The following is a 72,089-nucleotide window of genomic DNA, read 5'->3' as shown; positions in this document are numbered from 1 at the left end:
TTTTAAAAAAGATTTTAATATATAATTGTTTATTTCAATAAATGATATGAAAAAAAAGAATTATTTCCATATTTTTTTCAATTTTTTTTGCACAATTTGATAAATATAATTACTAATAAATATATACGAAATATAAACGAAATATAATAGTTTTTGTTGAAATTCGTTTCTTTAAAAAATCTAAATTAAAATTTATTAAAACTCGATCGTTTTGGACTATATATAGTTATACTATATATTTAATTAGATTCGAGATTTTTGGTTTAATTTTGTTTAGTATGTTGCTAATAACATACTGAATATATCTTAAGCATTGAGACAATTAAGAGACAAACCGTTAAAATATTAATTTCTGTTGATACTATTAGATCTTAAATGACATAGTTTTTAATTTTTCGAAACAACTAAAGAAAGAAGTTTTTAATAAAATTTCTCTATTCAAGATATTCATTGTGCTCTTTTCTATGTTAATGATGTTTTGTGAGAATAGCTTTTTGTAATTGGAATTTATGCAATTTATCAAATTTTAGATTATTATTCAAAATAAAAATTGTTTTAAGAATTAAAGATAATTATATAGAAGAATATCACCGATTTTGATAATTTTAATAATTTCTAAATATATATTTTTCGTATTTTTTTAAATAATAGATATAAATTATAATATTGATATTGTTATAATTGCAACTTTAATTATTGTAATTTTATTCACATTCTATTTTTGTATTCGAAAAATTCGTATTATACCTAAACTCTCTAAAGATAAATTTAATATAAGCATAGTAAGATATAATAATGTAATCATATAGCAAAAAAAGATTGTCATTCTGAATAAAAAGACAAAGGTAATAAACAACATCTAAAAAAATATAATAGAAATCACCTATATTAAATAATGATATCTGATTTTAAATATAAGTTAATATTATGATATATATAATATTATGATATATCATTAATATCATTAATTGAAAAAGATGTTTAATATTTATTTTGATAATAATATATATTCTAATAATATTCTACAATATTCTAATAATATATATATTATTAGAACCATATTTAATATCTATAATATATGTATATATATATATATATGTATATGTATATTATATATATGTATATGTATATTATATATATGTATATATTATAACAATATATATATATATATGTATATGTATAACAATCATTACTTAATATAATAAATAAAGAAATAGAAATAAATATAAGAATAAAATTCAAAATTTTATTTTTATATAGAAGATCATTTATCTTTTTATTTTCTAAGAGCTAATTCCTCAATTAACTCCTTTCGTTATTTAAATGACTTTTTTAACATGAGAAAACTATATATGCATCGATGAAATAAAATATATGAGATATGATTGATGATGTAAGCATAGAGTCGATTGAAAAAGTTTTATGTAATCTATCAATGATAGAACTTGTATGGAATATGTAAAATGCACATACTCTTATGATTTCTTTAAACAATGTCGAAAAAGAATACAAGTCACAAATAATTAAATCTGCTATATAATAACATTTCTATAAATTGTGCAAGTTGTATAGTTTTGGAGAACATTTATAATATTGTGTTTAATATGTGTTATAAATATATTACATGATTGGCAAATGTATTTGCGATAATAATATTAAATAATTTGTGCATTTTGAGTTATAATACAATTACAATTTTTCGTGTTATCATCGATAGCATTGGAAACATGATCCATCTCTTTTGATTTGCATTTCAATAGACGATGAATCATAAAATCATGATTTTGCTTCTGAGTCATGATCCTTTTAATACTTTATATGTATTATTGCTCATAACAATATATTCATTTATAACAATATCATAGACAAAAATCAGCTGAGACTTATTTATTGTATATTTAATAAATTTTAATTTTTCTTATAAAGTAAACCGGAGACAATGAGCTAGAGATAGAGATAAAGATAAAGAAGAAAATCTATGTGGATAAACCCAAGACTTGTAAAATGATTAGACAGCCTGACCCTTTTATTTTCAATAATTCGGGTATCTTCAATATAACAATAATTTGTGAATGGATAGTCCCCCAGCGCTTCCCAGATTTTCAATTTAAATAACAATTTAAATAGCAATTATGATCACTTCACAAATCACATTTGCACGCTATTAGAGAATAGATTGTAAAATGACTTGACCAAACGTACCAACAAGAAAAAATATATTTGATAAACAAAATAGGAATGACTCGTTATATAAATGTAAGTCTTGTCAATGCCTTTGTTTTATTGTGCTAAGCTCACTATGTTGCGTTGCACAGCTATTCAAAAAAAGAAAATAGACAAAACAGAATCGAAATAGCGTTCGGGTCCAGTGTTATCCAATTCACATATAAATATACAAAATATAATTGCACTTTTACATATATAAACTCACATACATTTTCCGGACCATTGTGGAAGTGAGCGCAAAGATTCTGACTTCTATGCACTGTAACGCAATTTCACGATGCCCCATTCTTCGAAACCTTTCCTTAACGCGACGATTAATCTCTCTAATCCTTCTCTTAGTTTTTATTTCCATGAAAAGAATTCGTAGAAAAACTTCAAAAATTCCGCGACAATTTTTTACATTAAGAAATAAAATTTAGCAACGATATAGTTCGCAACAAAATAAAGTTAAAATCATTACAATTATCAATTAGCTGTAAATAGTTAAAGTAAATCATCATTCACTCAAAGCTCATAATATAAACGATTATACAGTTCTACAACAGTAGATTGTCCTTCAAGTAATAGTAATTCACCACATTTGTGTAATATTCATTCAATTTAATCTATATTGTTAAATTATTTAATAAATAAATATTAAATTATTTAATAAATAAATATTAAATTATTTAATAAATAAATATTAATAAACATTTTTGTACATCAACTTTTGTGTTTGGTTTGGTTTTTAGAATTTTAGAAATCTTCTTTGAGAGAATCGTATAATAAATTTATAAAAGTAAATATTAAGTAAATTTGGTTTTTTCAATAATTTTTTTTATTTTTTATTTATAAATTCATAATGATATTATGAAATGTAATAAACAATCATAAATGATTTTAGTAATACTAAATTATTAATCTTCAAAGATTTTTTTTGTATGTGATATGTAATATGTGAGAGAAAAAAATTTATATAATATTCTTTAATATTTTAAATAACTAAAAAAAAAAAACATTTAAAATAAAATAAAAAAAAATAAAATAGACATTTTAAATAAGATTAAAAATAATATTTTATTTGAATATACAATTGTAGCATATAAATATATAAAATGCGAAACCTGATTTATAAAAATATTTGAATGAATTTTATCTTTACACAGAAAGAATAAAAAATCAAAAGAAAAAATTTAGATATACATGGATATATAAAATATCATTATACTATAATTAGTTGTATTGTTTATTGTACTTTGATCATTGTAATTTGAATTTAAAATTGTTTTATATTTTATAAATTCTAATAGATTTAAAAATTATTGGATTTGAGACATTGTAAAACTATAATCCACGAGAAAATAAATTTTTAATTAATTCATTCATTATACATTTTAGTTGCCTGTCATTTGTATTTACATTAACAGAAGATAAGTAGCGATTTTACGAAGCCATGGACATGTATGTATAAAAAAAATTTTATGTAATAATAATCTTTTTTTGTAAATATTTTAAAACTTAAAGTAGTGATTTGTGAAATTAGAAAAAACATTATTTAAAATGTTCATTTCTACAAAAATAATTCTAAAAGAAAATAATCAAAATTAGCAGGGAAATTTCTTTTTTAAATAGATTTTTTATTACCAAAGAATAATTTTTTAAAAATCATTGTAAACAGGAGATTTTTCTTAATAAAATCAGTTTAAAATAAATTCTGAAAAAAATTGTATAAATTGCACAGAGTTTAATATTTTGTTTAAAACATTATCGGAAAAATTAAATTTAAGGAAAGTGGAAGCTTCTCTTTTTAAAAGTCCATTTAGATTGGATTAATATGATTCTGAGATTAATTATCTTTTACAAAATTATAAATATAATTTTTTTTTACAGTTTAATTATCAGCATTCGATAAAAATTTAGTATTTCTTTAAATTTTAAATTATAAACAAAATAATTTTATAATAAAATTATATAATATTAACATTTGAGTTGAGATACGATATTTGTAATTTTTCGTAAAATATAATTTATTCGATAATATGTTTTAACGATATAGTAAATAATTATATTGCATTTTAAAATTTTTTTCTTAATGTTATATATTATATTACTAAAATAATGGTATAATAATCATATTATAATAATACAGCTTATGTATATAATTATATATATATATGTATAATATTGTATTATATATATATAAATATATATATATATATTGTATTATATGTATTATATATGTATAATAATTATAATCTATGATTAAAATTAATTAAAATAATGTCTATAATATGTACAATTTGAATAAATAAATAATAATTTTTTTTTGCAAATTAATTTTAAATGAAAGAAATCAAATAAAAAATCAATTCAAGAATTAAATTTAGTTTATTTTATTCAACATTCTTTGATATTTTATTTAGAAGAATTAGTAGCAATGAAGATAAATATTAACAAAAAATCAATATGCTTCATTATTGGGAATTTATTATTGGGAACGTAAAATGGACATTACTATATATATCGATTAAAAATAAAAATTTTCTTCGAGTATGTTTATTTTGTTTAATTAGTTATTAGTTTATTATTATTAGTTTATTATTATATATAATTAGAAATATAATAGATAATAGGATAATTATAATAGATAATAGGAATAATTATAGTTTAAAAATATTTACGTTTATTCAATATTCCAAGAATTATAAAAATTATGGCACATATAATGTATATATATGAAATTATTTTAAAATTGAGCTCTTCATGCACGCCAATTTTTGTAAATTGCGTTTTTTAGAAATAATGAATATGAAGTAATGCATATACCAGCGTATATTATATTCTAATCATATTCTAATTGTCTTTTTGATTTAAATATTCGTAAAGTAAATATCTCATTATAATATTAATTAATTATAATAATATGTATTAATGAAGCATATGATTTTTTAGTATTCATATTAAGATTTTTATTTTAAATGCATTAATTAATACTTAAATTAATACATTAATTAATTTGTTAAAATATTAATTAATATTTTTAAAATAAAATGTAGCATATATTAAAATTTTGATAAATTTATGATAAATAATAATTTCCAGAAAATTTTATAATTATATAAAATTATATAATTATATTATTATAAACTTAATATTGTATTAATAATGAAATAGTTATATAAAATATTTAAAACAAATTTTTGTAAAGTATATAACTACAATTTTACAAGTATTTAATATTATCCAATACTTTGTCTATGTCCCAATACTTTTTTCTTTAACAATTTTTTTATTACAATAATGTAATATGCTATGAAATGTAATCGCAAATCATGATTTTAGCATTAATAAATTATTAATCTTCAGAGATTTTGCCTAAGAGTATCAAAATTGATGATGAACTTATTTGTACAATCAAATAAGTTATTATATTATCAAAAAACTGAAACAAAGTTCAAAGTTTTATGTAAATAATCAAATTGTATATTATTCAATTCGTCATTGTTAACAACCTGTTATTAAGAATATAACAACCAACAGCAAATTTTAAATTTTAAATTCTAAAATTATTATTGTTATTAACTCTCATTCTTTAAATGTCTTTATGTCTTTGATTTCAAATGAACATCATTTATATTCGAAAAATCTAAAAATATTTATGTAGCATCTAATATTTCAAATAAAAAAAAAAGAAAAACATTAAAATAAAATCAAAAAATAAAATGAATATTTTAAATAAGATCAGAATATATAATTTATTTTGAATATACAATTATTATAGCACAAATATATAAACTATAAAACCTAATATTTTCAAAAATATTTGAATATGAATGATATCCCTTTACATAATCAACTAAGATTTGTTGACAATCTTTATAATCAATTAAGATTTATAAAGATATTATATAAAGATATATAAAGTGTTTAAAAATATGGAATTGAAAAGTTGTGAATAAATTATAATAAATTATAATAAATCACTAAATTATAGTAAATTAAAATGACAATGAAAAAATTCCTATATATAATATATGTCCGATTGGGCTCAATTTATTTTTAAGGTTTAAATTTAAGTTTTTTTTAAATTAGATAAAATATAACAACAATAGAATAAAAATATATAAAAGTTGCACAAAAATTACAAAATGAAATAGTTTTTAATTTTTCCAAAGAGATATTTTCGAAGTGAACAAATTTTATAAAGATATAAGGATAGTAATAGTTATATTAATAAAAATTAATATTATTGATATTATATTATTATATAATTATACAATTATATGTTATTAATTATTACATTATTATATAATAATTATATTATTGCCATATATTATATAATAATTATTGCCATATATATATATAATAATTATATTATATTTAATATATAATAATTTCTCTTAGAAATAATAACGAAATTGTAAGATAATATATATGTATAATATATAGTATAATATATAGTATATATATATATATATATATATAATATATAGTATATATTCTAAAAATACATTCATTAATAATATACTATATTATGTTCATCTCATTTACTATTGATTTATAGTTTATTTATAAACATATTATAATGTTACTGTATATTTTGTAAACAATTATTATATTGAAAGAAATATGTGATAGTTTGATTGAAACTTATATCTCAAGAATTGTAATTTATGATTATGATTTGGATTGCAGCTAATTTATAATTTTTAACATATTTACAAAAAATTATTACTATTATTATTATTGAATTTTAATTTTTATGTATCTACCTATAATAAAGTATTCGTAATATCAGTATGTAATCGCTGTTAATTTATTGTTTCTATCATTGTGATTGTTGATATCAAAAATACATAAAAAATGAAATAATATTGACAGTTATATGAATAAATATCACTAAATATATTGTAGTATCTATTCTTAATAAGTTTTTGCATTTTATGATTATTTATATTTTATTCAAATTTACGAAATACAAAACTAAAATATAAAATTATATTGAATGATCAAAATTACATTGACCAAATTACAATAATAACGAGATTAACCTCATTATTCATCTATTACGTATTTTGAATACCAACTATTACAATATGTTTATAAAAATAGTAAATAAAGAACGATGACATATTGATGAATTTATTGTTACAAATTCATATACATGGACAATATTTAGTATATGTACATATATAAGATATATGTAACATATGCAATATTTTTTAAAATATTAGACTACTTTTAAATGTTACACATGCTGCTATTAATATTAGAAAAAATTTTCATTTATAAAATATACCGCAATACATTAAAATTTAAGATGTTAAAATACTAAATTGATATTTATTTTTAATATTTTAATTTTTAATTATTTTAAAATTAAACAAGTAGTTTCAAGATTACAGAGAGTAGATCAGTTTCATAATTAAAAAATAAGAAAGAATAACTGTTCATAAACTGTGTTTATTCCTTAAAAAATTTAAGCAGCATTAATCATTAAATTAAATGCATTAAATTTCATGAAGAAAAGAAATCCATGATCATACAAAATTCAACAAACGATTATTTATAAATTCAATATATTACTATACTATATTCTTTGACAGAAATTAAGATTAAACTTAAATTAAACAAATTGTGAAGAAATCCAATTCCAGAATTAACAATATTTCAAATATATTTCGAAACTATTTATTCAATCATTGAAAATCGCATAGACTTGATATTAATTTTACTCATGGTAGTCTTTTGTCATACGATATATTTTTCATGAATTCAAAAAGTTTTCTTCTGTATTATCAATAGGATATAACATTTTAAAATTTTTAAATTCTAAATAAAAAAGTCATTTCGTAAATATTTAAAAAAAAAAATTAAATATAAAAAAATTATTTTATAAACATATTATTTGTAAAAAAAATATTCTAGTAATATTTCGTAAAAAGAAGCATTTTATAAACAAATATTTTACAAATAAATGAATTTAAATGAGTATAAAAATTTATCAAGAAGATTTGCAATTGAGATTTTTGTTTTTTGACGAATGTTATACGATATAATAAAAAGAAAAAAATTTCAAAATCATGTTTAAAGTTCATTTTGTAATCACTTTTTTTAATGAATTTCTATTAATTCGAAGATGTATAATTACTTTTTAATTAATAGCCAATGACAAATAATTTTTTAACATCATGTATAAACAGAATTCAATAATATAATACTAAAAATATTTTGTAAATTCGAAAATTAAAATCATCAATTGATATATGAAGGAAATATTCAAAATGATGATTTTTGTAATACATATCAATTATGAAAATTAGAAAAGAATTTTTATCAAAAATAAATTTAAATTTAACTTCTGCATAAATATATCCTTACTTCGTTTCTAATTATCTAAGTGACAAATTTCCAATTTTCGAAACAAATGCTTTCTCTCTATAATATATTAATATATTATTATATTAATTTTTATTATAATTCTTATTATATTAATTTTTATATTAATTCTTCTTTTATTAAAAAAATAATAACAATCTTATCTCATGATAAAAGATAGTACAATGATTATTAAAAAAAAAATTTTGTAGAATGTAGAAAAACGCATATTAAAAATCCTACAATTCCTTCGTTTGATAAAGCTTCTGACAAGTTGATTTTAAATAAAAATATGTTTTATAAAGAGCACAAAGCACTAATGAAAATTGCATTATTAAACCTAATAGAATTTGATATAATATGTATAATATATACTTACGTTCACGTAAAAGTTTAAGAGTCTCAAAATGAATATAATTTTAATAAATAAAAGAAAAGAAATAAATTAAAATAAAATTATATTAATATTATCATTTGTATTAGTCTAGTAATTTTTTTTTATTATTAATAGAAGAAAAAGGAATACTTCCAAATATATAAATAAAATACAAAAAACATAAATAATCTATTAACTTTAATGAAATTTTTCTTTGGAAATGGAATAAGGAAATATAAGAACTTCCTAATTCATTATAAGTCAAATTTTTTTAAATAATTTAAAAAAAAAGAAATCTATAAATTAAAATTTTCAATCATTTTCTGTATGTTAGCTCTTTAGCTAAAATATCACAATATTAATATAAATTTATATATTAATATGTTTTGATTAGATAATCATTATAATTAAATAATGATTTTTAATATTTTTTGTTTTTTCATATTTTCTAGTGACAACTTCTTTTATAAAAAATTCATTCCTCAATTAGAGATGTTAAAGTTTCACTTTTTTGCGTTTCTTAAATCTGAAATACCAAACATTTTTTTTTAAATTTTACAAAAAAATGATAATTTAATTAAAATATAATTTTGTGTTTTGATAAGAGATAGTATTATGGTCAAGAAAAATAAAAAATTAAAATCATATTGCAGAAATTAAAAGAATATATAGAATTCACTTGAACAGAGATAATAAAAGAAACTCTAAATAATTTAATTACTATGTTAGTGACTGCTTCATTACAAATAAAAAATAATCAAAAAAATAAATAAATTAAATGTAAATGTAAGAAAAAACTATATAAAACTAAATATATGGATATTAAAATCACACATTAACTTTATTACAAATAATTTAAAATGAAATTTAAAAAAATTTTTTTTTCTTCAGATTTAGGAGGATTTCTTTATATTTTTTTTTCTTATTACGTTATTTTTCTTATATATCATATTCTGAAATAAATAAGAATTTTTCAATTTCTATTTTATTTTTAAAAAATTGTAAAAATATGAATGAATTTACAATTATTTATATTGTTATATATAAATAAAATGGAAAATTAATAAAGTTAAATTTATTTATGAAATCGATATTTTTTAAATTTATTAATAATATAATCATTCATTATTGGTAATATTATAATAAATTATAAGAAATCAAGGAATATATCATTACATATTTTATATATAATATATAATAATATATTAATATCAATTTAACAAGATAAGACTTATCATTATTGTGTTAGATATAATTAATTTTTGTGCAACTTGGAAAAAAGTTTTTTTATAATTTTTTTTAATTTCAAATGATTCCAAGATATTATCTATTTGTTCACATCTTCCAATGATTTTGTTCGATGACTATAATATAAAAAGAAGAAAAGTATAAAAAATGTAAAACTATTAGAAAAGTAAAAAAGTTTTGTAATATAGGATATTATTTTATTTATAGGTTATTTTCGATTTTAAAAATCAAAATAAACATAAAAATTAATATACAAAAATAAATTGAGATTTATTTATTAAGTAATAAGCAAAGTTAAATGAAAAGAATGAGACTATATTATGATAGAGACAAAACGGTTTCCATCTTATTTTATTTAAATTAATTTAAATTATTAAAGTTTTTTTATTTCATTTTATTATTTAATTTAAATTATTAATAAATAAGTTTCAGAATTCTTATATATTAGAATGTTTTGCTTTGTGTTTATTTTAAGCTTTGAAATCTTTTATAAATAGCTCATGAATATATTAATTCTATATATAGAATTCTATATAAAAGAAAAACGTATTAAAATATTATTTATTTATTTTCTTATTAAGTTTATATATCATATAATATATATTCGTGTATTAAACATTATGATATTGTAAAATAAATAATTAAAATAAATATTGTTTAAATTAAAATTTAATCTATCAATTTAATTTTTTTCTTTATGTTCACAAATTAAAAAGAATAACTGAAATTTGAATATTAGATAAGATCTTAATTATATTTCATTATCAAAAAAATTATAATATTTGTTATTATTTAAGACTTTGTGTTCATTAGGTATTTTCATCTTCAAAATACAATATTATTAATATATTATTTTATATATTCATTATATTGAAATTCTATTAAACCGTATTAATTATTTCTTATTATATTTCATTTAACAATATAGTATATATAAGTTGATCTTCTCACTAAAAAAATGATTGCTACAAAAATGAGTGCTATAATATACACAAAGATATTAGAAAGTATGATCTTAAAATTTTAAGAAACACTGTCTTAACAATATCATTCTATTCTTCGTTTTATATTTATAATAATATATTTAAAATAAGATTCGATATATAAATAATGAAGAATTTTCTATGCATGAAAATATTTTTCATCATATTATCAATGATAAGAAATTTAATAATTATTTATTAGCGAACAATTTTCTTTTTATAGTTTTTCATATCATGCATAGCAGATTTTCAACTAAATTTATTGTTAAAAATATCATTTATAATTATTCGTATGTAATTGTATTATGAACGCAGTTAAGATTTGTAAATTTGAATTTTTTCTATCAAAATAATCTATATTTTGAAAGTTTTCCTTTTGAAAACTATTTTTCAATATTTTAAATATTTTTTCGTCCAGAAAATTCAGATATTGTCCACTAAGAGTATCAAAAAATCCAAACATTGACGATTTATCAAATATTTATAAGCAAAAATATTATATTTGGCATGTATCATTGTAACTTCAGTTATTATTATATTATAATTTTATAATATATTATAATTATTATATTATAATAAGTTATTATAATTTCACTTAAGATTTTATTTTATTGCTTTTGCTACGCATTTATATTACATAACGGAAAATAAATATATACTTCCACATAATCATGAACATATAAAAGAAATTCTATGCAATAGTAATAATCTTTTTACAAATATTTTTTACAAATATTTTAAAAATTATATAAGATAAATAATTATATAATTGTAAAAATTGTTCAAAATATTGATTTTCATAATATATCAAAAAAAATCACCAAAATTGTCAAGGAATCCTCTTTTTTATGAGAAAATATTACAAAAAATAAATAATATAATATTAATATTACAAAAAATAATTTTTCTTGTTTGAAAAAAAGATCTTTCTCTTTATTAAATACTTAAAAATAAATCCTAAAAAATTTAAAAAATTTTTTAGAGTCATTTGAATTTTAAAAATTTAAAAAGAATAATTAAATTATTAAGAATTTTTAATAAAAATTTAGCATTCTTTTAATTTTATGTACTCATATAAGTAAAATATAGAAAAAGTATTCTGTATTAATCATTGAATTATTTATTTTTAATATTAATGGTGAAATATAATATATTTGATAATATATTATGTAATAATGTAATAAATACTAATTATAAAATATATTTTAAAAATTTCTCATTAATATTATATTTCTGAAATTGAGATGTACTATTCTAATTAATTAAAACTAATTATAATAGTGTATTACATTTGCAGTTCAGACTGAATGGATGCTTATCTGGATAGACAATTTAAACGAAAATAGAAAAAATACGTATAAATCATATATAATAATATCATATATAATATAATCATATAATCATATATAATAATATAAACGATTATTATCAAATGTAGTTTACATTTTATTTTACTTGAAGCTTATTTTAAAATTTTATTTTTAAGTATTAAGAATAACAATGGATATTAAAATCGACAAAAATCGGAATATTAAAGCAGACACTATTAATAAAAATAAAGCTTTCTTTTAGTATTTCTATTTTGTTTATTTATTTATTTTTTATTACTGTATTATATAGTATTTTACATATATTATTATAGTATTTTATAGATACTTATTTTTGTATTTAGGATTCTAAGAATTATAAAAATCATGACGCATATAATGAATATATATGATGCCAGCTTATAAATGATTTCTTGCTATTCAGGCCAATTTTTGTAACTTATTTATAAGCATATAAAAATATTCATATACAAGCGTATATTTTCCTATTATATAAGCGTATTATTCCTATTATATTGTAATTGTCCTTTCGATTCAGACATGTAAACTAAATATCTCATTAACGATAATCGTATGTATTAGCGAAGCATATTGGATTTCTGATATCCATATTAAGATTTTTGTTTTAAATACCTCAATTATTATTTAAAAACACAGTACATATTAGAATTCTGATAAAAAAATCAAACACAAATAATAATTTTTACAAATTTTTATAAAATTATATTATATAAATTATAATTGTATAAAAATAATTGTATAAAAATAATTATATAACATATAACAATATATAATATAATATAATAATATATAATAATATAATATGACATATAATAATATAACATATAACATATAATATAATATATAATATATAATATAACATAGAAATTATATAAATTTTTGGGTTAAAGTTTTATAAATGTTTCAAATATAAAATGTAAAAATTTTAAAGGTATTCAATATTATATTTCCAAATTCATACAATAAAATTTTTTTCATACAATAAAAATTTAAATTGTATAAATTATAGCAATATCAATATAAGTTAATATGGAAATAAAGAAAAATGAAACATATCTGAAACTACCAGTGTTGAATCTTTTTAAGAAAAATAACAATAAATAATTATATAAATAATAAATGAAATGTTTCTTTATTATCGAAAAAATTGTTTTCTTAGATAAAAAAAATTCCACATGTACATATTGATATTCATTTACTTTTTATATTCTTTTTAGCTCTGTTCATAATTAGTTATATTTATTTATTCTAATAAAAATTATTTATTATAATAAAAAATTATATTTATTTATTATAATAATTCTCCTTTTTTTATATAATTATATTTTTTTATATTTGATTATAAATGTTGTTCGCGAGTCCAATTCGCGAGATTTAAACATTATATTCGGAGAAATTTTTCATGTAAAAAATTCTTTTTGTTCTTATCACGCACAGACGCTCTATTAAGCCAAGAACGATGATATCTGAGAAGACTGTCTTTGAGAATTTAACCGAAACTTATAATTATATATTTCTGACGTATTTCAGATCAGCTGAACCGATTCTAATGATGATATTCCAAAAGCGGTTGATTCAAAGACAAATAACATTGTTCTAATTCGAGGAATCTATAAGATAGATACACCGATCGATTCCTGTTTATCATTGTACAGATCTTTATATATAGATCACTCAAACAAGGAATTTCTTAGAATTTGGTGGATGTTGCGAACCGAACACTGGCAGCAATATTATTAATTATTGGCGTATCGAATCACCGAGAAACTGTGATTCTCCCAATTGAATCAAAAAGGAATTTTTTTGAGAGCACGGATATCACTTGCTAAGATCTCATTGTGAACAGATAGTAACTATTGGATTGTATCCAGTAGTCCGATCACTGGATATGACAATTACATTAGTTTTGTTCTAACACTTCATCGTGCTCTGACTGTGGGACACAATTATCTATTGCGACTTTGCGAGAAACTCTGCTCTCTAATAGAAATGCTCTTCACACGTGTAACTTCTTATAGAGTCCATTCATTTTTAAGAAGTATGCCATTTGTTACGGAATCTCAAAGAGCATTCGACAAGTACCCAGTTATTAGCTTATATTCACCAAAACTAATACAATATTACTATTATGGGCGCGAACAAATGTTTTTTTTTTATATTCCTTCTAAATTGTTACATTGCAAATTATGAAATGAATAATTTTATCTATTTATATTATATTGTTATAATCTTTTTTGCAACCTCATTTACAATAATTAAAGATAATTGTCATATTATTTTTTAAGACAAGGTCACACATCGTTTTATTTATTTATTAATGGAAATATCAATTAAAATGAAAAACAAAATTCTTTTTTAAAGAAAATGTTAATTTTAATTTAATTTTTTTTTTAAGATCATTAGTTATGTACATTATCTTATTAACAAATAATTGGAAAACATTAACTCTTTTTTTTAAATTTTTTTTCAGTTCGTGAAGACTCATGTTTTTTATATGTTTCAATATTTGTATTTTAGATATAAATTATGATTTGTGTTATGTTCATAAACTTTGTTTTTAATTTTCTTTATTTCGAGATTTTATTTTACTTTGTATCTTTATAGTATTGTAACTCTTATTTATAATTTCTAATAATTTTTTCTTACATTGCAATTTTTTTATAGAATTTTTTTATTCATAAAAACTTTTTATAATAACTTTTATAAGGAATTTATAAGGATTTTATAAGGAAACTTGGTTATTAATATATATTATATATATAATATATATATCTATTCACGTCTCTTTCTTTCTTTCATATATTTTACATTTAAGTTTAGAGTTGAAATTCATTCTTAAATTTGATTTTCATAATTTGATTTTCATATGAAATATTATTACATTATTGTTTCATAGTGTAATGATTTTAAAGTATAGATATTTTTTTTTCTTGATGCATAATTTACATGATCTGCTCTGTGTTATATATAATTTGAATATGTTATATTTTTCATTATGCTTTATTAAATTTTTTATTTATTATATTTATATTTTAGAATTTGTTTGTTGTTCTAGAAGTTATCATTTTCTTATAATATAATTAGATTTGTCTTGTAGTATCAATATTTATTTTATATTTTATTTTATAAGATATCTGTTCTGATTTCATTAATTTTAATTTATTTACTTCTTATCTTCAGTATAAAACTATAATTCATAAAATTCAAAAAATAATTATTGTTTTTATAGTTATTATTTTTATAGTCTTTTGTTTATATGATATAGAAATTATGAATATTACGTAAATACAATGAAATATTAAACTATGAATTATGAAATTAATTATAAAATTAAATTAAATATAATTCAATAATTCATAAAAAAATTATATTATATATAACAAACCAATGACATTTTATCATTATTTATTTATTAATGTTTTGATATTGAAATACGTTTTCTATAAACATTTTATGTAAACCGAAACAGGAAATATAGAAAAAAACAATATATCTTTACAATTAATGTTTATTATAGAACAAAGAATATATATTGAATATATATATTATTGAATATATATAAAAAAATATATAATAAAATACTAATTCAAAATATTTTATATAGCATATCATACATCACTGATTATTATCAAGAATTTAAATTTTTATAATAATAATAATCATTTTGATTTATTTATTTCCTATTTTCCATATAAAACTATAATTCATTAAAAATATTGAATATTCCCAATTTTTTTTTTCATAATCTTATATAATATAAATATTGTGAATATTACATAAGTATATAATAATAATAATAATAAAGTATATAATAATAAAATAACAGAAATTATATGAATTTTTAAACATATGTCATAAGTATAATTTATTAAATTTTTAAACATACAAAAAAGTTTTACTATTGATCAGATCGATACCAAGAAATTTTTTTGTCTTGAATTTTCGTAAAGAATTTTTTTTACTTTTTTAGCTGGATTTATTTAATTTTATTAAATTTTATTGAATTTATCTAATTTATCTAATAATAATTATATTTTAAATATAATATTTTAAATTGAATTAGCTTTAGTTTATTTATTTGTAGATGAAGTTATACATAAAATAACTAAAGTAATGTTAATTTGAATATATTTGATTTGAATATATTTTGTAAGTATTCGACAAAAAAATAATGATTTTTTAAAGAATTTTTTGTTTATCAAGTTGTCAAAAAATCTGCTCTTTTTGTGATAGATAGAAAAATAATTAGCCTTTTCAATCTTCTAGTCATTTTTTAGTGAATAATTTGTAATTTTATTAGTTGAAAAATTAAACTATATAAATATAAAATCTTTCATTAGAATGATTTTTAATTAATTTATTTTTTTAATAATTGCATTTAGCGTCTTCTTTTGTTGAGCTGTGTTTTCTTATTATTTTTTAATTTAATTTGTTTAATTTTTTTTAGAAATTTTTTATAGAATATATTTTGGATAAGAGGAAAATATTCTTTACTCGGCATATTTGGTGGCTGTCCGGCCTTCTTCTTTTTACTAATTATATTTTTGAAATTTAATATCGCTCTTTCTATTTTGTCGAACTTTTAAAAATATTTTGAAAACGTTTTAAAAATATTTTATAATTTTTATTTTCTTGTAAATACTTTTTTAATTGGTTAGTTTGTTATGTAATGTAAATATAAATATAATATATTTAAGATTAGTTCATGAATATGTTAAATATTCTGTATTTTTAGCCAATGTTATTAATAAATTTTTTATTTCTATAGAGTTATCTTTAGATCGTGATTTCTATTAAGGGAATATTTCTTTCTGAATTATTTGTATTCGATCGAATTTTTTGTTTCGTGTAATGCTTCGTACATACATTTTTATTTAGAATGAGATACATTTTTGTTTAGAATGGCATTTTTTAAGAACAAACCCAAGATTTGTGAAGCATCAAACAATCTGGATTTTATTTTCAACAACTCAAATATTTTCAATGGTCTAAAAGTAATTTACGAATACAATTTTTATATATATAATACAGATACAATTTTCTAACGTTTTCGAGATCAATTTAAAAATAGAGATATAGCTACTTCACATTTACGCTCCTAGTTTTTTGTGGTGGACCATTGTGAATGTGCAAATCTTGTCTCCCATCTTGCGACTGCTAGAGCTTTCAAAACCGCCCTCTAACGTAACTATTAGTTCCTCTAATCTCATTTTTTCATGAAAAGTAATAATTGGAAGAAAAACGAAAATCTGTGACTATCTTTTAGATCAGATCAGTTAGAATAAAATAGATCAGATAGAATTCAGCAATATTAGATATATTAGAATACAGTTAGCGTTCGCGAGCACTTATTATACTGTTCATAAAATTTATAAATCTTATTTCTTTATCTTATTCGAAGAAATTCCTTATAGAAATCCTTTTCTATTATTGCTCGCATATCATATATATTGAATCTCTAACAAGGCATGGTATTATCTGAGAAAACTGTTGTTTTTGAGAGTTCAGTTGATATTTATAATTATATATTTTTGATATATTTGAATTGAATTTGAGCGGAACCCGATTCAAGTTGACCTCAAAAAAAATTCCTCGCTTGAGTAATGATTGTATACAAAGATTTCAAGATAAGCAGGAATCAGTATATCTCTTTTATAGATTTCCTCGAACTAGAATAATATTATTTCTCGTTGAGTCAATCATGTCTGGAATATGTCACCGTTAGGATCGGATCAACTAGACTGAAATATGTCAAATATATATAATTATAAGTGTCGATTAAACTCTATAACATCACTCTTTGTTTAGATTTAATAAAAGTCTACAATAATAATAAAAAAGGATTTCTATGAGAAATTTCTCCGAATAAACTATTTATAAATCTGACAATATTTGAATATCTGTAAGCTTAAAAGCATTTTGGTATTTCTTTTTAGAAATATAAAATACTTATTAATGGATTTACTATGAGAGAACTAATAGAAATCACGATGGCGGAAAGTAGCTAAAGCCAGTTGCTTTAGAAATGTGGAAGACACATTATTTATATTATTATTATTTATAACTAAACAAGTGAAGATAAAGAAGTCAGAAATCACAGTTCGTGATTCGTCAATTAGCCAGATTTATTATATAGCAATGACTCTATAAATAATAAATTGTGTAGCTATATAAGATATTTATATTATTGCCATATTTATTTATACTTATAGATATTTATAATTTATAATATTGTCTCTTATATTATAATGTCACTTTTAAATATATTTGTGATTATATTTTATATAATTTTCAATTTTTCATGTTAAGGACGAATTCTTCAATGTGATTTTCTTTTTTTATTTCATAATTTTGAGGTCATGAATCATAAATTTAATTGCTGATTTTTTTTTAATGTTATCGCTAATAATAAAATATTCATTTACAATAATCTCAATGTTAATACACAATTATTTAAATTTTCATTATATGAAATAATATGAATAATGTAGATAGAAACAAAAAAAGAAATCCAACAGAAACTTAAATTCATAATAAATAAGTCTTAATAAACATTTTTATACATCAACTTTTGTGCTTGTTTTGAGTTTTTGAATTTTAAAAATCTTCTTTGAGATAGTATACAAAGAACGAATATTGAATCGATTTTTATTCTCTAACAATTTTTTTATTATCTTCTTATTTGCAAATTACAATGATATGCTATGAAATTTAATAGATAAGAAATCATAATTTTAATAGTAACAAAGCATTAATCTTCAAAGGTCTTTTTTAAGGGCTTCATCAAACTTGGCGACGAACTTATTTGTACTGATGCAACCAAATAAGTTATTATACTACTAAAAAACTAAAAAAGAAGAATAAATTCGTTAAATAAGTGAAATATGTTAAATAACTAAATAATCAAATTATTCGTTTATTTAACTCACCAATGTTGATAATCTATTATTAAGAATATAACCGCCAGCAGTAAATTTTAAAGGATGAAGAAGAAGTTGTAATGAAAATTGTTGCATCTGAAATTATTGTTATTATTAATTTTTATTTTTTTTTATTTTCTAAATTTTAAAGGGAGATGTTGTGTTATATTATTATATGTATTATATATGTATTATATTTTATATTTATGTTTTTTATGAAAAAAATCTGTTAAAGTCGAAAATGATGAACAACTTTGAATATTGCACAAATGGGATGCCTAAATTGATGTTATTGCTCGAAGGACCACTACTTAGAACTGTATATTCATTTATATTATAAACGAGCTCTGAGTGAACGAATGGTGGTATTTTGATTCTTTGCAGCTAACTGTGATGATTCTAACTGTATTTTATGATGTGCATTGTATCGTCATTGAATTTTATCTGCTCTAGTTTCTATTTTTATATTAATTCTATTGCAAGGCTATCGCAAGCTTTGATTTTTCCTTCATTCCTTGCTTTTCGAGAAAAATGCACATATTCTATTGAAGGGACCAATAGTCACGTTGGAGGGCAACCTCGAAGGATGGGCCTTCGCGTCGCAATGCGTGGAGATTTTCGCTCTCGTTCCCACAGTAGTCCATCGCATAGCGTGCAAATGTGGCTTATGAAATGGTCGTTATTGTGATATCTTTGTTTAAATTAGAGATTTGGAAAATGTTAGGAAAACCATGTCCGCTTATAAATTATTGTCAGGCTATTGATTCGTATTCGAATTGTTGAAAATATATGCCAGGTTACCCGACCGCTTCATAAGCCCTGTCCTTTGAAAAAAATCTGAAAATATTCATATAGTATCTTCTAAACAAAATAAAAAGAAAAACATTCGAATAAAATAAAAAATAAAATATTCTAAATAAAATCAAAATAGAAATAATAATTTATTTTAATTTTGTATATTTAAATATACAATTATTCTTAACATAATACATTGTACATTAGAATATATAATCATTATAATCATATAAATACAAAAAGTATGGAATATTTTATGAGTATTATATAAGTATGTAATATTTTAAAAGTAATCAAATATAAATGATATCTTTTTATTGAATAAGGAAAATCTAAATATAGAATATTTATACAAACTTAGAACTTTCATTGGTGAATTATAAGTATTAAAATAACATATATATTTGATAAGATTTATTATTAATTAACTTATTATTAATTATATTATATTATATTAATAAACTTATAATTAATTATAAGTTTTTTAATATATAATTTATAAGTTATATATATATTAGGTAGAATGAAATAGCACGGTAATAGAATTAAAAATTTCATTAGCGGTATCTATCATATCACAGTATAGCATTATATACACTTTTTTCAGCAATGATTTTATATTCTTTTAGATACATTACTTTATCAATATTCTAATGGAATTTTAATCTAATGTAAAATGCAATATATTATATGTAACCTGTTATTTAAGAAAAACTGTGAAGAAGTTATAAAAAATTTTAGGATATTTGGTATTGTACAAGATTTTATTTAAATTTAATTGAATCGATGTGTAACATTTTCTTCAAATCCGGTTGAATAACTCTCAATCTATTTATTTGCCAAAATCCACAAGAAATTGATATTTCGAATTAGAAAAGTTGAATATATTTCTATACATTTATATTCTATTCTATTTCTATACATTTGTTTGTTATATACAAGAAAGTTGGTAATTATATTTGAATCATATATATTTGAATCATATATTTTCTATACACTTGTTTGTTATATACAAGAAAGTTGGTAATTATATTTGAATCAATTTAATTAAAACTCCATATTAATTCACTAAATATATTAATAATTAATTGAAAATTAAAGAAGCATAAGAAAATTAAAACATATAATTATAATGTACTGATTTAACTTTATTTCATAAATCAAAAAATTATTTTATGTTAGATAAAAAAGAAAGAAATCATAATATATACATTCTTATGGCATAAAATAGTAATCTATATTTTTCTGGATTCCGGAATGATGATAAATCGAATTTATTCTTGCTTCAAATGTTCACATTTTTTTTATTATACTGGATATTTGTATTGTTCTTTGAGTTTCTGTAAATCATTTTAAATATTTGAGTTGAAATAAGATTGTTTAAGAATAAAATTACAAATTATAATGAAATAATTTTTCTTCATTCAAAAATACTTTCGAAATGAACAAACCAAATTTTAAGATGTATAACAATTAATGTTTTATATATAATTAATATATTCTTCTAATATTTTTATATTTTTATTATTAATTATTATGTTATTATACTATTATTATATTAATAAATGCAAAAAGAAATGTATTTGGTTGTTATTTAGTTCTATTTATTAAATTTCATTGAAAATGATGGATAGTTGCAAGATAATATATATATTCTAAAAAAACATGTCAAATATAATCATATTGATATAAATCATATAATTAAATTATAGAAATAAAAAACTAAATGTATTGGCAATAATGTTATTTAGCGTTATGAAGAACAATGGACATTAACATGACATATTTAGAATCATTATTCTAACTATCTTTTATCTATTTTGTTTTTTGATAAAAGCTGTTGATATACGTATACATAATAATATACGTATACATAATAAGAATAAAGATAAAAAAGAATTAAAAAGAATTTATTGAAAATTTATTCATTTTTTAACAAGTTACATAGAACTCGATAAAATATTTAATTAAGAAGTGAAATTACATTTAATTTTACTTTCTTGTATGTTATTAAGAATATAGTTCAGGATAAATATGTGTTTCTGAAAAAAATGTGTTATGATTTCTAAATAATAAAAGAAGAAAATAGAAGTATTATTAATTAAGAAAAGTTTGATTAAGAAAAAGATTGATTAAAAAAATTGAAAATTTGAATTGATTAGTGATAATTAATTAAAAATATCAAATATGAAATGGATCAATCAACAGCAAGATTAAAGCCACGGTTTATTAATAAAAGATAATCAATTCGTGCATATCCGCACGATGCGAATAAAAAATAGTAAAATAATAATAGCCGTCGACAACAGTTTAGATAACTCATATAAAATAAATGAATGAACTATAAAGTATTATTAATTCTAAAAATAAAAAATAATTGTATATGTTCCTACAGGAAATTAGGGCATAAAGATCTGAATGCCATACACAAAATATTAAGAATAAATTAGATAGAAAGAATTAAATATATGGATTAATGATTATAATATATGAGATATATTTAAGGAAAAATATCTTGAAAAAATTAAATAAATTTAAAGAATTGTAGTGTACACTAAAACATATATAATACGTGCCAACCAATGTAAACAATTTTTATAAGCAGCAAAAAAATACTTAATGATATTGATATATGTAAGATTTAATTATTAATAAATAAATTAAAACTTTCATTTTTATTAAAGAATATATTGCATGCACAAAAAATAAATAAAATATCAGATTAAATAAAGGGAAAGAATATGTTAATGTAATATGAATTAATAAATTATTTAAAGAATGAAAAAATAAGAGCTGTATTTGCAATAGAATGAGACAGTAGAGAGATAAAATAGATATCTAATTGAAATGATATTTATTGTATTAATAAAGAAACATTAGAATGAGGTAATAATAATGGCAAATTTTCTTCAAAATATTATAAACAGACTATAATAAGATATGAGTATTTGATGAAACCAGAGTATTACATGCATTTGGAACATATATACAGATGCTAGAACGTAACACAATAACAAAATTAAGAAATTATATTTTGTGAAATATAATAAGACATTCATATTGCTTAATTAATTTAAAAACAAATAAAATTATAGAATAATACATAATTTATAATGTAATAATGTATGTAAAAAAAAAAAAAAAAAATTAAAAAAATCTCAAAATAAAAAAAATATGATTATGAAAATAGAAATAAAAATAAAGTTTGAAATGAAAAAAGATAAATATGAAGTAAGAAAATAGAATGCACAAAATGAAAAAAGTGAAGATCGAAAAATAAAAATAATAAAAGTGTTTTTAAAATTAAATAGATATGCAGGATATCACACAGGAAAATGCAATCGAATCTAGGTTAATGAACGAAGCATTATTAAAAGCAAGTAAAACAACAGTATTGTATAAAAAATATTCCTTTTTACTGGTTAATAGTTTATTGGTTAATATAATAATACAATACATAAAAATAAAATCAAAAGGAGTTTCATATGAAACAATTCGTATTGAAATAAATATATTTTAAAAATAATTAAAAATAATAAAATATATATATGTTATAATATAACATAGATTTATAATAAAGATAAAATTTATTACATATATCTATTAATTTATTACATATATCTATAATTATAGAGAAAATATATAAGATTTTGCAAATATAAGATCTAGAAGAAGCAAAATGCTTATATATATTGATGGATACTGGTTATAAAGAAATTCAGGATAAATCATTATAAAATAATATTTTTTAATGTATATTGCAATCTTTCTTTAACTAGACATAATTACAAGTGTGAGGGTATTAAATAGAAAGATCTAACAGAAAATAAAAAAAAGTCATATTATACTTAAAATGTATGTTAGATTATAAATTGAAATTAGAATGCAATAAAAGAAATGATTAATTGAGTATGTAGATATGGATTTGATAAAATGCAGAATAAAAAATCAAATAGCGAATATAGTGAAAATAATGTAAAGCATAACAGATCAAATATACACTGTTTTATTTTCAATTTATTTTCAATAAAAGTAGACAATTTTTTCAAAGCAAAATATATATGTTTTAAGTGAAGCATATCAAAAAAGATTATAGTTTATAAAACTGCTGTAAAATTTGAATTTTATAAAAATAAAACTTTTAATAAAATTATTGATTATCAATTAATTTAAAGACAAAACTATGTACGATATTCCAGCAATTATAGCAGAAAAAAAATGTGCATACTAAATATCAAAATATCATTTTGTAAAAGATCTCAAAGAAAATAATATAATGTAATTAAAATATAATTCTGTGAAAATTGTGAATTATGAACAATAAAAGACAATGTTATGGAATATAAAATATAGAAATATAATAGAAATATAAAAATAAATAATTAAATGTATGGACAACAATGCCATTCTATATTATGAAAAAATAATATTGATGTGACACAACCTTTCTTCCTATTTTCTCTACTTTCGCTTTATGTTTTTTTGGAAATATCATTTGTCTATATATGCATGCATGTATAGTAAGACATAAAGATATTTAAAAACAATCAAATTAAGTTTTATTTTTCAACATAAATATTTTAAATAAAAATTCATATGATGAAAATAAATTGAATTTACTTTCATTATATTCAACAAATATGAATACAAATATTCTCTAACAATATAAAGTGAGTGTATTAAATATATAAAGAAATATAAATATAAATGATAAAAATATACAAAAAAAATGTATAAAAATATACAAATATACTCACACAATAATATAAAATAAATATAAAAAGTATATAAATATAAGTATAAAAATTTTTTAATAGAAATGATATTACAAGATATGCACTTAGAAAAGAATTTATAAATTCATTAAATAATCAAAAAATCAAATTTCAAATTGAAAAATATTATTAAATAAATATTTATCAAAATATTATATAATTAAATATAAAAGAAAAAAAGTTAATATATTCATCTCATTTATTATAGATTTATAGAAGAATATCCATAGTAAATATATTTTAGTGGTATTTTTTAGTACATTTTTATAACATTTAATAATAAATACATTTAAAAATAACAAATAAAAACATTTAAGAATAAAGTATTAGAATGTAGGATTAAAATGTAGTATTAGAATTGTAAGATAGCTTAATCAAAAAATTATATCAAGAATTACAATGATTGTAATTTGAATTGTTATAAATTTATTGTTTTCAAAATATTAATACAAAAATAATTTAATAAAAATTTGATAAAAAAATAAATTATTGCTATTATTATATTAAATTTTGATTGTACGTCTATGATAGGATATATATCAATATATAATCGCTTATCTACTGTTTCTAAAAATACACTGTGATAATCGATATTCAAAATATGTATAATAAATGTGCTAATATCATTATAATTATTTGTTAGTATCCTCTACTTTGATATCAGTAAGCTTGCATATAACTTTTGAACGATTAAAAATTATAATAACTAAACTTACGATACATTAGCTATATTATAATTCATTATTCCATTATTATAATATTATTCCATTATACATTTTAGATACTAGCTAATGTGTTTATAGAAATAATAAATAAGAGGCAATTGAGTAATGCACTGTTACGAAACACACACACATACACATACACACGCGCGGGTGCACACATGTACATACACACAGATTTTTATTTTTATTTCGAAAATTAATGAATAATCGCATTTAAAATTTTGTATTTGAAATCCTAACCATTCACTCTTTCAAATTTCAATTTGATATAATAGTTGGGTTATACCATATTACAGTTAAACAATTTAGACGAGTGAAATTACAATGACTGAAATTATAATGACAATAATAATGATATTAATATCATGTTTATCATTTATTTTATAATATTAGTAATATTATTAATTGCAATTTTTATCATTTAACTAATAGTTATTCTATATTTATTTTTTATTATTATATCTGATAAAGATTCACGAAATGTTCTATATGAATAAATATCAAAACTGATAATATTAGTTCACCTATTATACATTTTGTTTGTTTTTTACTTTTATGTGTTTATATAAACAATTGAAAAAATATCAATCGTATACATGACACATATTTTATATCGTATAGACGAATAAATAAGTTTTATATAATAATATTTTTCATAAGTATTTCGAAAATGAAGGCCAATTATTAAAAAAAAAAAGTTATTTAAATTTTTATTCTTTATAAAATAGTTAAAAATTATTGAAATCAAAGAGAAGATCTGATTACTTTGCGATCATCTATTTTGAATAATCTTTGTAGTAAAAGTGAATAAACTGACAAATTTTATTTTTCGAATTATTCGCAAAAAACTTGGATAGTATAAAATAGAATTTTATCCATATGTATTTACAATAGTATATCTCAATCGATATGGTACTTTTTTTCATATTATATTATATATATATTAAAATATATATTAAAATATAAAAATAATAATAAATAATATAAAAAAATAATATAAATATAAATAAATATAATATAAATATAATATAAATATAATATAAATATAATATAAATATAAAAAAAGATATTGCTTTATTATTTCTTAAAAAATTTATATAATATTTTTTATTGGATTGAAATCTTCTATAATATTCAATATATTCAAGAATTTTGATCCAATTATTATTTATCGAAAATTTTATTATTAGATATTAAACAAATTGCAAAAGATCTACAATTTCAGAATTCATAATATTTCAAATATTATCTTGAAATTATTTGACTAATTATTGAAAATCGATCTTGGTACCAATCTTGTACGTAGCAATCTTTTAGTATATCGCGATATATTTCTTGAAATTTTTTTTTCTATATCGTAGCATTTACTACAAATTTTAAAATTCTGAAAGTCACTTGTAAATATTTATTTTAAAAATAAGAATTTTATAAAAAAAATTATTTTGTAAAAATTTACAAAAAAAGAGATATTATGTAAAAAAATATCTCATAAAAAAAAGGACTTTATAGCATTCTGAAAACAAAATGAACTTAAATAAACATAAAACTTTAAAAATGATATTTTTATGATATATTTTTGAATTTTTATTCTTCGTGATGAATATTATATAAAAAATAATTAAATTTTGAAATCATGTTCAAAATCAATTTCAATCTTTTTAACAAATCAATAAAGTGGAATGATTAAACAAAGCAACAATATAAAAACATATAAAAGAAATAATTTTTGGCAAACATAAATCAAAATAAATTTTAATATAAAAAATGCTACATTAATGTGAATCTTACCTCGTCTCTAATGGAATTATCCAAGTAGCAAATATTTAGTTCTCGAAGTAAATGTGCTGTTACTTCTACCTACAAAATTCTAGCATTACATATATATCTATATGTATATATTAATTCTTTTATAATATAAAAAATATAATCTTACCTCATAATAGAAATTAGTATAGTGAATATTTAAAAGAATAATTTTTGTAGAATGTAGAAGAACCCATATTAAAGATCGTATAATTTTTTTATCATATAACATTTCTGATAAATTTAATGATATTAAATAAAAATATATGTTATAAAGTATACATAATAATAATGAAAATTGTACTATTAAGTCTAATAGAATTTGATAAGCATATGCTTGGTTAAGTTTACGTGAAAGTATAAGAATTTCAAAATGAATATACCTTAAAACAATAAAAGAGAAATAGATTAATAGAAAATAAAATAATATTATCATTTTTATCAAATTAGAAAGATATTGGCATTAATAGAGAAAAGAAAATAGTCTTAGGAATAGTCTTAAATACAATAATTAGATTTAGAAATAGTCTTAAGTCATAAAAAAGATAAGTAATTTATAAATTGAAATAATGACATTTTTTTTCGGAAAAAAAATATATAAACTTTTTGATTTATTACAAATAGAATAAAAAAAAAACATTAAATAAGTCTGAAAAAAAGAATCAGAATTAATGCATTACGAGAGTATATATAATTATTCTGTCACGATTTAAAAAAATTATATAAAAAATTATATTATATTTAAATGTCACGATTTAAAAAAATAAATTCTAGTATATCGAAGTTTTGTCCATTAAATCTAATTGATTTAATTAAATTTTAATTTAAAAATATAAAATAAAATTTCAAAATATGTATAATTTTATGCCTTGTATATTTTAAATTTTAAAAATATCTGGAAAATTATTTATTAACTTTACCGATTAACTTCATCTAATATTTTTGTCATCAATTTATATATGACATAACATGAATGAAATATTTACAATTAATATTAATATTAATAAAATCAATAAAATATTAATAATGAACATTAGGTATTTATAATGTGAAATTTATAAATATCAATGTTGAATAATATTACTTTCAATAAAAAATTGATTTTAATATAGTAAAACTAGTATAGTAAGACTCCCGCATCCAAACTAATAGGGAGACAAAAATGGCTGGATAATGAAATTTTCGAATAATAGAACTTTCTTTTACATTAAACTAAAATTAACAGTTTTTTTTCAACATCTAAGGATTCCATATTTTTTTAGCTTCCATATTTTTTTATTATAAGAAGCTGCGTAGAATTACATCCCCTTAAAACGCGTTGCGCCTATACGTTAAAACTATAAGTTGTCGTTTACTTGCGATTGTGATACCGTTCTTTCCTTCAGACTGAATTGATATGATTGATATTATTTAACCGGCCGATCACAGGAAAGTATTTATTACATCTAAATATATTGTATTTACGTTGTCTAACGTATATTAGGATAATCAGATAATGAATATGGATACGGAAGTCTCACGGTAGAGACTCACAGTAGACAGAATCTCATGTATTGCCTTGATATAAATATCATTGTTAATTTACAATTTTTTCAACATAAATAATTAATACATTAAAAATGTCCTAAGTTATTCACTGTCTGCTACTCGATTTTTCTCTGTACTAAATTATATAATATTACAAAACTATAGAATTCTATGCATTGAAATTATCAAATATACCTTGTAACTTGAAGAACATGTTGAATAAAATGATTTCTATTATAAAAATTCATTACAATTACGAATTTACGTGGGATATGTGATTGCATCTTATACTTTGTATTAATTTCATTTATACTTGATAACTGATATACTTCTTTCATAATCTTGTTCATTTTATGTAATTTATCTTCTAAAATTCTTAAAAAATTCAAATAATTGAAATAAATACAATATTGTGAATAATTATAAACTTATACATTGTTCGCGAATACTTATTATTTGCGAAATTTATAAATAGCTTATTCATTTTGAAAAAATATCATATAAAAAACTCTTTTTGTTCTTAATGCACACGAGCTTTTATTAAGCCTAAGCAAAGAAGTGTTATCTGAGAAGATTGTCTTGAGAATTTAATTGACACTTATAATTGTATATTTCTAACATATTTCAGATCAATTGAATCGATCCTAACGGTGATATATTCCAGACACGATTCGCGACGATTGATTCAAAGACAAATAATATTGTTCTATTTCGAGAAATTTATAAGAGAGATGCGCCGATCTGTTCCTGTTTATCGTGAAAACTTTGTATAAATCACCATCCAAGGCAGAAATTTCCTCGAATTTACTGGGTATCGCGAATCGGCCGCGATATTATTAGTTATTGATATATCCCACCGGGAAACTATGATCCTCCCAATTAAACCAAACAGGTGTTTTTTTTAAGGGCACGAGCGTCACTTGCCTAGAATCTTGTGATCACGTCGTCTGATCGCCGGATACGATAATTAGATACTTTGTGAACACATCGTGTTTTTATCGTTGGACACAATTATCTGCTGTGACATTGTGAGAGATTCTGCTCTCTAATAATTGTGCTCTGCATGAGTAAACATTTTTTTTTAGAAGTATTTTTTTTTAAGAACTATACCATTTGTTACGAAATCTGTCGAAAGATATTCGACAAACACCAGTTTACATCCATCAAAACCAATACAATACTACTATACTACTATACTATTGCAGGTGCGAACAACCATATTTTTATAATTTTCACAAGAATAAAGAACAAAAATTGAAAAAATTCTACGTATTTTCATAATGTAATATGCAAGAGAAATGAGAAAAAAAAATGAAGAAACAAAAAATTGTTTTCTTAAATATAAAAAAAAAAGAATATTCTTTCTAGAAATTTCTTTTCTAGAATTGTATTTATAAAAAAATATAACTCAATGTGTAATTGTACTTTTAATCCTTACATTCAATAAATTATTCTTTATTTTTGATTGAGCAAGTGACTATAAATACTAGTAATTTAATCCAAATTATTCTCGCTCTCGTTCCATTCATGTCTATTTGCTCATATTTCTTTTAATCTATTAATAAATCTATTAATAAATCTATATCATGATAATAAAATTGAATACATATAATACATACAATATAATAAAATTGAATGCATTAAAATTTTATTTCAATTAAGCTTAATTCAAAGATTTTCTTATTTCAAAGTTTTTTTTATAATTATTAGCAACTGTAAATTATATAAGTCATTTTTGGTTTTCGCTAATTGAATGAACATTTCAACTAATAATAAAATAAAATAAAAATTTATCATCTTAAGATTTTATCTAATTTTTGAATATGTATAAAATTAAAAAAAATATTAATAATTTATCATTACAGAAATATGTACATACTTCTTTTTAGCTAAAATATTTTTACCAATATCTTTTTCTAATTAAAATATTTACTGTTATTTCTCTGATTAAAATATTTATTGTTACTGTTACTCAGAAAGTGGCACATTGATTAACTGAGACGTGATTTCATAATCATTTAATTTCAAACAACTTCAAATGTTAAAACTTTTTAAATTATTTATTTTTTAAATTATATCATTAAATATTGCCAAGATATGTTGATATATGATATATAACATTGCTATTTTTGCAAAAATCCATTTTTATTCATCCAGAATTTTTATTTATCAGAATCCCAAATAGATAATTTTAGTTAGCTGATCGAGCATGTAATTTTTACAAATTAGTTTTTATAAATCATTTTCAGAGAAAACTATGCCATATATTTTGGACTCGCCAAAATATCTTATTGATAATTCTAGATCTGATATAAGATTAGATCTGATATTGACTCTGATTTATATTAAAAATGATGCATGATGAATGAAAATTCTGCTAAGAAAAAATATTTTCATTTTTTTCATTAATGTTATAAGTGATAATAATTATTTAAATAATTTAATATGAAATGCGATTCCAGTCATATAACAAAATAGATTGGTTTAGAAAAGTTAAATATCAAAGTTAAATATTTTAAATGCTAATATTACAAAAACATATTAGCAAAATTAAAAAAAAATCTACTAAAAAATATTGAAAAAAATATTTTATAATAAGAAAAAATTTAATTTGAAATTTAGACTTAATAATTAAATGATTTCATAAAATAATACTTCAATAATTATTATTTATCATAATTTAAAAAAATAAGAAAATTATAATAATTTTTTATTTGATGAATTTAAAAAAATAAGAAAATTATAATATAATCTTTGATATTTAATTTTTTAAATTAATTCTTTTTCTCACAAAATTGCAAATACATTTCAAAATAAATCAATAATTATTATAAAATTATTTGATGTCATTTATAATATTAATAGAAGATTGGTAAGAAAATTATTTTTTTCAGAAATGCCTTTATTGATGCAACAAGAAATAAATAACTTAAATAATTTATAAATTCATTCATTATCATAGCCATTATATTTTTATCGATACTATTGAAAATCTAATCTTGTTTTTGGCAAAAAAATTTATGATCAGAAGAAGCTAGAAATTAACCATGTTACAGAAAATAAAAAAATATGTAATTTTCTTAAACTGAGATGATATAATTTTAAATTATTTAATTACTAGTATCTATCTCTTTTTGGTTAATTAGTTTTGATTCTTTCATCAAACGATAAAAAGTAAAAGAAAATGACTAAATATTAAATATTAAATGTAAAAATTAAAAAATGTATTGCAATCTAAAATGAAAATTTAGGAGATGTGATATATTCTTCTTTTTATTTAAAAATCTTTGTTTTCTTATATTTATATCATATTATTAAATATATAAAAATTTTTCAATTGTTTCATTTTTGAAAAAATTATAAAAATAAATAAGTTTACAATTAAACAAGCAAGTTTACAAGTAAGCAAGTTTAGAAAACTAATGAAATTAAAATTGTTGAAAATTAATACTTTTTAAATTTAATTGTTATATATGTATAATTAATTAAATTATTTAATGCATATAAATAATCTAATATTAATTGTTATTAATATTATCTTATATTTAATATATTATTTTATTATCTTATATTAAGTTATAAGAAATTCAAAAATACATTATTATATATTTTTATTAAAAAATAAAAAAACTGGACTTTAATTCCAGAAATATCTTTATCATCGTATTATATATCTTTCTATTCAACAATTTTAAGTTTATAAACATTTTTTTTAAATAATTTACCTTACAAATATAGTGAAGATAAAAATTCCCAAACATATTATTGTTGTTGGTATATATATAAAAATATTTAAAAATTGAAATTCTCGTTCATAGTTATTAATACACCAATAGTAATTTAATAAGATAATATTTATCATTATTATACTGAACATAAATAATTTTTGTGCAATTAAGAGGAAGATTTTTCTATAATTTTTCTCGATTCCAAATGATTTTAAGGTATTGTCTATTTGTTCACATCTTCTAATAATTTTCTCAAACACTACAATGTAAAAAGAAGAAAAGTATGAGAAATATAAAAATATTAAAAAAGTGAAAAAATTAGTAATATAATGTATTAATGTATATAGATCATTTTTCGACTTTGATAATAAAAATAAATACAGAAATTAACGTTCAAAAATATTGATTGATTTATTCACTAAAAAATAATCAATTTAAATTTATGAAATTAGATGAAACGAAAAAAGAATGAATCTACGCTGGCAGAAGCAAAACGATTTCATTCCATTTGTATATTTTGTTTCATCTAAAGCAAATCACTAAAACTTAATAAATAAATTTCATTCGATATTCTTATATTTATTTTAAATAGAGTCTTCAAACTTATAACTCATGAATATATTAATTCTGTATGTGAAGACAAAAAATATCAAAATTTTATATTTTATTAAATTTGTAATTCATATCATTGAATATTGTATGTTATCGAATAAATAATTATATATTCTCTAAAATAAAATTTTATCTATCTGAGTTTTTTTTTTATTTTTATAAATCAAAAAAAAACGAGCAAAATTTTAGATAAGAAATATTTCAGACGAGATCTACATTAAACTATATTTTATTAATATTTATTATTGTAAAAATATTTATATATTTGCTATGATTTTGGATTTACAGAACGTATGCAGTAAATATTTTATTTTTAATATAAATAATATAATATAATGCTAATACAATATAATATATTATTACTTAATAGCAACACATAATATAATAATTTCATTAGTATGGCAACTAGTTTCTTCTAGCAAAATAATTGGTTTGTATTATATTTCATGTTCTGATAGGTAATCGATATTTTTATATGTTTGCTATATAACAAAGTCGTTGATCATTCAGGATGAAAATCATTAATAAAGATCGTTTTTTAAATTTATAATTTGATCCGAATATAAAATCTTTTGAACATAATAATATCAATATATTATTCCATATTTCATTATATTTGAAATGAAGTAAAATATTTGTTTAAAATTAATATTGTTTACATTGTTTCATTCAACAATATAGAACAATATAGAACAATATACATAGAAAGTGAATTTCTTACTAAAAAACTTAACTTAATATGGTACCAATATACAATTACTTACGAAGCTATTATTATTATTATTAAAATGCACTATCTTAAAATTTTAAGAGACATTGCTATCTTTATCTTATACATCCTTTAGTAACATCATCCAATATATTATATTAATAGAAAAGGAACAATATAGAAGACAATAATGAGAAATTTTCTTAGTGCAAGAAAATTTTCTCCGAATCATATTAGAAGTCATAAAATAGGACAAATCTCACATCTACTTACTCCTTATAAATACTTTCTTTCTATAATTCTATAATTTAATTCTATAATTCTATATTCTATAATTCTATAATTCTATATCATTCATAATTAACTTTTAATTAGATTCGATTATTATCAAAATTACAACTATTTGTATGTAATTATATTATAACAAACCCCAATTACAATATTCGTGAATTTGAATATTTATGATCAATAAAACTTATACAATTTGAAAAATTTTCTTTTTAAAAATTATTTTATATTTTTAAATGCTTATATTTTTTTAAAAATATCAATTAAGAAATTTTATTTCAATTTGACAAAAACAATTACTATTATTTTATAAATCCAAACATTCACCTCATCAAACATTTATGAGAAAAATGAGCAATTATATCTATTAATATCTATTATTACAATTTATCATTGCAATATCGATTGTTTTATATTTTATTTTATCATTCCTTAGTAATTTGATATATTTTTGTACATATACGCGCGCGCGTAACAATTTTTTTTGCAAATATTCGAAAACTAAAATTAGATAGTTATGAAATTAGAAAAAAAATTGTTTAAAATTTTGATTTCTTCTTTAATAAAAATTAAATTAAAAAACGAGAAAATCTTTTTATGAAATATATTTGATAATATTCCATTTTTTGATAATTAAGAATGTTAATTAAAAAAATACTTCAAAAATTTCTCATTAATGTTATTATAATAATGTCATTATAAATACGTTATATTTCTGATGTAATAATGATTTTGATGTGATAATTTATAATTAAAATTAAAAATAACAGTGCTTATTATAATACCTGCAATTCAAGCAAATTTGGATAAATTTTACTTTGCAAATTCAATTTAAACGAAAGAGAAGAAATGCATATAAATCTGATAAAGAATCAATCCAAAGATCAAAATTCAGTAGTTTATTTTATTTGACAAACTTGATTTTGAGATTCCATTTCTAAACATTAATAGGAATAGCAATAAACATTAAAATTAATAAAAATTGCAACGTTAAATTGGACACTATTTTATATAAAAATAAAAGTTTTCTTCTGATATTTCTATTTTGTTTAATTATTTTATAATTATTTTAATTTTATAATAATATTAATTTTATAATTAAGTTAATTTTATAATAATGTTATTATACTTACTTTTGTATTCAGAATTCCAAGAATTATAAAAATCATTATGCATATAATACTAATATATGATATCAGTTTATAACTGATCTTTTAATATGCAGGCCAATTTTTATAACTTGTATTAATTGCTATATTCAAAAATACAACATATAAAATGATACATATACCAACATATAGTATGCTCCAGCCATATTGTAATCGTTTTTTCCATTCAAATACTCGTAGACCAAATATCTCATTAAAAATAATGATATGTATTAGCGAAGCATATTGACTTTTTGGTATCCATAATAAGTTTTTAAGTGCATTAATTGTTATGTCTAAAAGAATAGTATATATTAAAATTATGATAAATAAATTTATGACAAATAACAATCCTAGAGATTTTTATAAAATTATATAATTATATTATATAAAATATAATTATATAATTTTATTATAATAATATAATAATTTTATAAAATCTTTATAAAAAATTTACAATATAATTTAATAAAATAATCACATATAATTTGGAACAGATTTTTATAAACAATGTCTTCTCAAATAAATAATGTAAATAAATAGAATTTTAAAGATAAATAAATTTCCAAATTCATTTATAGTGAAATTTTTTTTAAATTGTGTCGAATTCTCTAAATATTAACATAGAAATAAAAAAAATAGATTAATTTCTGAATTTATCGATGAAACGAATCTTTTTAATAAAATGAACAGAATTTCTCTATAATTATTATTGTGAAAAAAGATTATTTTATATGAATTGTTTATATAACGAAGAATTCTAGATATATATTTTTAGATGTATATTTTTTCATATTACTTACTTTTCATATTTTTCTTAACTGTGTTCAAAAATAAATAGTAATAAATAAATAGTTATTCTTATATAAAGTAAATAATTATACTTATTCTGATAAAAATTATATAAAGTAAATAGTTATATTTACTTTTTCTGATAAAAATTATGATGAAAATATATTATGATGAAAATATGATAATAAAAAATGATACTTATTTATTGAATAAATAATTTCTCACTTTTTTTTTAATAATTAATATTTTCTTTTTTTTATATTTCTTCTAAAATACCACATATTATTGCAAACTATAAAATAAATGGTTTTACCTATTTGTATATTGTATAACCTCCTTCATATTTCATTTATGACTACATGCAACTACATACAACTAATGCAATTAAAAATAATCGTCACATTATCTGGAACTATACTTATAATTATATGTTTTTATATCTTTAAGAAAGCAAACTTTATTATTTATTAATGAATATAAATTAAAATGAAGAATATAATTTTTTTCTTCATTTTAAAAAATTACTTTCAATTTAATTTTCTTCCAAGATTAAGATTAGTTCTACAATCAGACTAATGAAAGTTAAAATGTATTGTGATAAAATCTTTAAGTCTTCACTTTTTCATATTTTTTTTTCAGTTTATAAAGATCCGTACTTTCTATATGTTTCGATATTTCAATGTTTAAATCATGTTTTAAGTATAAATTTGTAACATATTTGCAGATTTTCATTTTAGTTTTCTTTATTTCAAAATTTTATTGTGTACAGTCATGTTTTATATATATATATATATATATATATATATATATAATATAATATACTGGCAAAATTTTAGTAATTACGTATAGTATTTATTAGCTCCAACCCATTTCTATGATATATAGTAATAAAACCAATTAATTACAATGTTAAAAAATGTTAAAATAATTGTCTTGTATATCTATTAATTCCAATTTGTTCCTAGAGCTATTAATGCTATATAATAATAAAAATGATTTATTACAAAGTTCGTTGTTAACAAATTCGATTGTAAAGCGATCAAAAGCAAAATTTATATGCTAATGAAGATTCACGTTATCATTAAACTTCGAAATTATAAGTTTAAAAGACTTCTAAGCTCAAAAAATTCTTGAAGGTTAAAAGATTCTAAAAGTTCTGACGGTTAGAAGATTCTAAAAGTTCTGAAGTTCAAAAAATTCTTCCAAAACGTTGGTACTTTTTAAAACTCCCTCTATGCTCATCTCGCGAGATCACGAGTCTTTAGTGGAGTACATAAGCAATCAATTATATTGTGGACTGGTCCCCTGATTGAACGACACTTCTAATCCAAGAAAAATTTCTGGAATAAGACTGAAGTGCTATGCCACAAAGTCCGTTGTTTCCTAGGAAATTGATCAAGTCTTTGTAATAATTTTTCTCAAATAAGATAATGCTAATTGCTTTTGATATTGGCATGGATAGAAAATATCGTCTCAGGCCAAAAGATCAGGTTGTTACGCTGAATTGTTTTTAAATATAATAAACGAAGGATCATTCAAATTCTTCTCTCAAAAACAGCATTATCCTCGCAGCATCATCTTGTATTATCTATTCAATATCTAAACAGTGTTTTATTTTTATATCTTTATAATATTATTTATATCTTTTATTTATAACTTTTAATAACTTTTCGTTAATAAGAATTTTTATTATTTTTTAGAAGTTTCTTTCTTCATAAAAATTTTATATAAAAGCTTCATTTTATATAGAATATTTTGATCAATAATGTAATCAATATATTTTTTTTTATTTTACATCTAGTATATATCTTTCTTTTTTCTTATTTCATATTTAAATTTGAATTCATGATTTATCCCGCAATCATATAGTTTCATATAGCTATGATATAATATTATATTATTATTTTATTATTTTATGTAATCAATAAATCAGACTTTTTCTTTTTTATGATCTTTTTTTGCATTTATTATTTGATTTTGTATGATTTAATTAAGTTGTATTTTTGATTATACTTTATTAATTATTTGTTAATTATGTTTTAGAATTTATTTCTAGCATTTTAAAACTTATTATCTTACTGGAATAGATTTTTACTTGAAAAAAATTTCTTTATTTTTAAGAAACTATTAGATTTAGGACATTTGAAAATACATTTTTATTCTAAATTTATCTATTATATATATGTAAAAAAGATTTCCTATGAAGCCTGAATAAAATTTCTGAATATAGATTTATAATCAAATTGTTTGGATAATCTTTAATCTTGTTTGGTATTTATCGTTTAAATATTTTATTTCTTCGAATTTAATCATGAGATTTTTATGTATTTCATCATTATTCATATACTGTGCATTTTTGTATTGTGCAATACAGTTCTGAATATAATTGGAAGAATTAAGGATTGTAATATTTCCAATTTAGTTATATGGCTTTTGATGTATAAAAAAAGTTTATTTTCCATGTTTAATTTTGAATACCTATTAATAAACCAATGCATTTATTTTCTTTTAATACGGCTTTGTTCGATTTTGGCACATATATGTTATTTTCATTCGTAAATTGCGAATTCAAATATATATACTTTAATATTTTGATTTGGAGGAATGACACTATTTAAAGGTATAGATGAATCATTATTATATATTTTTATTATTTTTAGTTTTTTGAAAGATGAATATAATATATCTACGTTCATCATTTTTATTTTCTATATTTTTAATAACTGTTCAATTTTTCAATATTGTCTTATAGAAATTTTGTTTTAATGTTGAAGATGTTCGAATTCAAATTGTGAATTTTTATTAAATTTTCAAATATGATTTCAGAAGCCAATGATAGAATATAGGAAAATTTTATTTGATTTTTTAGAAAATTTTCATACCAAATTTTACTAAAAGATTTTCAATATCTAGAAAAAGAACAGTGTATTTCTTTTATTTAAAATCGAAAATGATTTTATATCAATGAATTTACTCAATTGTAGCAAATTGTTCCAAATTGATGAGATATATTAGATTTCTTTTCTTCGTTATCTTTTTCATTTTTCTTCTTCATACTAAGTAATATAATTTTTTCTAGTAGTTTTATTTTTTTTTATATTTCAGTTTATAAATCTATAATCAATCTATAATATGATCAATCTATAAAATGAAAATAAATGAACTTTTTTTTGATTTAGATAAAGACTTATTATTTTCATTTAACGAGGAAATTGTTTGATTCTTAATACGACAAAGGCTATTAGTATTCTTATCGTTTTTGGTGGAAGTTCTTAAAAAATTTTACTATTGATTAGATTGATGCCAGAAGATTTTTAATTTCATATTTCTGTAATGAATTTTTTTTATTGTAATGTAGTTTGTCTAATATAATTATCTTACTTGAGTCAGCTTCAACATTTGTGAATGAAGTTTTATGAAATGTAATGAAATATAATGAAATAGAATGGTAAATTAAATTTCAACGTTTTTTATAATAAATAATATTTTTAAGACAAAAATAATGATTTTTTTTTTATGAATGTTTCTTGCAATTGGAATCTATTTTTTGTGATAAATAGAGAAATAATATTTTCAATATTCTAATCATTTTTTTTTTCACTTTAAAAATTAATGAATATTTAATGAATAATTACTAAGTATCATTAAGTGATATTTATCAAAATTAGATAAATATTAATATAAAAATATTCTGAAATTCTTTTATTGACAAATTTTGAATTTTTTTAATTCCTACATTTGATTTGATAATTTCATTTAGTTTTTATTTTGTTTAGTTTTTATTTTATTTGTTGACTTGTATTTTTTGTTTTTTTCAAGTAATTTTTAACTTTTGTTTTAATTTAATTTTTTATAAAATATATTCGGGATAAGTTAGGAATATTTTTCTAAATTCAACTTTTTATTAGGCTCGGTCTGTTTCTAAAATTATATTTGTAAAATGTATTATCATTATTTTTGAAAATTTTTAGAAATATTTTAATTTATAATATAATAATTTATGTTTATTTCTAATTTTTTTTAGTTTGTTTAAATTAAATAACAATTAAATAATTGTTAACAATCCGAGTTGAGATTTATAAGATTTTGTTTTAAAATAATTTAAATTTGTAATAATAAAATTGTCTTTATAATTTTTTAATTATTTTAAAATATAATATCTGAAAAGTTTTCTTGAAACATCGATCAATATGTGAGCTCTTTATTTATAAAAATAACTTTTTATTTATTTTAAAATTTTTTTCCTTGACTATTTATTTTAAAATCTTATAAAATATTATAATTATATATTATATATTATATATTATATATTATAAATTATATTATATAATTATATAATAATTATATTATATAATAATATTATATATAATATTATATAATAATATTATATAATAATTATATAATTATATTATATATATAATTATATATTATAAATATTTTGTTTTATAATCTTTATCGACATTAAAATTTTCTAATTCCCCTAATGATTTGAAAGAATTTGTAAGAAAAACATGTTTTTCTGAGGGATAATAGATTTGTTGTCAATATGTTTCCATATTTATTTTATATTGTTTGTTATTGTTTATTATTACAATAAGATAATATATAGGTCTGATAAAGAAATAAAAAAAAAAAATTTTGTTTAATGATTATTATTGATTTTCATATTGCATTACCAAATGATTATTTAATATCGTATAAAATTGTATTATAAAATGGAATTTTTATGTAATTTTTTTATTTATGATGAATTTTTTACATTTATTTTATTTATTTTTATACAAATTTTAGTAATAAATTTCTGAAATAGACATTATATTATTGATTTTATTAACGTGTAAAGAGATTTTTAATTCCAAAATTTTTTTCTGTGGCTAATTGCGTTTCAATTTGAGTTTCAAATTGTGTTTATCCATATATATATCCATTCTTATTTATTATTATCTTTGTTTAGCATTAAACTAAGAAGATCTATCATTTTATTGATTTACTGTAATTTAAAAATTTGGTTTATTCAATGATTATATAAAAATATTAGATATTATTTCTATTATTTTAAATAATGAAAATATTAAATATTTCTATATTATTTCTATTAATTATTTTTATATTTTTAGCTAATATCATTAATAAATTTTCTATTTATGCACAGGTTAATTTTTTACAAGATCATTTTTTCTAAAGTAAATATTTGTTTATGTCCGAGTTGTTTGAGTTGTTTTTGTGTCAAAATGCTGTCTTGCAGAATTATGATTTAGAATGACAAATCTCATGTAAGAAATTTGAATTTTGTATAACCGTTTAGTTTCTTAATGCAGAAACATAAAATGATTTTTGCAGCTTTTTTCTTATTGTACATAGTGTACAATTAAAAAATAAATCTACAGACCATTGCATGAATACAAAAGTATGATATCTCTGGATCGATGAAAATTTGAAAATAAAAATACATACAAAAATGACGTTGATCTTGAAATTCAAAGTCAAATTTTTTTTATTCATTTTTTTTTATTCATTTAACGTATTTCATAGAAATATTAATCATGAGACAATAAATTAGTTTATATTCACATATCTAGCAGAATATTTATTTGATTCAATAATATATTTAATTTTTATTTTTTATCAGATTTACTATATGTTTTATAGAATTTATAATGATTAAAAAAAATATATAATTTTTGTATATATATAATTTGGTTCTTTTTCATTCTGAAATTCCATTCAATAAATATTATTTTGAAGTAAAATAAAAATAATTTTTTTTAATTATTATACGCAGGAAAAATTGTTATCACAATTCAAGAAAAAAAAATGATATAATGTGTTTAAATATATCTTGTTTCATTCGTTAATATCCGCATGATCTTAATTTTATAAATATTCTTTAAGAATACTATTTTCTAAAAATATATAAAAATTATTTGTCAACTTGCTATTCATAAATAAAAGTGAAATTTATTAAAAATAGTAAATTACTTTTTACCAATATATATTTTAATTCTATAAGAAAAACAAATTTCAAATATATGCACGAAAATATTTTAAAAAATTAAAAAAATGTTTTGTTTTAAACAAAAGACATTCAAAAATATTCAGAAATTTGGTGTCAATATTCAACGAATACATAAAATTTTTAACATTTATATGGAAATGAATCCTTATATAAAAATATATCACTCTATATTTTTGAGTTACAAATTCAAAAATGTATGTTATGTAATGTATGTTATGTAAATTTCTTTTTAGTTTGATTTCTAATATATTATATATATTTATCATATCTAAAATTATTAGTTGTATTTTCTTCTTATATTTATATTCCTATATTTCTATTTCTTATTAGCAGTATAAAATTACAATTATAATGTAATTAAAATTACATTATAACTTATTTTTTCTAACGAATTGGTAAAAGGACAATAAAAGTAACATATAATTAAATAAATTTTGTAAAATTAATTTTTTAAAATTAATTGTCCTACGAATGTATTCCATAAATATTTCAAGCTTATTGTCGAATATTAATTCACTATAGCTAAACAAATTTTAATTTTTTTTTTATTTTATTTACTTTTAATAAAATTTAATAATTTCAATGATATTTTATAATAATAATTTTTATAATAATATTTTATAATAATTTTATTATTATAAAATAATATTAATTTAATTAATTTATATTATTTTGCATATATATATATATATATATATATATATATATATATATAATATAAATATATGTATTATATATAAATATAAATATATATATATAAAATATATTATATATATTATTTATAAAATTTTTTATTTAATTTTATTTTATTCATTTTAATTTATATATTAAATTGAAAATTTAATATTTTTTTAAATTTTCCATTTCATTTTATATATTCATAATAATTTTCAAACACAAAACATTTTTTGTGCATTTTTCTATTTTAAATTATAATTTTCAGTTATCTACATTTTTGTTTAAAAAATCATTTCTTCTTATTATTAGTAATTTGCTTTCTTTAATTTTTTAGAAAAGAAAACATTTCCTAAAAGAAAATAAGAAAGAATGTTCAAGATTTAAATCAAATGAATGTCATAATCGAAGATTTACTGAATTATTTGTATATATTCAAGATTTTTAATAAATAAAATATATTTATAATTTTTAATTTTAATAAGTCATATCAAAAAAAAGAAGGCTGTTTTGATTCGAAACATCATTTTTTTTTAATTTTTTATGCACATCTTCTGCACAAAAAATTAAAATGAATCTTCTGCTAAATATTGATAGACATAATGGTTTTTTATAATAGTTTTATATCGAAATTCATTTATTTAAGTATTCTAATTAGTAAAGTTTAATATTCAATAATTTTGAAGTATTATATATTCCACTCGAATCTTCCAAAATTCTATTTTATGTATAGTAAGTTTTTGTTAATAAATATATAATTACTAAATATATAATTACTAAAATAGATCTTAAGTAGCACCATCACAGAATGCAGTTTTTTAAAAGAATTGCATTGTTTTTTGTAAATATTCAAGATTCGTTTCTTGTTTCTTAATAATTGTTGTGTGTAATAAAATAATTTTCTGTAATTGAAATATATTTAATTTATTAAACTGTTTTAAATAAAAATAATTATAAAAAAAAAGTACCTGATTTCGATAATTTTTAAATATGTATTTTTTGAATGCATAATAATAATAAAATATGAAATATGAAACTAATATTACAATCATTACAATTTTGAACATTATCTATTTCACCCAAGTATTATTTTACTTTATTTTTACATTTTTATATTTTTTTCCAAACCGTTTTTCCCAAACCTTTTAAAAATAAATTTAATGTAAATAATAAAATATAATAAATTGTAGTAAAATTAGTTACATATTGTAATAAGAAAAGTTATATAGTAGCTTTAATCTTAGTAATAGCTGATTATTAATAGACTTATTTCAATTTCTTTGTATGAAAAACCCAAGTCATTCTTTTTTAATTTCGAATGCGAACTTCATTTAAATTCAGATTTTCATCTTATAATTAACCATTCCGCTAAATGGATATGATAGTATTTAAAAATTGATAGTTATTGCTCTGTTTATTACACAATAAATTGTTATAACTGTTAAATTAGAATATAAAATAAGCTAAATAGGGTTCTAATAATATAAAATAAATAGAAGATAAGAGTTGTATATATTTAATACGTTTTAAATAATACAACATAGGTTTTTTTGAAAAAATTATTACAATTCTAAAATTCTTTATAATTATCTTAGGATTGTGTTATGTTATTCTTTTTGCGATTCTATTTCGAACTCAAACTTTTATAATTAACTTTTGTACTTCTCAAATTTTTAGAATTGTAAATAAGTATAAAAAGCATGTAACACATGAAAATCATTTACAATTAATACGTTAATACATTAAAGCTCGAAAAGAACAAAATTACGAAAAAAAATAACAGCTTTTTGTAGCGTACAAAATTCTTTATTGATAATAATTGATTTCTCAAAGCGAATAACAATTTTTGAAGATAAATATGTTTCGCGGTTTAATCAGAAATTTAATAATTAAATACAAATTTATAAATTTTTGCCTAATTTCGCAATTTTATCTTTTAAATAGCTTTTTATATCTCCATTACTAATGATAGTACTATAAAAGTAAAGATTAAAAGATTGATCGTTAATGGAGAATTCTATAACCCTAGAAGTCTTAAAATTAAAAAATATTATTTTTTCTAAAAAACACTTGTTATTGTTATGACATTATCAATCAATTTATTGTTGATTCTCGAATAGAGATAATTCGATAAAATTATTTATTTTAAATTATGATAGAGTAACTCTCAAAATAGTTACCAAATTTTGAAAGTTTTATATCCAAAAAAGTAAAAAATGAATGTCAAAATTCTAATATTTTTTTCTCAATAATCTCTTTATTACAATAATGTGCTATAAATAATCATGATCTTAGAAATAATAACCTCTAATTTCCAAAAATTTTGTCTAAGAATTTCATTTTTCATCATTCTTTTTCATTAAATATTCTTTTAACAACGAACTTATCTGTATTAATATAATAATAGAAGTCATTATATTACCAAAAAACTGAAAAAGAAATTAAAATCTTAAATAAATAATCAAATTATATATTCAACTTATTCAACTCACCATTGTTGATAATTTATTATTAAGAATGTAACCACCAGCAGTAAATTTTAAAGGATGAAGAAGAACTTGTAATGAAAATTGTTGCACCTGAAATTATTGTTTATTTTTAATTTTTATTCTCTAAATGCTTTTATTTCCTAAATTGTTAACGCGAATAATTTGTATTTGATATGTTTTGCTATGAGAATATCTTTGAAAAAATTTGAAAATATTTATATAGCATTTTCTAATATTCTAAACAAAGAAAAAGAACATTCAAATAAGATCAGAAAATAAAATAAACATTTTAAATATGGTTAAAAAAAAGTATTTGAATATATAATTATTGTACAACAATATATATATAAATATGTATGTGAAGTTTGATATTCAAAAATATTCGAATATGAATATTCTCTTTATAGTAAAGATTAAAAATCAAGATATATATTGTTGTAACGCTGCAGTTAAAATATAATTTTTGTATAGTAATATTTTAACATATATCAATAATGATTAAAAAATCAATAAAAAAAGAAAAATACTATGATCAATCAGATCAAAACTTCCAAAACATGATAGTTATATTTGAATATATAAATATATTATTGTTGGCTGTTTAGAGATTAACTTTCTTATTATTATTATATTTGTATTTTGATCGATGATTTTCTGCAATCAGTATAAACAATATTATTATAAAATATTAATCGATGATACAAATCATAATACAAATTTATTAAATATAATTAATTTAAATATAATTACAAATTTATTAATATTAGGTGTGCAAATAAATTCCTTCCCCTTTTTTTTACGATCATATCTTGTGACTGAATTCGAATTATTTCCCGTTTCTGATGCCATCTGAAAGAGCGTTTTTTTTTATTTTTAAGAAAAGTCTTAATGAGCACTTTAAGAATTTAGTCTTGCAACAATTTCAAACAATATAACAAGAGGCGAAAAGCATTATTTGCGTTATGGTTTATGCGGCACTGAGAGAGAACACTGTATTTTATAAAACATGGAAAAAGTGGTACCAAAGATTTAAAGCTGGAAATTTTAATTTGGAAGATGATGATCATTCAGATGAAAAAATTTGATAAACCGAGAAAGTTTGATGACGGTGAGTCAGAGGAATTGCTCAATGAAAATCCGATCAAGACGTAAGAAAAATTAGCAGAAAGATTGGGAGTCATCAGACAAATAATATCTATCTAATTGAAACAATTGGATAAGATTCAAAAGTTAGAGCGATGAGTTTCACATGAATTAAACGAAATGAATAAGAAAAACAGACTCGAGATTTTTGCTGCCTTGCTTTCACGGCATAAAATGAAAAGTTTTCTGCACAAAATTGTTATTGGCGATGAAATAAGTCTTATATAACAATTTCAAACGACGGAAATCATGGGTTAATCCCGAGGAACCGTCGACTTCAATAGCAAAACCGAATTTGCATTGCAAAAAGTTTTATTGTCTATGTGCTAGAATTTCCGAGGAATTACCTATTATGAATTGCTTCCACCTGGAAGGACAATAGCTGCCGAATATTATCAAAATCAATATTAATTTATACGACCAGTTAGAGCAAAAATAGCCGTACTGGATAAGAAACAAAACACGTGATTTTGCAACACGATAATGTTCTGCCACACGTTGTAAAGAAACGCGGGACACAATTTATGCATTAGAATGGAAAGTCCTGTCCTACTCTCCAGACCTGGCTCCGTCAAAGTATTGTCTTTTTCATGCAACATCAATTGTTGGGGAAGCATTTCAACTCGAAAAAAGATATTCAAAAATGTAATGATAATTTCATAACTAGCAAGTAGCTGTCATTCTTCAGGAATGGAATTTATAATTTACTCATCAGATGGAAAAAGATTATAGACAATGAGGGTGAATACTTTAAGATGTAATCTTGTAATCTGATTTATAAAATCTTAAATTTCGAAAAAAAGGGGGAAAGAATTTATTTGCACACCTAATAAAATAATAAATATAATAAAACCGCATGCAAATTTATTGATTTAAATTTTTCCGATTCTAATGACCGATTCAAATATACTAATATATAATATGCACAATTAGATGATAGTTCATAAAATCCCTAGTCAGAATCTTTAGGCAATGTTTATAAAATATATAATCACAGGTCATAGTCACAATTATAATCTGAATCTTTCCATTAATATTAAAATTGTAACACATTTCTGAAAGAAACAAAAATAAACATACACATATCTTTTTATACATTTCCTTATTCCTCCCATTTTCATTACATTAATTTGTAACTTATGGTCGAGAGATTAATCACATATTTTGTACCGCAACATTTAATGAAAATATGATTACACCTATTTTAACGGTTGTGTTGCACAGATATAAAGAGTATCTATAAAAATAATACAGGGAAAATTGTTTCGATGAATCTTAAATATCAAAATAATGAAAAAGCTCTTATATGTCTGATAAGATTTAATTAATAAATTATAAATGTTTCATAATGTATTAGAAATTTTAATTTTAATTTTGTGTTAGATAGAATAAATACCGGTAAACTAAAAACGTATAAGAGATATATGCGATAGTATCGTAACACATTTTTGTTTATACAGTAAACGGAGTTATATAATCATCGTACTGAATGCTAAATACTCGTTGGAAGTAAATCTTAAATAACAAAATTATGTAAATTTGCATAATTAAAAATCATAATTTTTTTTTAATGATAAATATATTTCATAATGATATTATAATATTTATGATCATTATATATTACATTATACTAAAATTCAAAAATAGTCATTTCTATATAAAAAAGTTATATTATATATAGTTATATTATACATTTACTTTTTATTGAGAAATTTTGTATGTAAGTAATATTACGATATGTAAGTGACACTGCATCTAGTTGAGCATTTTCCTTCTTCAATTATTTCATTTTATATAATGCTTAACTTAAAATGCTTACAACTAAATTAAATCTTAGATATATATGTATTTATATATGAACTATTATATATGAACTCTTCATTATTTTGATTTGTCTAATCTTCAAAATATGCTATATAAACACATATTTATAAAACACATTTTTATAAACACATATATTTATTATATATATTATTATTTATTATTATTATTATATATTTATTAGCGAAATTACATAAATTATCATAAAATATCAATTTGCATCATGCAAATAATGTTTAAAAATTATTTGTCACGGCTTTGGAAAATAATTCCTTATTTTCAGATTTAAATCGATAAAAGTTTAAAAAAATAATTGCAGAATTAACTTATGATTTTCAAATTTTTTTTTTTATTATTTTTTTATATGATATTTTTTTTTTATTATAATACTTCATATAGTATTCATTACAAAGAAGAAAAATTTCAAAGAAACCATACGTCACAAATATATTTTTCCTTTGATTTATCATTCCCTTGATTCATTTTATTTAAAATATATTTGTATAGAAAATATCATCTTTTTTTTTATTTACAAAATAATCCTTTTTTTAAAATATTACGAAATGATTTTTTTTAATGAATGTTGATTTATACAGGTCGAAATTTTTTTTTTTTTAGGATATAAAATTTTTTTATATGCTACTATTGATGTAGAAAGTTTTTGCTCGTAAAAGATATTGCAATATATAAAAAAATTGTTATATGCAAAATTTATGACAAATCTATTTTTAATTGTTAAGTAATTTCGAGATTATATTATAATATAATATATCAAATAATAGATCTCGTAATTGATCTTATAAATCATCTCCATAAAACCAATATAAAGCCAATGATAAATAATTTATTATATATAAAACCTTGCATAAACAGAATTCAATAATATAGTATCAAAGCTATTTTATAAATGATTCAAAAATTAAAGCTATTTTGCTATTCACTCATTATGTGTGAAAAAAACACTCAAAATGATTATTTTTATATGTATATATCAAAATTATGAAATTAATAAAAAGAAAGGAATATAAGTTACTTTGGCAGAAATAATAGTAAATTCATAGTAAATTCATAATAAATTCAATTTTAATCTATATATAACTATATAGATAACTATATAACTATAAATGGATCTTACCTCATCTCTAATAGAATTATCTAAATAGCAAATTTCCAATTGTCGAAGTAAATGTGTTGTTATTTGTATCTATAAAATTTTAGTATTATATACATATTTTTATATCAATTTTTCTTTTATAATATAAATAAATATAATCTTACCTCACGATACAAATTAGTACAATGATTATTTATAAAAATAATTTTTATTAAATTCAGAGAAATCCATATTAAAAATCCTATAATTCCTATATTTGATAATGGTTCTGATATGTTGAATGATTTTAAATAAAAATATAAATTATAAAGTGTACAAAGTATTAATAAAAATTGCACTATTAAGTCTAATAGAATTTGATAAGTATATGCTTGATTAAGTTCATGTGAAAGTTTAAGGATCTCAAAATGAATGTGCCTTTAATAGATAAAAAAAAAGAAATAGGTTAGAGATAGGAAATAAAATAATATTAATATTATTACTTTTTCAACCTAATAAATTATTATATTAATAAGGGAAAAGAATAGCTTCAGATATTTTAAATAACATAAAAAAATAAATCTATAAATTTTAATGAAACTTTTCTTTCAGAAAACAAATATATAAAAAAAATATATATATAAAAAACTTTCTGATTTATTATATATTATTGTGATTATCTATAATCAGAAAATGATATATACATACAATTAAAAAATATAGTCTCGGACATAATTTTCAATGGTTTTTTCGCATGTAAAAATATCACAATATAATATCACAAATTTAATTTATCAATATTTGTACATTGTTCATATGTCCAATTTTTATATTTATTATATTACATTTTTCATAAAGTAAATTTTTTCATAAAGAATATATTATGTCTCATGATGCTCATTTTAATTAAAAATATTAGTATTATTTTTCTGCAATATCTTTTATTTGTAGTGGCAATCTTTTTATAAAAAATTCATCATCAACTGAAGAAATTAAAATTTCATTTTTTTGTATTAAAGTATTAAATATTTATTAGAAGTATTACGCAAAGATAAGATAATTTATTACATTATTCATTAAGATTAATAATTCAATAAGAGATTACATAGAAATATTATATTAAGTAATATTATATTAAGTATATACTATTATATATACTATTATATTAAATATTCTAATAAAGTAATCCGTTTTTATATTAGTCATTGAATCAAATAAAAGATTGATATCGCTAAATATATCATGATTCAAAGAATAAATTCCGGAATACTAAAAATTCATCAACAAATATCATTTTATATTATATCATATTTAATTGAAAAATTGAATCTTCAAAGATATTTAATTTTATTTTTTAAAATTATTTTATGATTCTTAAAAATATCTAGAAGATAAGAATGTATCGATTGATCTTATTTAACACTCTTGCCAATAATTTATATAATATGAAAGAAAATTAGATAAATTTTAAAGTATTTTGTTGACAAAAAAATATGTTGACATTTAAAATATATTGTTCAAATCAATAAAACATTTAATAATGAACATAAATGAAATTTTATATCAGTAATGACATTTTCAATGAAAAGAAAATTGATTATAATATCTAATTTGCTTGATAGTAGTACATTATTACTAAGATGTATATTATTTATAGATAATCAAGATATTAAAAATGTCCGAGAGCTATCTACTATCTGAGGCTATCTTTACTAATTAATATTACAAAATTACGAAATTCTAGATATTGCTATAAAATATACAATATCAAACATACCTTGTAACTTGAAGAACATATTGAATTAAATATTTTCTATTATAATAATCCATTAGAATTATAAATTTACGTGTAATACGTGATTGTATTTCATATCTTATATTAATATTATTTGTATTACATAACTGATGTACTTCTTTCATAAGTTTGTTTATCTTATACAACTTATCCTGTAAAATACTTAACAATAATTCAATAATATTGGCAATAATATTATAACAATATTAACAATAATATCTCAAATGATTTCGGAGCATGCGTTGTCAATAATTATAAAATCATCATATTCATAGAATTATAAATCATTCATATTTTTAGAAAAATACATACAAATTTCAAAAAAAAAGAAACAAAAATAAAAATATCTTATGTATTTCTATAATTAAAGAAAATAAAGAAACAAAAAATTTTTTTTTATAAATCTGAAAATAAAGAATAATCTTTCAAAAATATATTTTAAAATAAAGAATATAAATTCAACGTGTAATTTTAATATCCTCGTAATTAATATTTAGATAATTTTTTTTTTATTTGTAGTAATTAGTATTGAATAATTAGAATATGATCTAAATTAGTGATTTGGTCACAGAACAAAATAAAAAATCATATAAAAATTTCTAATATTTAATTTTTCCATTGCAATTTATTTTTTCATAAGAATTAAACCATATTTCAAATTAAATCAATTCAATAATTGTAATATGAATATTTAATGTTAATTATAGCATTGACAGAAGATGAAAGTACTATTTTTTTGTATGATAATTTTTATTAGTAAATCTTCATCATCATTTAAGAAATTTGAAATTAATTCAAAGTCACTGTCATGGTTACATTAAATCCTTATCTTGATATTATTGAAAATCTAATTTTATTTTGAGAAAATAAATTAATAAATTATGATAAATAAATTAATTTTATTTTGAGAAAATAAATTAATTAATTATAATTAATTAATTATAATTATGAAATCACAAGAAAAAACTAATCATGCTATAGAAATTAAAAAAAAAATAGAAATAGAATTTACTCGAATAGAAATAATAAAAAAAGCTGTTATTAAATAATTATTGTTTATTACCGCTTGATTACAAATAATTAAAAATAAAAAAAATTAATTGAATAACTAAATAAATAATAAAAAATATTAAAATTATATAATTGATTTTATTGTAGTTATTCTATTTATGTAAAATTCAATTTTAAAACAACATTCTTTTTCTTCTTCAGATTTACTTTTTCTTGTTTTTTTCTTATATTTCTTAAACATTATTGAAATATATATATATATATATATATATATATATTACTCTATATTATATTTATATATGTAGAGTTTATATATTTTTAAAGAAATTTGATCTTAAATTCAGAAATATGATATTTATCTATTTATTTAATTTTAAGTTCAGTTTTTTAGTTATTTCTTTCTTTTTATAATATATATATATATTTTTACCTTACGAATACGGTAAACGTAAAAATTCCTAAAGTCGTAGTTATTATTGGTATATACATAAGCAAAATTAAATTGAATTCTCGTAATTTATAAGTATAAATATACCAATACCAATTTAGTGAGATAATGCTCATTATTATTATGCTGAAAATAATTAATGTTTGTATAAGTTGGAGGAAAATTTTTCGATAATTTGTTTCAATTCCAAATGATTGTAAAATATTATCTATTTGTTCACATCTTGCAATAATTTTTCTTGAACGCTGTAATAGAAAAAAAAGAAAAATATATAGATGAAAGAAATATAAATATATTAGAAAAATGAAATAAGTTATTAATATATTCAAAAGTTATTTTTTGATTCTAGGAATCAAAACAAACAAAAAGTTAATATAAAAATATTAATTGAAACTTTTTCAATAAATTGAAAACAAATTTGATAAAACATAATAAATAAAGTTCATCCCAAATTTTAATATATCAACTTTTTTTTTATTTTAGCCTTTAAAATTGATCATTCAAAAAAAAAATCAATATATTAATATTATATATGAGAAAAAAAACTTTTAAAATATTATTTATTTATTTTATTTTTATTTTATTAAAATAAAATCATAAAATCATTAAGCTTAGTAAATTTTTAATTTTCTTGGAAGGTTGCCACTTTTTGGAATTTGCTATTGCAAATCACATAAGCAATATTTAGTACATTATATTATTTTTTCTACATTATATTAGCATATTTTCTTAAAATTCAGCGTAATAATTTATGATTTCATTTTTTGCAAATTCTTAATGATGCGCGGATATCGCACATGTTATTTCAAAATAATGACTCATCTGATAAAAATAAAAACAATCGCTCTCTTTTATCAAGACTTTCATAATTAATCATCAATTTTTTCTGCCATTTTCTCAAATCGAAATTTTGACAAATTTATTTATCCGCGCTACTCTCAATAACATATCCGTTTCCTTTTGTGATTTTTTTGTGAAAATTGTATAATGGATGAGAAATTAATCACCATCTGACAGCCAACAGCATCATGCATATTTCAAGAAATATTAGAAGCTAATTTTCATACTCAGTGTTCATTCTAATATTTGCATCAAGTCATAAGTTATTAATTTGAAGTACGACTTAACGATTAATATATTTATTTGTTATATATATATTTTAATTTTTATTTTATATAGTGTTGCCATTATGATAATTATTATTTCTTAGATTAAAATTTTATCCAGTTCAAGTCTGCTATTTTTTTCATTTCCAGAACCAAGAAAAACAAGTATAATTTGACTATCAGACAAAATCTAAATTATATTTCATTATTAAAAAATTTTAATATTATTTTAAATCTGGACCGCGTCCAGGCATTTTATTTTAACATTTCACCAGTATTGCAATCTGCTTTTTCGATAGTTAAATGACAAGTTGAAATTATCACGTTCCGAATATATCGATGTTATTATAAATTTATTACATTCATATCACTAATTACTAAAGATCGTTTTTTTAATTGGAAATCATGCAGTTAATACCATAATATCAGCATGTTATTTACACTTTATTATATTTAAATAAATGTGTCAAAGTTAATTCTTTCTTATATTATTTCATTTAACAGTATAGTATATAAAATAGTATATAGAACTGATTTTTTTACTAGAAAACAACATATTATAGTGCATGAGAATAGAAGTTGCTTCATTAGAATGTATGATATTAAAATTTTAAAAAGTATTATTCTTTAACAATCTTATATTTTTTATTTTAAACTTAATAAGATATGAACATTCGATAATAATGGAGAATTTTTTGAAAAAACTTTTTTGAATTATAATATAAATCATAAGGCATTTAATGATAGCGAAGAATTTTTTTCTTATAGTTTTCCACATCATTCATTGGAACTAGATTTGACTATTATCAAATGTATAATGAAATGATATATAATTAAAATGTTTAAATATTGAAATTAATAATTGAAGTTAATAATGTTTGTAAATAAAGAATTATAGTTACAAGATTTTTCTTCTAAAAATTTATTTTTCAATATTTTTAAATATTCTTTTCTGGAAAATTTAGATACTGATTTCTAAAAGTTGTCGAAAATTGAAACATTAACCTCATCGAATATTTATGAATAAAATATGATAGCAATATCAGTATCATATTTGATATTTATTATTGTAACATTTATTATTGTTGATATTTGTATTGTATTTTATATTATAATATCATTATATTATATATATGGAACTGATCATAATTTCAATCGATTATTAAAACACAAAATAGATGGTATAGAGATGGTGTTGCTTGAGAACATGTCATTTTTGAGAAAAGAATTTAAAAAACTCTTGGAATTATATATTTTTTAGAAACATTTCGATATATCTAGAATATAAACATCTTAGAATTTGAAATAGTATTTTTTAATTATGCCAATCTCAATGAACATTTCAATCATCATCTTACTTGAGAAAAATTATTAAACATTCGCGAATTAGTTTCTTGGAAAATGGATTTTGTGAATGGCAACGTTCAACCTAACCTCTAATCTAATCTTCTACGAATTTTCCTTAGATTAAGATTAAGGAAAGGGATTGATCCACATTCCATTAGTCATTTATGTGTACTATCAAAAACTCACGATTTTGCGAAATGAATATGAAAGGAATTTAAACGACACGAACATTTGGTAAAATTTGAAAAAAATTGAAATATTTTTTAATTTTAAAACATTTTGATTTTGTGAATTATTTTAAGAAAATATTAGAATTATTGAACTATTAGAATGTATTTTGAACTCTTAAATTTTATAAAATTAATAGATCTTTAGAATTCATTCAATGATAAATATAAACTTTCATTACGATATGAATTTTGCTCTTGACCATTTAAAATAGAAGTTATTAATAATTTTATAATAAATTTTATTACTATATGCTATAGCTCACGAACGGATAATATTATTTAAGATTATTTTACATTTTATTTTCATATTCTGCAGAATCCAAGAATTGAATTTGAAATATTTTATATAATATAATCTATAAGAAAGTAAATTCTTGATTTAATTTATATATTATTATTATACATTTAATAGTTAAATAAATAGATCATATGTTTGTGTGTAAAAAAATTCTATATAATAGCAATCTTTTTTTACAAATATTTTGAAAACTAAAATCTAACGATTTATAATTAGAAAAAAATTGTTCAAAATTTTAATTTCTACAACATATCATAAAATTATCAAAATTATCAAAATTGACAAGAAAGTTTTTTTCCTAGAAAATTACCAAAAAATCGAACATCAATTTTTTCTAAAATGTTATTATTACAAAAAAAAATTTTTTCCTTAAAAAGAAAAAATTTAAAAACAAATCTCAAAAAAAAACTCTTTTGAGTCAATTGAATTTTTATAATTGAAGAAAAATAGTAATAAATAAGTTAAATATCTGCAAGTTTCGCGAAAAATTGAACATTTAATTTTACGCTAGTAAATAAATAAAATAAATAAAATAATTATAAAACAAAAATATTTTATATTAAAAATTAATTAATATAATGATTAATTAATTTATTAAGTTACATTATTTATAATTTTTTATAAAAATAGTATATTTAATTATGTTATTTTAATAATATAAATACTATATATATAAATAATATAAATTATATTAATTATTAATAATTAATAAATATTATAAATATTATTAATTATATTAATAATAATTAATAATATAATATAAATTATATTATAAATAATATACTATAATATACTATAATAACTATAAAACATAATATCTTTTAAAAACTTTTCAGTAATAATGTTATATATTATATTTCTGAAATGTGATAACTTATATTAATTAAAATGTTTGAAATATATTCATTTTGACAAATAAATAATTATTGCAAATTATACGAAAGAGAAATGCATATAAATCAAATAAAAAATCAATGTTATATTTAATTTCCATTTTATCTTATTCGATATATTTGAAACTTATTCTGAAGTTTTATTTCTAAGAAGTATTAGAAATAGCAATGTATAATATATTAGAATCAATAACAATCAAGATATTAAAATATATATATATCAAAGCAAAACTTTTTTATTATATTTTTATTATATTTTTTATTATATTATATAGAAATATTATTTATTATATAATATTTCTATTTTTTTTATTTAATTGATAATTATGTATATTATTATAATTTTAGAAATACTTACTTCTGTATTCAGCATTCCAAGAACTATAAAAATCATAACGCATATAATATTAATAAATATTGTTAGTTTATAAATGATTTCTTGGTATGCAAGCCAATTTTTGTAATCTTTATTTATTATTGCATTTAGAAATATACTATATAGAATGATGCATATACCAATGTATATTATACTCCAGCCATATTGTAATCGTCCTTTCAATTCAAATACACGTAACCCAAATATTTCATTAATGATAATGATAGGTAATAGCGAAGCATATTGGGTTTCTGGTATCCATGCTAAAATTTTTGTTTTAAATGCCTCAATTGCGTCTAAAAGTACAGTATACAGAGAATTTTGATAATCAAATCTATAATAATAATATTCAGAGATTTTTACAAAATTAATTATATTATATTATAATTATATTATAAAAATTATTATATTATATTATATAAATTAATTATATTATAATTAATAATTATATTATATAAATTATAACACAATATCTTTATAAATTAAAATGGAAATTAGAAAAAATAGATCAATGTAATTTAAAAGTATCGGCGAGATGACATCTTTAACTAATATAATATTATTATATATTAATTAATATACTCTAAAAATAATATTTTTTTATCATTATTTTTAAAAAAATTATTTTCTTATATAAAAAAAAATATCACATGTACATATTGATATTTACTTACCTTTCATATTTTTTTATGTAAATAATTATATATATTTATTTGTTAAAAGAATTTATAAAAATATTTATTTTTAATAAAAATTCTAATAAAAATTTTTATTTTTTTTATTGATTATCACTCTTTCTTTTTATGTTTCTTCAAAATTGTCACATATTATTGCAAATTATAAAATGAATAACTTTACCTATTTATATGTTGTCATAACATTCTTCACATCTCATTTATGGCTAATGCAATTAAAGATAATCATCATATCATCTAGAATTCTATTTAAAATTGTACATTGTCAATGCAAATTTCTTGAGATTGATCGAAAATTGCAGATGTCATTTTATTTATTTATTAATGAAAATAAAATTAAAATAGACAATACAATTTTTTTTAAAGAAAATATTCTTAATTTCAATTTAATTTTTTTTCAAAATTAATCAGCAATTTGTATTTATATATTATTAATTAGAGAGTTTTAAATCTTCTTCTTTCTTATAATTTTTTTGTTTTTTTTCCAATTTATAAAAATTCGTGTTTTTTGTATGTTTTTATTTGTATTTCATGTTTGAATAGTATTTTAGATATAAATTATGATTTATAACATATTTCGTTTTTAACTTTATTGTAAAAATTTTATTGGATTTTTACAGTCATTTTTATGACTTATATTAAACATTACAATACATAATGTTTTTATTTTACTTTAATATCTTTAGTACTACATTTTTTTATTTATAGATTTTATAAATTTTTTCTTAATAAAAATTTTTGTTATTTCTTATAAATTGTTTTCCTTAAAACAATTTAATAAAAACTTTAGAATTTTATTTTACAAAAAAATGGTGATTATTGATAGTCAATATATTTTTTTTATATTTTACATTTAGTTCATATCTATTTTTTTTTCTTTTTTTGTTTTCTCATATGTTTTAGAAAAGTTTGAAATTAAAAGTTTATTTTTAAGGATTTCATATAGCTATTATTGATATTATTACTATTTTATAATATCAATAGATTTTTTCTTGATATACTTGGTTTATATGATCCGATCATACATGATTTGATTAAGTTATATTTTTCATTATGCTTTATCATGTATGCAATTGTTTATTTATTTCATTGTTTTGATATTTATTTCTTGCATTTTATTAAGAAATTATTATTTATTTATAGTGTGATTGTATTTATCTTACATAATACACCGTTGAGTTATTAAAATAAGCCATACAATAATTTTAATCTTAATAATAACTGATTATTAACATTGATTATTAAGTTATTTCAATTTTCTTGCATGAAAGAAAGTCTTTTTAATTTCAAATATGCGAAATGCGAAATAATTTCGCTCAAATTCAGTTGTTTGTCTCATGATTAAAGATTCTGTTGAATGATCATATGATCGTATTTAAAAATTAACAATTGTTGTTTTATTTGCGGATGATTGTTAAATTATTGTTAAATTATTAATAATAATTGTTAACTGTAAATTGTTAAAATTATTTGTCCAATCATTGAAAATCATATCGAACTGGTAAAAAAGATCTTTTATAAGCATTCAAATAAATTAAATTTAAATAAACATAAAAATAATAATTGTTAAATTACAATATAAGATAAGCTAAATTATATAGTTCTAGTAATATAGAATAAATAAAAAATAGAATTTGTATATATTTAATACATCTCAAATATAATATTTGTCTTTTGAAGAAATTGTTATAATTCCAAAATCCTTTATAATTATCTTATTGTATTAAATTATTTCTTTTGCGATTCTATTCTTCTTCTATTTCGAATCCAAAATTTTATGTTTAACTTCTCAGTTATATTTATATATATATATATATATACTTCTTACTTATAGTTATATTTTTCAGACTTTTAGAATTGTGATAAGTATGTAATAAAAAGCATGTGATACATGTTTCAAAATCGTTTACACCCCTGCGTATATGTTGAAAGCAAAGAAATAATGTTTTCGAATCCATATTATATAAAATTTTTTATTTATTATAATTAGTTTCTCAATGTGACTAACAATTTTTGAAGATAAACATGTTTCGCGATTATTTTAATCAGAAATTGATTTATAAATTTTTATTTGTTTTCGCAATTTTCTCTTTTAAATAAATTCTTATATATCTAATACTCATAATAATATTATAAGAGTAAAGATTAGAAAGTTGATTGTAAGTCATGGAATTTTATAATACTATAAAGTCTCAAAAACTAAAAAATATGTTTTTTCTAACAAACACGATTTATGATTGAATAAACAACTTAAATCGTGATAGAGTAATCTTCGAAATTTTCCAAAATTTTAAAAGTTCTATAATCTTCAAAAAAGATAAAAAATGAATGTCATAAACATTGCGAGTCAAAATCTCAATACTTTTTTTCTCAACAATCTCTTTATTATAATAAAATATAATAATCACAAATCATGATTTTAGAAAAAATAAACTTTTAATCTTGAAAAATTTTGTCTAAAAGTTTTATTAAATTTGTTCACGGACTTATGTGTATTAATATAAATGATGATATAAGTCATTATATTACAAAAAAACTTAAAAAAAAATTAAAATTTTAAATGAATCAAATTATACATTCATTTAACTTACCATTGTCTATAATTTTTTTTTATTAAGAATGTAGCCGCCGGCACTAAATTTTAAAGGATGAAGAAGAATTGTAATGAAAATTGCATTGAATTATTATTACTAAATTATTATTAAATTCTTGTTCTTAAATATTTTTATATTATTAAGTTATAAATGAAAATTATTTTTATTCAATATATTTCTCTATTATGAAAAAATCTTTAAAAAAATTCTGAAAATATTCACATAGCATTTTCTTAACATTTTAAACAAAGAAAAAAATATTTAAATATTTAAAGAGAGAGATCAAAAAATAAAAAAAAAAATAAATATTCTAAATAAGATTAGAAATATTCTAAATTAGATTACAAATATTCTAAATAAGATTAGAAAAAAAATTTATTTGAATATACAATTATTGTAATAATATGTCTATAAATTATGAAGTTTGATATTCAAAAATATTTGAATATGAATATTCCTTTTAAGAGTTAAAAATCAAAATATATATTATATAATACAGTTAAAATATAATTTTTTAAGTAGTAATATTTTAATACATACATTCAATAATAATAAAAAAAGAAAAAAAGACACACATTTATCTTAAGGTATATATACTACCGTTAGACATTGAATAGATGATACAGGATGATATTGCGAAGACAATTCTGTTTTTGAAAGAAGAATTTGGACGAGCCTTTGCTTTATATATTTATTAGAAACAATTCGATCTGATTGAAGTGCCAAACTTATAATTATAAAAAGTTAAAATTCTTTTTATTACATTATATAGTATTTATTACGAACAATAAAAATTTCGAAAACACTATCGTAAATTTTTTTCTTGGAAAAAATAATCTTATGCTTAATTAAATTAACTTTATTTAAAATGCTTAGAGATTATCATCTTTTTTTTAAAAAATATTTATTTATAGAATAATTCTTTTTTTACAAGTTGCATATTATGGAATTATTCATCTATTGAATGTTTATTTACAGAGTAATATTTTTTTTAGAATATTAAAATTTTCTTCAATGCTGCTATTAATACAGAAAGCTTTTGCTCATAAGATATATTACAAAAAGATTGTAATGCAAAATTTATAACAGATTTATCTTCAGTTAGGCAGTTTTGAAACTATATTATATTAGAAAATAGACCAATTAAAGCATTAAAATAAACAAAATAAAAAAAACAAGATATCATTTATGAATCATACTTATAAAAAATACTTTTTAAAAAATTTAAGCAATATTAATCATTGGATTAAAATCCATGAAGAAAATCTATGATTATACAAAATTCAACGTGAAGTATGTATTTCACTTTAATGATTATATTGTTTGTTGATTTTGACATTAAATAAATTGCAAAGTTCCTAATTCTAAAGAGAATTTATTATATTTCAAATTATTAATATTATATTCAAATTATTTGTCCAATCATTGAAAATCATATCGAACTGGTAAAAAAGATCTTTTATAAGCATTCAAATAAATTAAATTTAAATAAATACAAAAAATTTAATATCTTTTTTTAAATAATGATTTAGAATTTCTTTGAAATTTTTGTTTTTCATGATAAATACTATACAATATAAAAAAAAGAGTTTTATTTTGAAAATCAAAGTTAATTTTGCAATTATTGGCAAATTTAGTTTAACAAATTTCCATGTAGAACAAAAATTGATTCTATAAATCATCTCCAAAATCAATATCAAATCAATAACAAATAATTTGTCATATCTTGCATAAACAGTATTTAAAGTATTTTATAAATTATTCAAAAATTAAAACACTTATTATGTGTAAAGAAAACAGTCAAAATGATTATTTTTATATATATCAGGATTATAAAAATTAATAAGAAGAGAGAAATCTTTGGCAGAAGTAAATTCAATGCACCTCATCTGTAATAGAATTATCTAAATAGCAAATTTCCAATTGTCGAAGTAAATGTGTTATTATTTGTCTATAAAATTATATATTTTTATATCAATTTTTCTCTTAAAATATAAATAAATATAGTCTTAATTCACGATACAAATTAATGTAATGATTATTTATAAAAATAATTTTTGTTAAATTCAGAGAAATCCATATTAAAAATCCTATAATTCTTTTATTTGATAATCTGTTTTGAATTCTATATTGAATAATTTTAAATAAAAATATAAAATATAAAGTGTACAAAGTATTAATAAAAATTGCACTATTAAGTCTAATAGAATTTGATAAGTATATTTTTGATTAAGTTCATGTGAAAATTTAAGGATCTCAAAATGAATGTGCCTTTAATAGATAAAAAAAAAGAAATAGGTTAGAAATAGGAAATAAAATAATATTAATATTATTATTTTTTCAATCTAATAAATTATTATATTAATAAGGGAAAAGAATAGCTTCAGATATTTTAAATAACATAAAAAAATAAATCTATAAATTTTAATGAAACTTTTCTTTCAGAAAACAAATATATAAAAAAACTTTCTAATTTATTGTGATTATATAAATCAGAAAATGATACATACAATCAAAAAATGTAACCTTAAATATAATTTTTAACACTATTCAAATATACTTAAAAATCAGAATAATGTAATATAAATATAAAAATCAGTATTTGTACATTATTCATTTTTACATCTATTATATTATATTTTTCGAAAATATTTTAAATAAAAAATACATTGTCTTATAATATTCGTTTTTATTAAAAAGGTCTTGTAATTTTTTTCACAATATTTTTTTGTAATAATTTTTTTTATGAATTCTCTACATTAATCTGTTTCTATATTAATCATTGAAACCAATAAGAAACCAAATATTGCTAAATATAATCATGATTTAAATCAAAAAATTCAAATTCCGGAATACTAAAATTTTTATGTTATGTTTTATATTATATCTAATTCATTTAATAAATTTATTAATTTTAAAAGATATTTAATTTTTATTTTTTAAAATTATTTTGTGATTCTTAAAAATTCTATATCTGAAAATATTAATTTCATCTTTTACCAATTTTGTGCCAATATAATATGAATGAAAATTTGTCAAATGATGTTTATAAGTCTTAAAATATATTGAATTATTATTTAAATTAATAGAACATTTAATAATAAACATTGATATCAGTATTATCACTGATAATAATAAAAATTAATATCAGTATATTAGTAATATTACTATTATCTAATATCTATAATTTATCTTCATTCAATTTGCTTAATACATATGTTATTATTAGATATAATTCTTTATAGTCACAGATAATGGAGATATTAAAAATATTCAGAGTTACCTATTGTCTGAGGTATCTTTACTAAATAATATTACAAAATTACAAAATTTTATATATTGCTGTAAAATTATCAAACATACCTTGCAACTTGAAGAACATGTTGAACAAAATATTTTCTGCTATAGTAATCCATTAAAATTATAAATTTACGTGCAATACGTGATCTTATATTTTATTATACGTATATTATATTTTACATTAATATTTGTATTATATAGCTGATATACTTCTTTCATAAGTTTATTTATCTTACACAACTTGTAAAACATTTAACAATAATTCAAGTATATAAAATCATTCATATTTTCACAGTTTTTAGAAAAATGAAACAAAAATAAAAATATCTTATTTTTATAATTAAAGAAAATTTTATAATCACAAAAATTTTTTTTTATAAATCTGAAAATAAAGAATGATCTCTCAAAAATGCATTTTAGACTGTAGAAATATAAAATCAACATTTAATTTTAATATCTTTTTTCTATTTACTATTTAGATAATTTTCCTTTATTTTTAATTTTATACTAATTAGAATTAAGTAATAATTGGAGCATGATTTAAATTATTTATTTACTTTCAAAAAAAAATTATATTATAAAAATTTTAATATTTAATTTTTTGAGACATTATAATTTATATTTTTACAAAACATAGATCATATTTCAAATTAAATCAATTCAATAATTATTACATATATATTTGATGTCGATTAGAACAGAAGATAAGAATATTATTTCTTTGTAAAATAATATTTTCATCGATATCATCATAATTTAAAAAGTTGAGAATTAATTCATTGCTATGGCTATTAAATTCTTATCTTGATATCATTGAAAATCTAACCTTATTCTGACAAGATAATTTAGAAAATTAGAAGAAACCATAAATTAATCATGCTGTAAAAGTTAAAAAAATTTACTTGAACCGAAATAACAGAAAAAATTATAATTTAATTACTATTTGTGATCGCTTAATCACATTGATTGAAAATAAAAAAAAAATAAAATAAAATAAATAAAAATTAAATAAATAATAAAAAATAATAGAATTACATATTAATTTTATCGTATTTATCTGAAATACAATTTCAAAAAAATTGATATTAGTAATATTATTTAATAGAATATTTTGTTTTTTTCAAATTATAAAATGAATAGTTTTATTATATAGTTCTATTTGTATGTTGTCATAATCTTCTTTACAATTCATTTGTAGCTAATGCAATTAAAGATAATCATCATCTAAAACCCTATTTAAAATTGTATATTATCAACATAATGTTCATAAAACTGAAAATTGCAGATATCATTTTACTTATTTATCAATGAAGATACAAATTAAAATGGAGAATATGATATTTTTTAAAGAAAATGTTAATTTCAATTTAATTTTTTTTTAAGAGTATTACATATAGATTTTAATTAATAATTGTATATTATTAGCAATTAATGAAAATTAGAGAGTTTCAAATCTTTTTTTTTAAATTTTTTTTTCAATCTATAAAGATCCGTATTTTCTGTGTTTTCTATGTTTCGATATTTCAAATGTTTAAATATAATATATATTTTAAATATAAATTGATTTGTAATATATTTGCATATTTTTTTAATTTTCTTAATTGTAAAGATTTTATTAGATAAAATTATTTTTCTTATATCATTGAAATATTGGCAATTATTCGTAATGTTTTATTTTAGAATCTTTATAATACTATCTTTATTTATAATAATAATAATACTATCTTTTATTTATAATAATTTTTTCTTAATAAGAACTTTTGTTATTTTTTATAAAAATTTTTTTTCTTATAAAAACTTTAGAATTTCATTTTATAAAAAAAATTGTGATTATTGGTACTCAATATTTTATTTCATGTGTTCTTTTTTTATTTTTTTTGTTTTCTTATGTATTTTTAATCAAAGTTTGGAATCTAAATTTATTTTAGGATTATTTCATATAGTTATTATATGATACTGTATTATTATGCTATTTTATAGTGTAATCGGTAGATACTTTTTTTTTGCATAGTTTATATGATTTGATTAAATTATATTTTTCATTATGCTTTATCAAATTATTTATTTACTTCATTGATTGTGTTTTGATTTGTTTTTTGTATTGTAGAAGTTATTATTTATTATTTTTATATATCATGTATTTATAGTAATTGGATTGATCTTACAGTATCATTGTAGAATTTATTATTACTCTATGAAACATCTATTATAATTTTATTAATTTTGGTTTATTTTTTCAATATAAAACTAATGCCCTTTTCAATATAAAACTAATGCATTGAAAATAATTTTAGATATTTTTGTAATCTTTATATAAATAATCTTTATATTTATTGAATAAAAATTATAATAAATATATATTACATAAGTACTATGAAATTATAGAAATTTTTAAATATATGTCATAACTATGATAATTTATTAAATTTTTTAATCAAAGAAAAGAATTATTATTCATCAGATAGATATTTTTTGTTCTGAATTTTCATAATGAATTTTTTTACTTTTTTTTAACTTGATTGTTTTATGTCTTGGATTGAGTTTACTTACTTCAGTATTTGTAGATACTGTTAAATTTAGAGTAGCTATAATAATTATGTCTTGATTGTCTTGATGTTTTATGTTTTGGATTGAGTTTACTTACTTCAGTATTTGTAGAACTGTTAAATTTAGAGTAGCTATAATAATTATTGCTGTCATAAATATATAGATGTATATAGATACAAATAATGGTTTTTTTCATTATATAACTAAGGCCTGTTTTCTACGAAAAATAGAAAAATAATTGGCTTTTTCAATTTTTAAATCATTATTTTAATGAATATCATCATTTTAATGAATAATTAATAATTTTATTAAATAAAAGATTAATAATATGAAATGTAATTATTTATATAATGTTGAATTAATTGCTTTTTTTATTTTTTGGTATTTATATTTAATTTTTATTGAGCTCTATTTTTTATTTTTGTTAAATATTTTTTAATATTTTACATTAATTTAATCTTTCAATTTAATTTTTTAATAAGAAATATATTCCAGATAAAAATGAAAGTATTTTGTAATTTTTCTTTTTTCTAAATTGATAAGTTTGTGTTATTATTGCATAGATATGATATATTTATTAGCATTAGTTCATAAGTTTATAAGTTCATAGTATAATATTACTTTTACATTTGTAGCAAATGTTATTAACAAATTTTTTATTTTTACAGAAGTTAATTTTGAAATTGTGATTTCTATTAAAGAAAGATGTTTCTCTTTGAATTATTTGTGTTCTTAAGTTGCTTAAGCATAGATCATTGCTTTTATTCATAAAGTTGCCTATAAATATTATTTAGAACAAAATTGATGTAGAAGATTTGAATTTTGTGTAATTGTTTTATTTTTTAATATGGGAAATAATTTTTGTTATAGTTGTTTTTTTATTGTACAATTCTTATAGAATTACCATAGTAGTTATAGTTTTTTACATTATCTATTTTAATTATAAAGGAACAATTTGAAATTAAATGTTTATACAGTTTCTAGCAGTTCGAAGGATACTATGTACTTAATAATTAACTTTATTTCTTCATTTTTTTTTTATATAAAGAACAAATTGTTTAACATTTAATTTAATAAATAAAGTATAGATATAATTAAATAATAGATATTAATAGATGCAATTAAATATAAGAATGAAAATTCTTCAAAATTCTATTTTTATATAGCAAATCTATGTAATTTTTTCACTTCAAAGAATTATAAGTTTTTGTAGCTTTTATAGCTCTACGATTTTCCTTCTTCCTGAGAAACTGTAATTCTTAATTAAGATTCTTTCAATCTTAACTTACTTTAATCTAATGTAACCTAACCATTACTATGAGCATAATCGATGAAATAAAATATTTGAAATATGATTATGAACAGCGAAGCAATGAAGAAGTATTATCTTATTTGATGATGGAGCTCTTACCCAGATATAAAGAGAATCATTTTCTTACATCGAATAAGCAAAGAAAGCACGAACCACTAATTTGTCTGTTATATCGTAACATTTCTATAACTAATAAATCATGTGGCTATATAAAGTTTTTATATTATTGCATGTATAATATCATTTGCAAATATACAATATTACAATATTATTTTAATACTCTTACAATTCTTTATGTTATTGTATCATGTTTTTTTCTTTCTATTTTACAATTTGTGTCAATATGCTATGAATCGTAAAATCATAAATAGCGCTGATATTTTGCATATTACAAATTGTAAATAGAGATCATTTGTATTAAATATATTTTAATTATTAATTAATTATTAGTTATTAATTAATAATAAAAAAGAAGAAATCTGAATAAATTCATATAGCAAAAAACAAAAAGAAAACATTCATACAATTAAAATTAAAACAAATATTCTAAGTAAAATTAGAATAAAAAAATAATTTATTTGAATATATTATAAAAAACTATAGAATATTAATGTATTCTATATAATTTATTATATAATATTATAAGACATATATATATGTAATAAAGTGGAAAATCTGATATTTTTAAAAATATTCTAATAGCATTTTTTGAAGAATAAGAATTAAAAATCAAGAAAAATCTAAATATATAAAAATATCTAAAATATTTATAAAAATGTGAAACGCTTTCAAACAAAAATTGTAAATATCAAAATAATGAAAAAATTCTTATATAACCATTCGATAAAGCTTATTGTTAATTTACAAATTATAAGCATTTTAATCTTTAATCTATACATTAGATAAAATGAAACAGCGCAATGATAGAATTAAATATGTTTAACTTGATTCACGGCATTTACCATATCGTTTTTGTAACAAAATCATTCAACAAAAAAGCCTTATATTGTTTTAGATATACTCTGTCATTAGAATTTTAATATAATGTAAAATGTATTATATAGTAACAATTTATTATTTAAAAAAAATTTATTGCAAATAAGTTATTGCAAATTATACAATATTTGATATTGTACAACATTTTATTTAAATCGTTATATAGATAGATCGTTGTATGATTTTTAATCTACTTATTTGTCAAAATTATTAATAATTATTAATAAGTATTAATGTATTAAATATTAAGTATTAAAAAATTGACTGAAAGAGTAAAAAATAAAAAACACAATATATTATAGCTTAATTTCATTAATAAAAAATATCATTTTATATTAAGTATAAGAGAAAGGAATCTCAATATATATTCATATGATATAAAATTTATTAAAAAACACAATATATTATAGCTTAATTTCGTTAATAAAAAATATCGTTTTATATTAAGTATAAGAGAAAGAATCTCAATATATATTCATATGATATAAAATAGTAAACTGGATTCTTTTGGACTCTGATGTGAAACAAAATGAATGCTTAAAATGTTCGAAAATTCACTTATTTTTACTATACTGATGGATAGATTGTTCTTTGAATATTTTAAATTGAGAAAATTGTTGAAAATGAAATCAAAAACAAAATGAAATAGTCTTTAGTTTCTAAAAAGAAAAATGAGCAAATCAAATTTTATAAAGATATAATAATTAATATTTTTGTTATTGTTATAAATATTCATGGTACATTCTCAAAATATTATTATTTACTATTGTATTATTATTATATTGTTGTGTATATGTTATTTAATATATCAAAATTGAGCATAAAAAGTATTGTTTATTTCTATATTTCAAATTTCATTAAAAATGATAGGAAAATAGATTATAATACAATAATTTAAAATATTTTTCAAATGTATAGTTTACATTTTAATATCATATTAATTAAAGTAAAGAATTAAATATATCGACAATGTTATCCAATATTATGAAAAAAAAAAATTAATGTGAGAGAGCTATCTTTGTTATTCTATCTTGTATATTATATTATTATTATATATTATATAATTCAGGAAATATATAAAAAATTATAAACTTTAAAGAAAACTCTTTAAAGACGAACATGGAAATATATAATTTCTAAATTGAATAACAATTATCAATCATAGATTATGAGATAGAATTGTTATTAAATAAAAAAAAGGATAAGATTTCATTAATCAAAATTAAGTAGAGATATTAGAATGAATGAATCCTAATCAAAAATAGCAAGATTAAAGCCATAGATATTGAAAGATATTGTGCATATTTTCATAGCTAGTAAAGCAAAAGATATTTAGACTATACTGCAAGATTATATTAAAAATCTATCAAAGTAAGGTTCATTATTTTTTTTCAAAATATTCACAATCTAAAATTCTCGGAAATATAAAAAAATATAATTGATTTATACAATTAGAAGTAATTGAAGAAGTCATCGACGGATATCTTTTTTTCGTAATTATATTCTGTAATTTGTCAAAATCTTATAATTATTTAATAAATGTTTTTAAAAACAGGCTTAAAAAGAAATTAAATTTTTTTTTTAAATCTAATTCTAAATCTGCTAAATCTAATTAAAGAAAAATAAACGAATATAGTAGAAGATTGAATTATTTTAAACAATATGTTATTTCAAAAACAATAAATCACGTGACAAATAAAAAAAAATTTTTTTGATTTCATAAATAATGCAACGTAGCAAATATTAAAACGATCAACGAACAATTAGAAGATATAAGTAGTATTAAATATTTAAATAAATTCAATGTAAAAAGAATTATTATTACATTAATAGTAAAAAATGTAATATATTATACGAAAATTAACTATCAGTTAAAAAAATTATTGATAATGGTTTCAATGGAGTTTAGTGATAGTAAATGCAATAATAAAAAATAGTGAAATAATTGCAATAATCAACAATTTATATAAATTTATGGATGAACAAAATGTTGTTAACACACTAAATATACAATCAAAAATAATTGCATACATTCTGTACATTCTAATACAGAAAATTAAAAAGAAAGGATTCGAATTATTATATACAGAATAATTAAAAAAAGATTAACATCAAATATACAAACATATATCAAATTGAAAAGTATGGTATGCATTCAAGAAAAGAATGTTTAAAAATATCAATTTAAAAATAAATTTAAGAACTTTACTCGATATAGTGCACCCTGATGTATCATAATGCATGTGGGTCAATATAAATAAATTCAGCATTTATTGCTCAAGCAATAAAAGATACATATTAATTAATGGTTTTAGTGGATATATTAAGATTTAATTATTAATATATAATCAGAAATATGTAAAAATATTAAAGAATATATATGACATTTATAAAAAAAAATTAATTAATTTAGTTAAAAGCTATTCGATTAGCTATAAATTTAGCTAAAGAAAAGAAATATATTAATGATGAATTGATAAACTATTTAAAGAATGAAAGAATAAAAGTGTACTGTAACAGCAGAAGAATGGAACAGCAGGAAAAAATAGATACTTAATTGAAATAATAATGTAAGCTTATTGAAAATGTACTGACAAAAAAATATTGAGATGAAGCAATAATAAAATGGTAATTTTTCTGTAAAACGGATTACTTATTATAGCATAAGATATCGTGAATATTTGATAAAATCAGATTTTAATTATATGCATTAAAATATATAAAACATATTTACAAATTTTAAAAGAACGTAAATACAAATTAGATAATAAAATTAAGAAATTAAGAAATTAAGAAATTATACTGGGATATAATGAGAGATCCAAAATCGTTTAATAGATTTAAAGACAAATAAAAATGAATCGAGTCGTATTATTTTTTTCAATAATATAAGAATGAAGAAAAAATTGAAAGAATCTCAAATGAAAAAAAATATAATTATGAAAACAGAAAGATATAGAATTAGAAATGATAAAATATGTGATGAAATAAGAGAATGCACAGAATAAAGAAAATGAAAATATTCTGAAAAGATCTAAACATAAACTGTTTGCGAGCCTTATTTGCAAGATTTATAAACATTTTCAAAGAAATTTTTCATATATAAATTCTTTTTGTTCTTACTGCATGCGAGTTTCTATTAAGTTTAAACTGGACGATGTTATCTGAGAAGATTGTCTTTGAGAATTTAGCCGACATTTATAATTGTATATTTCAGACAAGCTGAACTTCCTAATGATGACATATTTCAGACATGACTGATTCAAAAACAAATAATTATTCTAGTTCCACGAATCTATAAGAGAAATGCGCCGATCTGTTCCTGTTTATCGTAAAATCTTTGTATAGAGATCATCACATCATAAGTGAAGAATTTCATCGAATTTGATGGATATCGTGAACTATTGTGAGCATGATGAGTATCGGCAGCGATATTATTAGTTATTGGCGTACTTTACCGAAAAACTTTGACTGTCCCAAGTCAAAGTTTGAATCAAAAAGGAATTTTTCTGAGGGACATTACTTGCTAAGAAGATCTCTTTG

The 72,089-nt window shown here is 18.9% G+C and overlaps 2 protein-coding genes across 2 annotated transcripts; both read right to left on the bottom strand.

Annotated features, from left to right (window-relative positions):
- Nucleotides 1-19,290: 19,290 nt before the first annotated feature.
- On the bottom strand, nt 19,291-27,945 carry LOC122715535 (the record flags this gene model as incomplete). Its single annotated transcript, XM_043937803.1, has 4 exons — nt 19,291-19,386; nt 19,469-19,555; nt 27,543-27,611; nt 27,688-27,945. Coding segments are annotated over 4 exons (510 nt in total), but the record flags the coding sequence as incomplete, so codon positions are not given.
- A 7,375-nt stretch (nt 27,946-35,320) lies between these two features.
- LOC122715533 lies at nt 35,321-63,807 on the bottom strand. Its single transcript, XM_043937802.1, has 7 exons — nt 63,755-63,807; nt 49,784-50,036; nt 49,641-49,709; nt 45,545-45,631; nt 45,436-45,481; nt 35,713-35,865; nt 35,321-35,358 (listed from the first exon to the last, which is right to left on the bottom strand). The coding sequence occupies exons 1-7, from the start codon at nt 63,805-63,807 to the stop codon at nt 35,321-35,323; spliced, it is 699 nt and encodes a 232-aa protein (XP_043793737.1).
- Between the last annotated feature and the right edge of the window lie 8,282 nt (nt 63,808-72,089).

The sequence above is a fragment of the Apis laboriosa genome, unplaced genomic scaffold (assembly GCF_014066325.1).
Source record: "Apis laboriosa isolate Shangri-la unplaced genomic scaffold, ASM1406632v1 scaffold38_cov145, whole genome shotgun sequence".
Lineage (NCBI taxonomy): Eukaryota > Metazoa > Arthropoda > Insecta > Hymenoptera > Apidae > Apis > Apis laboriosa.
This window is presented reverse-complemented; position numbering and strand designations above follow the sequence as displayed.

What these genes read in the sequence shown, in the direction of transcription:
- LOC122715533 (XM_043937802.1), bottom strand. Translation starts at nt 63,807, where the DNA reads ATGGATTACTATAGCAGAAAATATTTTGTTCAACATGTTCTTCAAGTT. An exon ending in ATAATTCTATTAGAGATGAG is followed by an intron (nt 45,632 to 49,640) that starts GTAAGATCCATT and finishes CAATAATTTCAG; the next exon opens with GTGCAACAATTTTCATTACA. An exon ending in ATAATAAATTATCAACAATG is followed by an intron (nt 45,482 to 45,544) that starts GTGAGTTGAATA and finishes TTTCTTTTTCAG; the next exon opens with TTTTTTGGTAATATAATGAC.